The 62,664-nt window shown below is 40.0% G+C and overlaps 1 protein-coding gene and 1 long non-coding RNA gene across 2 annotated transcripts; one reads left to right on the forward strand and one right to left on the reverse strand.

Moving 5' to 3' along the window:
* Window positions 1-30,029: 30,029 nt before the first annotated feature.
* Window positions 30,030-60,655, forward strand: CCDC39 (coiled-coil domain containing 39). Its single transcript, XM_030575207.1, has 20 exons — window positions 30,030-30,140; window positions 31,018-31,137; window positions 33,730-33,876; window positions 34,708-34,866; window positions 35,803-35,895; window positions 35,989-36,117; window positions 38,084-38,275; window positions 40,628-40,731; window positions 41,201-41,333; window positions 44,179-44,373; window positions 45,095-45,259; window positions 47,264-47,401; window positions 48,666-48,874; window positions 50,497-50,620; window positions 51,623-51,782; window positions 53,311-53,417; window positions 57,113-57,253; window positions 57,446-57,625; window positions 57,751-57,836; window positions 60,487-60,655. Exons 1-20 carry the CDS (start codon window positions 30,030-30,032, stop codon window positions 60,653-60,655), a joined length of 2,862 nt encoding a protein of 953 aa, XP_030431067.1.
* Window positions 33,542-50,466, reverse strand: LOC115657405. The gene is made up of 5 exons (XR_004001969.1): window positions 49,564-50,466; window positions 48,625-48,752; window positions 34,443-34,599; window positions 34,119-34,326; window positions 33,542-33,848 (listed from the first exon to the last, which is right to left on the reverse strand). It is a non-coding gene; the product is annotated as an uncharacterized LOC115657405 (long non-coding RNA).
* Window positions 60,656-62,664: the final 2,009 nt, after the last annotated feature.

Here is a 62,664-nt window from a genome sequence, read left to right on the forward strand (position 1 = left end):
ACTTCTAGTTTACTTCAATGAGAGTTATTTGGGTTTGAATGAAATCCACTGTATCAGAATAAAGCCTGAATATTCAGGATCTTTCTGGGTAGAGTGTGGAGCAATTGGCAAGGGCCAATGAATAGGCCTGCTATCCAGCTCTCCCATAACTACTGTTCCAGACTATAGCTGTGCCAACCTGAGTATCCATGAGCAACAACTGGCAAGTAACATGGAAATGGAAGGCGTGAGCTGGAGGAAGTGAGAATGAACACAGTCATTCAGCATCAGTCTTTCAGTGGATGGAGACACTGCTCATGGGAATGGCTGCATTCTTGAGGCCCTGCTGTCATTCCCAATGTGTGTGCATAGCTATGGATGTTGGACTGGTCCACTCACCAGCCATCTTGCCCTGCAGCAGTTGGGGCAGTGCCCTTATGCACAGTAGTGGAGGGTGTTTCTGTGAATGGATGCAGTGATGAACAACTTCACTGGCCCTTCCTTGCTGAAACCTGCAACTGAGGGCAGGTCTACACTACAGGGTTAAGTCAATCTAAGTTACGCAACTCCAGCTACGTGAATAACATAGCTGGAGCAGATGTACCTTAGGTCGACTTGCAGTGTCTTACAGTGACTTACAGTATCTACACTACACTGGGTTAAGGGGAGAAACTCTCCTATTGACTTGCCTTATGCTTCTCATTCCGCTGGAGTACCAGAATCGATGGGAGGGCGATCGGCGGTCAATTTAGCAGGTCTTCACTAAATCGCCCCCTGATGGATCAATTGCCACAGTGTCAATCCATGGTGAATGTAGACAAGCCCTGAGAGTTGGGTTTGCACACTGCCTGCTACTCCAGATTAGTGCTTAGAGTACATGGTAAGGGCAAGGTCACTTGATACAGAGGTAGAGAATGGGAAGTAATGAAACTGGAGCCAGAATTTGCTCCCTTTCCTTGCATAGCTGAGAGCAGATCCTTTTACAGAGAAGGTTTGGATGTACCGCTGTGCTAAATGTGAAGTATTATTACTTCACTCAACAGAAACCATGCCTGGAAGAAGCATGCACAAACACAACTTCAGCGGATGCATAGGCTAAGTGCTTGTCCATCTCTGTACTGAACTGGGCCAACATTCAGGATTTTTATACTTCTTCAGACATTTCTCTTTCCTTAGCATTAAAACACTTTATCACCCTTTTGTGTCTGGCTGCACTCAGACACTGGCACAAATCACAGATGATGACATGGGAGACTTTCCCTTGTATAAGTTATTCTCACAAGTTGCATGAATAATGATCTAGCCGCATGAGAAACCAAGTTTCTGACCACTTGTGGACATTAAAAATCCCATTGTACTTTCTGTATGAGTTGAGGTATTAGTCCCAGAGGGAGGAGGGCTAGTCATTAAGCACTGAGATAAAATGGTGATGGGTGCAGTGTATGAAGACAGATAAATCTATAATCACATTCCAGTAACTGCATTCTCCCTACCTATTACAAATTGCCTCTTCACTCTCAGTTGGCTATGCCATGCTTCTTCACTTTCTTTTATGAGCTGCCATGTAATGTTGCTGTGCAGTTTTAAAGAGTTTGCTGAGTTTCATAAAAGAGGTGGGTTTATTTTAGGGGTAGGTGAAATGATCCACTAGACAGTGAACTTGTAAAATAAAGTTTGTAAAGCTCTTTGACATCTATCTGGTTGAAAATTTATGAATATAAATCATTATCATTATCATTTAATACACTAGTTGAATCCACATCAGCATGTATATGGCCAAATTCTGCTCTCATTTCTGTTGCACTAAATCTGGAGAAAATCCATTGACTTCAGTAGAGGTTCTCTGCATTTATTCCAGGCTGAGAGCAGAATTTGGCCAACCGTGCCTTACTTACTGTTCATTGTGTTCACTTTAACCCATGCGTGTCCTGAATATCAATCACATTCAAAGCAGAATTTGGCCCAGTTACAGCATTGTAAATCTGGATTAGCGTCACTGAAGTCAATGGAGCTATTCTAGATTTAGCCCATAACTGAAAACAGGAATTTGGTTCCACATTTCTTAGGAGGATATTTGTGGTAAGGAGAGGTCTGTAAGAATACCGAATGAACTCTGCTATTGCAGCAAACCAAGAGACAGCTACCGTAATAAAAGTATGATACACATGAGAGACTGAAGAAAGAGCTGGAGAAGAACTGAACAGGACCACCTGACATGGGTCAGGGTTATAATATCCCTGTCACATGACAAACATCAATACCACTCCAATGACTATAATTACATCTGCTTTTTTTTGTATTAATTCAAATGCAGACAAAACATATTTCTAATTAGAAAGACAAGAACAAACTAATACAACCAGTTAAAGGGCCAGTAACCTCTGTCTCCTGTAGCTATTGTTACTGCTCCTGGAATAAAGAAATATTGGACGTTTCACCTTGCCACAAACTACCTTGACCAGTCCCATGATTTTATTTAAAAAAAATATTTGTATTATATTATAGAATCATAGACTATCAAGGTTGGAAGGGACCTCAGGAGGTCATCTAGTCCAACCCCCTGCTCAAAGCAGGACCAATCCCCAACTAAATCATCCCAGCCAGGGCTTTGTCAAGCCTAATCTTAAAAACCTCTAAGGAAGGAGGTTCCACCACCTCCCTATGTAACCCATTCCAGTGCTTCACCCCCCTCCTAGTGAAAATGTTTTTCCTAATATCCAACCTAAACCTCCCCCACTGCAACTTCAGACCATTTTTTTCTCTTTCTTTGCTTGCCTCAGGAATAAATGTTGTGTGACATGGTATTTTTGTTAAACAAGATGTAAGTGCAAAAGAAAGGCCTCAGGTATAGTTTTTTTTTAAAAAACTTACAAATATAATGGCATAGGGAAAGGGAGATATCAATTTGGCTAATTTTAAAAGTTGCAACATTCTTGTTGCCATGTTTAAAAATATCTTTGATGACCATGTGAATTGACCAGAAATGTGTGTGTATTTTGGGGATACTGAAAAGAAAGCAACTGGAGTTTTGTTACTCGTCCCTGGTTTATATTAGAATAACATCTGTAATACAGCTGTTTAGAGTTCAGATTTAGCACTGTATAAGCTGTTTTCTTAATGCAGATCTATCCTCTGTCTAGAAGACAGAGGTGAAATACGGCAGAGGTAAAAGGTTTAGTAAGAGCAGGTGAAATAAAGTGGGGAATAATTTGTATACAAGCTGTTTTAAATGTTCAGGAGGGCCAAGAGGAAACAAAAATAAAACAGGAAAACAAAATCATACAAAAACTTGTCATAAATGAAAACAATTTGCTCATGCTGGTATCCTTAAGTGGTACAAACTCTTCTTCTGCTGCTGCTACATTCTCTAATGATATTACTGCATATGGCACATCTCATCTAATCTGTTAGTAAAATCCTAAAGTCACTTATGTCAGTCTCTAATGCAAGCCAAATGAGTCTTCCCAGTAATAAGAAGCTTCGCAGAATTAGTTTTCGTTTTGCAGAAAATTGCCATTGGGGATGGCACTTTTATCTAAAAATTTCACTCGTGCATAAGCAAAAAACTCATATTATTTGGTTATATTCCATCAGTATGAGAAATAACATTGTGAAAATTCTATGCATGCTAATGATATATAGAAATCCACTTGCTTTCAGATAAAATGAGTTTAATTTTCTGTTGCCCACTGCCTGGTTGGCCTTTCATAAATTACTTATGCACAGCTATTATTAAAATAGAGGGAAAGCAAATTAGAAAGTCCTCATATCTCTCCACTGGATTTAACCAAGGCAGGGCTATGACAGCTAGAGTCAGCGTTTTTGAAAAAATTCTGCTCTCTGGAAAAATTTTGCATCTCTATACAATTCTATGCCACTGTTGTAAACGTTCTGACCTGCCTTCTTACCAAATTAACCTAAATCCTTTCTATTTTTCAACATTAATGGAATCCTCTAGAGTCCTGCTGATATATATTAAAATATATTTATTGGTTAATTTGAATTCCAGCATTTTGTACCTCATTTCCCAGTACTTCTGTTCTATCTGAACAGCTTGGAGCTTTAGCATTAGAAACTTACAAATTAAGATAAATACATCTGACAATTATCAGATCAAAACAACTTAACTTTCATTGGAATGTATGATTGCAGATTTCCCTTCCTGATGAAAGAAAAAAATGAGGACTATCTGCTTGAAACAGTTAATTGGATTTGAAAGTACTGTACATTTCAAGCAATTGGTGCAGCTTTTGGTTGGTCAATGACTACTTGACCTCCTGGTTTTACAACATACAATTCGTTTTCGTTTCTTGAGGGTCTTTCAAGTCCATAGTTCATGGTGACTTTAAAGTTTAATTTCTGTTAATGACATTATTTTGCTCTTTTAGGATAAAACTTTCTTGTGATGTGTTGAGAAGCAGTGACAATCCCATTACTATGAGAGGAGAAATACCTTCTCCAATTGCACTCTTTAAATATGATATGTAGCATTATTTTATTTTAAAACAACTTCTTTGGTATTTTAGGTTTATATGCACAAGAGTAATAATGCCAACAACTATTGTGAGAAATGCTTGTTAAATAAACAAATAAATAAATCCCACTAATCTTGCAGTCTCTGCCCAGGCAAATATTCCTGCTAAGCCCAGGGGCCCAATTCTGATCCCACTTACATCAGGTACTAGTATAACGCCTTTCACTTCAGCAGAATTACTTCTGATTTACACTGGTGTAAGTGATATCAGAATATGGGCCAGAGGCTGCATGGCTGGGACCTTTCTTTGTAAAAGAAGTACAATTGGGTAGCCTTCACCCATATTTGTAAGTACTTCCTCTCACAGCTAGTCATGTGAGTAAGTGCAAACCTGAGTGAGTAAGGGCCACACAGTTGGGCTCTTAGGAATATGGCTAGAAACTTTTTCATGTACAGAAACCCTTATCATTGTCACTGAAGAACAACAGAAATGTTTAATTCCCAACAATGCTTCTTAATGCTAAGTAGTCCGTTATTCAAAGCATAATAAAATAGAGCCTGATTCTACTGAATATTTCACTTTACTATGTAAGTAGCTCCTTTGAATTTAATAGGACTACTTGTGTCATAAGGTACTACTCTATGGGTCAAATCCTCAGCTCAGATCTGTGCAACACTACTGCAGTCAGAGGAACTACACTGATTCAGACCTAATGTGGATCTGGCCTAATGTGAACATGGATGGCACAATCAGGCTCTAAATTATTAAAATTAATGAACTATAACATTTGCTGTTTAAAGAGAATGATGAAGCATAAAGTTTATGTTTCCTTTAGACCTCTATAGAGAGCATTTGGCTCCAAATTCTCAGCTGGTACAAACTGTTGTAGCTCTATTAACTTAAGGGGAATGACACTGTAGTGAGGCGGCCTGGTTCCCAGGCGCCCCGGAGGACGAAGAGCCCAGCCGGAGGCCGGACTGGGCGGAGCTACAGAGCTCTGAGCCTGCCCCGCAAAGGGTCAAGCGCCGACCCGGAAGTATAAAGGCAGGCACTCTGAGCTCAGTAAGGGGCCAGCTGTCAGAAAGGCCGGACATCTGCGACCGAGCTCCCACTGGGGAGGCAGCAGAAGGCAGCGGCCAGCCTAGCCTACCCCTCGCTCACTATCCTGGGGAGGCCTAGCCGAGCCTACCCCGTGCTTGCTATCCGGAGGAGGACTGGCCGAGCCTGCCCTGCTCCAGCTACCCAGAGGAGGAACCGAACCTGCCCCGCGCTCGCTACCCCGAGGGGGACTGGCCAGGACCGCCCCCTCCGGCTACCCCGAGGAGGAGCCGAGCCTACCTTTCGCCACCTACCCCGAGGACCCGCTGAGCCCGCCCGTGGACACTCACCCTGAGGAACCGATGGTGGTTTACCCCTCTGCTGACACCACGACGACTCAAGTACTTGATGAGGGGGAGAGTGGAAGTGGCCCAGGGGTAGCCGACCCCAGTCAGTGTGTTGCGGCCAGGATCCTCACTGACACAGCAGCAGACTGCCTGCCGCTTTTAGGGCCCTGGACTGGGACGCAGTGGAGTAGGAGGGCCTGCATCCCCCCTGCCACCCAACCTCTGGGTGGCAGACTCTCCCTCTCCCTGGGCCTGAGGAGGCCAAAGCCTAGAACTGTTACTGCTCGGGCTTTACAGACTGAACTGGTTGCTCGGCCCCTGCCTGAGGGTCCGAGCTCTGCACTAGTATTTGTTGCCCCGCCCTGATCCCAGGGCCTGGGCTTTACAGACTGAACTGCTTGTTCAGCCCCTGCTTGAGGGTCTGAGCCCTGCACGACTGTTTGTTGGCCCACCCTGATCCCAGGGTCTGGGCTTTATAGACTGAACTGCTGCTCGGTGTGAGGCGGCCTGGTTCCCAGGTGCCCCGGAGGACGAAGGGGGGGCCCCCCCTCCTGACAGCGGGCCCCCTACAGTCACCAATTTACACCAAAGGAGAATCTGGCCCTCTATACCTTGTAAAAGGGAGGAATGTGGTATAATAATCAGAGCAAGGAGTTAAAAGTTACAACTCCTAGTTTCATTCCTGGTTTTGCCATTTTCTTGTCATGAGACATTGGGCAAGCATCTCTCTATGCACCTTCTTGTGCCTCAGCTTCTCCATCTCTAGAAAATGTGAATAAATAATACCCTACCTCACAGTCATCTGGTAAATCTTAATGAATTATTGTTTGTAAAGTGCTTTCAGATTCATGGACAGAAAATGCAATGGGAAATGTAAGATACAGTATTTTTCAGCACTCTTATTTTTTCCATTGCCATTTCCTGCTGGCAAAGGCATTTGTAGAACAGTTACTCTAATAGTTTTACTGTAAAACAATGTGCATATACAGTTCTAATAAGGTGGCGTGTTATTAAAGTTTTATGAGTTTTGGGAAACCCTTATAACACAGGGATGACTTTATCTCTGTGTGTAATATGGACCTCTCAGACTCATGCCAATAAAAGCTTTACAACACACCACATTATAATGTATTTACTATCTCACACGCTCAAGTTTCAGTTACCCAATCAGAGTGTAGAAACAGTACCATGTGACTTAGTTGACCAGTGACACAAAAGCTATATTGTCATCCTCAAGCACTCAAAAATCTTGTCAGGTACAATTATGAGATTGGCTTAAAATCATGAGTTTAAAAAAATTCATTTTGGGTTCTTTTTATTTGCCTTCCAACATTTGAGCCTTTAGTCAGCACTCAAGTTACGTTCTCCTGCTTCTCTCCATATCCACTTGGTCTAAAATTTATTTATTTTTTAAATGAAAGATGAGATTCTCCCATATTCATATGAATCCAAGAGCTGGAAGGGGCTTTAATAAAAACACCATATTTCACAAGACTTGAAATAAAATCAGAACAGTTGGTAACAATGGAAGAGGTTGAAATTCATCCCATGCAGAGGATCAGCACAATGTCTTTTTCTCAGTAAAGTACATCAAGTTTATATAAATAAAAAATAATTTGGTAAAAATCATAGTGAACAATGACAGGAGCTTGTTGTCCACAGTTCTCTGTTCACTTCCTGCAGTCCACAGACCCTACTGTCATGTTAGGTCTCTGCAGGCACATCCCACAGTCTTACACAAAAACAGTTACTATACACACACGTAAGCTGTATTTTGAGGACATTCGTGGGACATAAATGGCATGTAGACTTTGTGCTGGTCCTCTATACAGCAATGAATTTCCTCAGTAAAATGTAAATGTAAAATTTCCTCTGTTTCTATTAAAATAGCATGTAGGAGTCCCAATCATGGACCAGAACCCCACTGTACTAGGCACTGGCTGAAATACATTCCACAATCCACACGCTGAAATACATGCTCGTAAAACACCAGTCAAATAATTCTGAACAATTAATCAATTAATAAAAATCTAACTCTGATTGCTGATTATTTGTGAACAGAAAAAAGGGTTAAATAAATAATTCTTTTTATATAGCTCACCCAGTTGTAGCAATCAGGACTGAGATCCTAAAGTCTGGAAAGCATGACACAAATGTAAAAAGTACCTTAAATTCAAAGTGAAAACCCAAGACTTTTTCCTATACTCTCTGAAGTACAGCATGTCCTATGCACCCAGTAGAGGACATTTTATAGTATTAGACTGTTGAAATGCTATAATTAAAGATCTGTCAGAATTTCCATTAAATCCCTGATTTACACGGTTTAATTAATAACAACAGTTAAAATTACTGTGAATAGAATTAGAGCCACTGTCATATTCTTATTGCACATTTATTCCTGATTTCAAGTCTGTACAAAATTTGGGATTGATCCTGCTCTCTTTACTTACACAAAATTTCCTACTGAAGGGGAAACTCTTTGAAGATAAAACTCCACATTGAAGTCAGTGGGATATCTGTCTGAATAAGGACTATGGTATACACCCCTAAAACAGTCACAGTTTTGCAAAAAATTAGTCGTTAATTGGATGGACGTTTATTCATAGATTTCAAGGCCAGAAGGGACGACTATGACCATCTAGCTGGCCTCCTGTATAAAACAAGCCATAGAATTTCCTCAAAATAATTCCTAGAGCAGATCTTTTAGAAAAACATGCAATCTTGATTTAAAAATTGTCAATAATGGAGGCTTGATCTACCATGACCCTTGGTAAATTGTTCCAGTGGTGAATGATTTTCACTGTTAAACAGTTTTGCTTTATTTCCAATCTGAACTTGCCTAGCTTCAACTTCCAGCCATTGGATCATGTTATACCTTTCTCTACTAGACTGAGAAGCCCATTATTAAATAGTTCGTCCCCATGTAGATACTAATATGTAATCAAGTCACCCTTCAACCTTCTCTTTGTTCAGCTAATTTGAGGAAGTGGATTATTGCAGAATAAATTAAATACGGTTGTAGAATGGACATTCAAGCCACAATAATTTGCTTTATGATAATTGTGAAATATATCAAATGTGTCACCTTTCAGTAGAATTCAAGACCCTTTTCCTACAAGCTTCCACAACCACAACTTGCCAGCTAGGGCCAATTCTGCTTCATTGAAGTCAATGGGAATCTATCCATTTATTTTAATAGGAGCAGTATCAGACTCATTGTTACTGGGAATTTTATCTGAGTCAGAATACAGAATTGGTCCCCATGTTTAAATAAAAGACTCTGTAAATACTGAAGACTATATTTCCTCTGGAAGCATAAGAGAGAATGAAATGCTGTTACTGTAACAATGGCTCCTGGAGTCACTGGAGACTGACTGAACCACCCTGTCATGTGACAAGGGTATGCCCTGTTTGTAACATGGGATTATGTCATATGACTAATGCCAGGAGATAAAGACTGATCTCTTACCATATCTGACAAGTAAGCTAAATATGTGGAGGGGAATGGAGCCTGAATCCCTCAGCCTAGAAGGGAACCTGGCAGAAACTGGAGGAGATGGTGGCTGAACTGCTGTTTTCCTAGAAACAAGTAATACTGCAGAGAAATCCAAGAGAGTAAATCCTTTAACATACTGCTACTGCAGCAGGCACAGAGATATTGGGGATATGCAATATATTCCAGTAGGAGCACAAAAAGAACCGCAAACTGCATTCAAAAGTCATTCAAAAATGTCCAAGAATACTTTGATATACACAAGAATGTCACTTAGGAAAAGCACATATTTTTGATAAGAAAGAAGCTAAGAGCTGAGAGCATTAACCATTATGTTAGAGACTTAAATAGTAAAACTAAATCATGAGAATCTGAATAGTTAACAGAAGAATTAATTGACACCAAATTATTTGTTGTTAAAAATTGATACCCAGATCAAAGCAAGGTTATTGCGAGAAACTGACTTCACATTACAAAAAAGCAGTGGATATTTCTAGAACTAGTGAAAGCTATGCTGCCCCAAATGAAAGTGTTAGCAAGAACTGAAGTCCTGCTCATTAAAAATCCATACTACGGCACAGAAACACAATACAATGGCAAGCAAACAGCAGAGAACAGATTTATTTGCAATAAATATGGATGCAATTACAACGTAAGAGTATCCAGCATAAAGGATGTGATGTAATGCTGCATGCAATTAAACAACCATTTTGCAAAAGTATGCTGCTTTTATTATTACTGTGTATTACAGTACTATCGAGATTGGGTCCCCATTCTGCTAGACATTGTACAATTCATAGTAAGAGACAGTTTACAGTCTAACTACACAACACAGACAAAAGAAAGTATCTCAGTTTTACAGATGGGGAATTAAGGTGAACGGGAGTTAAGTGACTTGCCCAAGGCCACACATTAAGTCTATGGCAGAGTCTAGAACTGAACACAGTTGGACTGCTTCAAATCCTTTCAGTACAAACTGCAAAGATGTATAAAAGCAAAATGCATTCATCCACATAGACTTGGTGGAATTCCATGTGTTCCATGAGGAGAAGACCAGTTTATAAAATCAGATGGTTAAGGTGTATATCTTGTCTACTGAAGAATATGAGGAAGTATTTAATAGACTGGATGCATTAAAGATATAAAACACCACACTGATACAGATTCCAAAGTCCTGACACAAATACACATATCATTTAAATTCCCATTAGCACTGAGAAATAAACCGTTTGACCAATTGCAGAACAATAGAAAGTTGGGAAAAGACTTCTTCAAGCAACCAGCACTGGAAGGAGCTAAATTGAATTAATATCAATACTGAAAAACAAAACAAAACTAGGATTCTGAGCTTGCAAAAACTTAATGCAAAGTGTGATGCTCACTATCATTAATGCCAATGACCGCTAACAGCCATAAGGCTCCTGATGGAGGCAAAGTGCTAGGAGAAGGAGACATCAGTAGAGCTCCATGTCTTTACTGAAGAATTAAATCCCATCTCCCCTCCCATAACCCGGCCTTGCTCCTAAGATCTTTCAGGTTTAAGAAACAAAAAAAAAAAGAAAAAGATATAGGATCTTATTCTTCTCTATTCTATACCAGGATAAATCAGGAGCAACTCAACCAAGGTCAATAGGATTACACAGGGAAGCAGGTAAATAGTTATTTGTACACCTCTAGAGTTTATGTTGTGAAAAATTCTGATTAATTTAATCTTATCATCACTCAGTTCACATCTGACTTCAATAGCTCTGTCAGCTCCTGCAGTGGGAGCATTTACCTGGGGCTCATGATACGCTGTGTGCTGATTCCTGAGCAGAGTGGGCAAACTGACACAAATTCACAAACAACTTTGAAGGATGCATTGCAGCATGGGAAAGCGTTCTGCTCTCTAGTGATCAGCGCACTGCAGCTTGAATTAACAAGACTGTCACAAAACAAAAACAGAAATAAATGAGAATTTTACAAAGCAAAGTAGTTTGTACATAACATACTAAAAATATCAGTGTCCTGTTTGCATAGAAGTGCAGCTCACATTCAGCTAAGTCCAGAGAAAAAGACAACATCTTTCTCTTATGACTTCCTGAAAAGCTCACTATTCTATATTTGTTTGTTAATGGCTTTGAATCTATTGTCATATACTTCACTCTTCAACAGGCGTACTTCAGTGCAGAGAAATATGATTCAGCCACATTGGAACAAAGGTGAGAGAAGGAAAAACAACAGATGTAATACTATTTGCATCTGTGAACAATATATGCTATTTTATTATGACCTAAAGTAAACAGATGCATGTAAACTGCATCCTAGACATAGAATCAAATTTTTTTGCTGGCTTCAAAGTTCCTAACCTTCATTAATCTTCCCACTCATATATTCATTTGTTGTTGTTTTTTTAAATCATTTATTTAGACAATGTAGAGTGTGCATTTGCAGAAAGTATAACAGTGGGTGTGATACAGGACTTGGTCTCTTTTATCAGTTTGATCAGCTTCTGGCTGTATGTGCGTTCAAATTCAAAAGAAGGAAGGGAACGAGAAAAAATCCAAACGGTGCCCCCTGAATGAAGAATACTGATTCGTGTATAGAGCATAACAAAAGGGGATGGTAAAAAGAGAGGAGATAGTGGCACTCATTTACCACAAAATCAAGCTGTTGATAAAGAAATTAATCAAAAAACCTAAGGACATGAAGAGAAGAAATTCTTTAACTGCCTACATACCAATGCTAGGAGCCTGGGTAACAAACAGGAAGAACTGCAATTGCTCATTTGTAAGAATAAATTATATTTAGCTGGTATTACTGAAAACTAGTGGAATGGTTTGCATAACTGGAATGTTAAAATCAATGGTTATAATCTATTTAGAAACGATCAAGTGCACAAAAGAGGAGAGGAAGTGCTATTTTATGTCAAAAATGGCATTACCTGTTTCTGAGTCACTTGTAACTCAGAAGAAAATTATCCTGAATGCTCAAGGATCAATGTCCTAACTAACTGATAAAGCACAAGGTCGGGTATTAGTTAGTATCTGCTTCAGACAATCAAATCACATTAGGGAACAAATGACTGGCTCCTTAGGCACCTATCTTTAATATGTAGGGAAAAAAGCTGCATGATCCACGGGGCATTTCAATCTAAGTGACATAGGCGGGAGGTCTCATGCTACCAGTACAAAAACATTCCTGGAATTTCTAAATATTACAGATGACCATTTCCTAACTCAAAAATTGTTGCAACCAACACAGGGTAATTATGTATTGGACCTCATTCTAACATAAAAAGGAACTGATCGCAGAACTACAAATTGGTGGTATCTTAGCTTAAGTACAAATGATCATGACTTGATCACGTTTATAATGTAGAAACATAATAAAATCCAAACTCTCTCTCTCTCTCTCTCTCTCTCTATATATATATACTTGGTGCTTTAAAAGGTCCAATTTCACAAAAATGAAAACAGTTATGAGCTAAATCAGCTGAGAGGAAATATTTTAATCCAAAAAAGTGAATGATAATTGGGAATTGTTTAAAAACACTTTACTAGATGACCAAAAAGCCATAATTGAGGAAGAAGGCTATATTGCTTAAAAATCTGACCTGCTTTAGAGGGAAAGTGAAGGCAGCGATAGATAGATAGATAGATAGATAGATAGATAGATAGATAGATAGATAGATAGATAGATAAAACAAATGGAAGAAAGGGGCTGTTGATAGTAATGAATATAAATTAGAAGCTATGAATTGTAAAAAAACTGATAAGGGAAGCAAAGGGACAAAAGGAGAAATCTATCACCAGCACAGTTAAGGACAATAAGAAGTTGTTCAAGTACATTAAGAACAAGTATAATCCTAACATGGTATATAAATGGTAGAATTATCAATAATAATGCAGAACAGGCAGAAGTGTTTAACAAATATTTCTTTTCTGCATGGGGGGGAGAAACAGACAACACAGTCTCATCAGATGATGATGGTAACACTCCTTCCTTTCCACTGGTATCTCAGGAGGATGCTAAACAGCAGCTACTTGCATCTAAAATTTTAAAAGAGCTAGCTGAGGAGTTTGCTGAACCATACATGTTGATTTTAAATATGTCTTGGAACAGTGGGGAAGTTCCAGAAGACTGGAAAAAAGTTCATGTTATGCCAATATGGAAAAAAGGTAAGCAAGTGATCTGGGTAATTATAAGCCTGTCAGTATGACATTGAACTCAGGCAAGATAATGGAGCAGCTGATACAGGACTCAATTAATAAAGAATTAAAGGAGGGTAATATTATTAATGCCCATCAACATGGGTATATGAAAAATAGATCCTGTCAAACAAACTTTATTTTATGATGAGATTACAAATTTGGTTGATAAAGATAATAGAGTTAATGTAATAGACTTCTGTAAGGTATTTGACTTGATACCACATGGCATATTGATTAAAAAAACAGAACTATATAAAATTAACATGGTAACTGTAAATAGAAAATCTTCATCAAACAAGTATTTCCAGTGGGGTCCTGCAGAGATTGGTTCTTGGTCCTATACTGTTTAACTTTTTTTACTTGAAGAAAACATAACATCATCACTGATAAAGTTTGCAGATAACATAAACATTGGGGAGTGGTAAATAATGAAGAGGTCAGATCACTGATACAGAGAAATCTGGATTGCTTAGTGAACTGGGCACAAACAAACAATTTGCATTTTAATGTACATCTAAGAACAAAGAAGATAGGCCACACTTATATGATGTGGGACAATATCCTGGGAAGCAGTGACTCTGAAAAAGATGAGGATTGTGGTGGATAATCAGTTGAAAATGAGCTCCCAGTTTGATGCTGTGGCCAAAAGGCCTAATGCGATTCTTAGGGCTGGTCTTCACTACAGGGAGATCCACACTGCTGCCATCAATGCAGCAGAGGTCCATTTAGATGGCAGAGCACTCTCTGGTTGACCCCGCTATTCCAGCTCTCCGAAAAGAGTAAGGGAAGTCAACCGCAGAGCATCTCCCATTGACGCAGCACAGTGAAGGCACCGGGGTAATTCGACCTAAGCTATGTCGACTCCAGTGACATTATTCACATAGCTGGAGTAGCATAACTTAGGTCGAATTACCCCAGTAGTGAAGACAAGCCCTTAGATGCATAAACTGGGGAATCTGGAGTAGGAGCAGAGAAGTTATTTTATCTCTGTATTTGGCACTGGTGTGACCACTGCTGGAATAGTGCATCCAGTTCTGGTATCCACAACTGGTATCCACAGAGCTCCATATTAAGCTGCTTCCTCCATAGTAGGAAACTTAATGGAGGTGGGTGGCAATGGTAACACTGCTACTTGCCATCTAGTTAAATCCCCCTGAGGCTCAAGAGGCCTATAACTGGCACAGTGAGAAATAATGTACATTTCTCTACCTCTCTTGCACCTGCTCTAGTGAATCTGTTCCCATGTTTGTAAAACATTTTGAAAGAATACCTTCTGAGTACTATTTACTAGAATACCTACATCTGCCAGACAAATGGCTGCTTAGAAGGAAGTAGGTCACTGGCTGCAGGCTCTCAAAGTACCATAGTCCTGCATGTTGACTAAAGTTATAACCAGTCACAAAGTCATACATTAAGAGCCATTTTTTCATGGCTTCATACAAGCACTTTATCAGAAATGCATAACTTCAGTGCATTTGTGGAGCCACCCAACAGCATGGAATGTAAGTGGAAGAAATCATGGGCACAGTTCATGAACTGCAAAGTTGCCTAATCGGCCTGGTACTACTCTCACCAACATCCATTTGACACTGAAAAAACTGCACTGACTTCAGTGATGTCACTCTTGATTTACACTGGGGTCCAGAGAAAAAACAGGCCTACACAAGCTGAAGAAAACTGCCTTCCTCATCTTACCAAGCAAATTACACAAGTAGCCCATGGAAACAGTCCAGAGAACTTCCTCTGAATGAGGGTGTAACTCATTTAAGTCATTTAATGAGACAGGATAATAGCCATTATTTTTCACTTGGCCAGTTCATATTGTGACACTCAGAGGGAGTGAGTCTGTCAAGTTTTTGTCTGCTTTATTTGATTTTTCACCATACTGCCCCTGGCCTCTCTCCATTGTGCTGGGAGTGCATTAAGCACTGGAGAAGCAGTGAGGCTCAACCAGTGTAGGGAGAGGCTGGAGATGGGGAATGGAATTACAGTTAGACAGAAGATTCTTTCTCCTAACAGAACCAAGTCTATTTGAAAGGTTTTGCTGTTTTCCTCTGTCTTACATATATCTATATACCACATTACATGGAGGAGAATTGGAATAGGATTTCTGATATTTCTGCTGAGATGTTGGGACGAGATTGTTTTATGCATCTGTCCATGTTGAGACACATTTCCAAGATCTTAATTTTTAAGAGATTTTATATCTTTTAATCTGGACTACTTCTAGACTCAAAACCTCTAACAAATGACCGATACCTCTAATGAAATATATTTCAAAAGACCTGCTTCACAATAATCCTCCAGTTTATATAGTCCTTTGCCCCAACCCAAAATGGGTGTAAATCATTGCCACTGTAACTGGGTAGTATTTTATACCCACTTTGCATTGGCATCAATAACTCCACAAATGCAGAACAATATTAAGTTGGGCCCAAAGTCTCTGTAAGCACCCCACTCTGTAGCAGTTTAAGAGTTCTTTTGGGATTAAAGTTTTATTGATCTTTTAGATTTTTACAGGTATGGGACTAAATAGAAGACTCCCAGTAAAATGAAAGGAGAAAGAGGTGAGGGAAAAATTAGATTGTCTAACTTGAACTGAAAGCACTTTGGTCAGAGTCATGTTTGTGAAGGACCATAAACATGCTGCTGCTATATGAATAAATGTTAATAAACAAAGACATTATTAAAATAAAATAATAGCCCTGGGGTACTGGTGGAGGATAGGCAAGAAATAATAGTTATACAACATTGAACAATAGTATGCAATATGCTGTGTGGTACTGCTATACTAGGGTGACCAGACAGCAAGTGTGAAAAATTGGGACAGGGGATAGGGGGTAATAGGAGCCCATATTAAAAAAAGCCCCAAATATCAGGACAGTCCCTATAAAATCTGGACATCTGGTCACCCTATGCTATTCGTATAATAAAATATTAAGATGGCAAATATGGGAAGGCAGGCATTTAGAAATAGCAAAGACCTATTAGTTTATGCCAGCCAAGAAGACTGTAATGGAGGATCTTAGTAAGAGTGTAGAACTGCCAGCCAACACCTACAATCACAGTTCACGTGATCTTTTGACCTCACCATGTATAAGACTGGATGTATTAATAAACTCTAGATACTGACACTTAATTTCTAATGAGACAATTATGGTTTATCACATCACTGTGAGAACATGCATTTACTACTCCAATTATAATAAAAAGGCACAAATTTTTTCTAGTTATGGGCTGAGCAACCAGGAGAGATTCCAGAAATATTGCAAGTCTTCTCTGAAAATGTAAAACAATTCCCAGGATCTACTGCCTTTGAGTGCTGCTGCAGGCACTTTTGCAGGACTGTGTGCATATGCCATTCCTATTAGATGGCTAAACAGAGAATTTAGATTTCTAGTGGTCTTGATCTGGCAAGAGCCAGAAAAGCACTTTTTCTACACCAAACTCACCTGGTTCTTCAGCTGGTATAAATTAGCATAGCACAATTGACTTCAATGGAGCTATGTTAATTTATACCAGCTGAGAATCTGGCCCATTTAAAAAAAAAAAAGTTTGGCCAGCATGAGAAACAAATTGTGAAATTGAGGGGAAGTGAGCTGAACAACATAAAAACTGAGATTCGGATAACAAAGATCAACATGAATTCTTCTTCTGGAGCTGTGGATAATGATAAAACTGTCAGACTGAAAGAATATCTAGTGAACAGAACTATCTGAGAAAAATTATTTAAAAGCATTTGATTTATGGAGGCATTTCTTTACTGTTACCTTTGTTTACTGTTACCTTTACAGAGCATAGCAAGTGTACTGAAGCGAGGGCACAATTGTGCCACATATCTGCATATACTTTAGATGGTGTTTTGTAGCATTTATACTCCATCACACTAAACAAATCTTTGTGTGGTCTCTGCCATTTCTAACTCATAAATAGGTGCTGGTCATATTGAATGGTCTAGGTGACATGCTCATATAACGTTGGACAAGACTTGGTCCTGTGGAGGATGTTCTTGCTTCTTTTTCTCCTGCTGCTGCACGAGTAAATGCTGTTGCCTTGACAACACAGGGCAATCTCGGGCTTCTCACATGCCAGTAGGAAGAAAGCCAAGTCCTTTCCACAAGAAACAGAACTGCTGAGAAACAAACAACTAACTACTGCCCAAGGACCTTGGATCATTTAATGGGGAACCTGCCAAAACAAGCATCGGGCATTCTATTAAAGTCATGTGATTTCAAAAAAGAGAAAAGGGCATCACCAATCAGTCATATGTTGTGAAGGCCAAGATTATAACAGAATTCAAAAAAGAACTAGATAAATTCCTGGAGGATAGGTCCATCAGTGGCTATTAATGGCTATTAGCCAAGATGGGCAGGGATGATGTCCATAGCCTCTGTTTGTCAGAAGCTGGGAATGGGCGACAGGGGATGGATCACTTGATTACCTCTTCTTGATCACTTGATTCCCTCTGGGGCACCTGGTGTTGGCCACTGCTGGAAGACACTATATGGGATATATGGGCCATTGGTCTGTCCCATTATGGTAGTTCTTATGTTCTTATCCAGGGGACACAAACATAGAAGGCTCAGCCAGATCTGAGAGGTTGCAGTCACTTGAGGACTCAGTTACACTTAGGATGGCTATGTCCTTACATTGTGGGCCCAATTCTCCTCTTACATCAATTTCACACACGTATAACTCCATTGGCTTCAACTGAGGTACTCCTGTTTTACACCAGGGTGTGGCCACACAAGTTACCCTTAACCTTGCCATTTTCTTACAAGGTTTGTTGTCTCTGCAGTAAGACACCTAAACTCAATAAGTTAGTAAAAGGCAGAAAAACCTTGAAACTATTGTGCAATTGCTTCAGGAATTTGCTGACTATCCCATTTCCCACAAGACAAGTCACCAGTGTACCATATCCAGCTGATCACTGGGGAGGGCAACACCATCTCATTCCAAGCTACGATTCAGGAGGATTGAAAGCAGAAACAGTCTTTAAAACTGACTCTCCCAGCTACTCAGTGTATAAAGAGAGGAGATATGATACTGAATGGGAAATGTATCATTTTATAATTAAAACCTGCTTTGCCTTTTATCCTGAGAGATAGGATAAGAATGACCTTCTTTATATTGTGTCTTGCATCTCATTTTTATTCTTCTCTAAATATCATGGATTACAACCGTTCTGCCAATGAAGACTGAATAAAAGAGGAGAGAGAGGGAAACACTTCCCTAGACAGAATGGTGAACAGAGACACTGGTCATTTCAGGGACAGATTTAGGGGCAGGTGACCCATGTGAGTACCTGGTGTGCTGGGCTTGGGAAGCACCAGGCTTACAGTGCTGTTTTTGTTGTTAGCGACAAAAGGGAAAATAGAATGTTTGAAGTAAAATGTTTCAGGTATTCCGTATGTAGTTTCATTTTTCACAACTTCCTAGAATGTTCTAGAGCACTGCAGAATCTTGTGGAACCTTCCAGACTTTCTGAGAACTACATTTTACTTGAACCTCCTAGAATGTAGTCAGTCATGCCCTCACGGGTGTATAAGAGGTGGGGTATTGTCAATCAATCAATGAGAACTGTTTATGAATATTTTGAATGAGAATAAAATAAAGCTTCAGGACTGCTGCGGCCAAGGCTATGACAATGGTGAGAACATGGAGGGAAGAAACAGTGTCCAAGCAAGGATCCTTGCGGTGAACGCAAGAGTTTTCTTCTGGCCTTGTGGCTGCCATTCCCACAATCTGGTTGAGACAGATACAGCATCATATTCTTTAGATTCATTATCTCTCTTCGCTGCAAAGGATATACATCCTGTTTTCAGCCTCAACTATCAGGTGGAATTTCCTCATGGATGATATTACAAATCTGACTGTGAAGCCGCTAAATGACTCTTGCTGGGAGAGCCTCATTGACAGCATAAGACCAGTGAGATACCCAGAGACTGAAGTTTCTGGCGCCCCGATGGAACTGGCACAGTTGAGTAAAGCCAAGGCCAGAATCTGACATAAGGTGCAAAGCCTGGCAAACCAGATCACTGACTTCAAATTTCTGGTCTCACTTGTGGCTTTGCATGATAGCCTGTTCCAAGTAAACATTGTAAGCAAGGCATTACAAACTCAGTCAATGAACATTGCAACCACCGCTATTTTGATGAGAAATCTAATTTGTTAGTCTCTAAGGTGCCACAAGTACTCTTGTTCTTTTTGCATATGCAGACAAACATGGCTGCTACTCTGAAACCTTGATTTCATTGTGGCCTATAGAGACAACCAGTTTGAAGATGCCATCACTACTGCCAAAGAAATGGTGGAAAACTTAAGAGTTGAGCCTGTCTTCAAGGAAACTCATATTCATCAGAAGAAGACACAGTTTGGTTATGAGGGCAGAAATGAGGTGATGGTAAGCTCAGAAGAAAAATTCAAGAGGGAGTTTTTTTGCTTGCTCATTAACATTGCTCGAGTGCCCACTGAAGAAAGGTTTGGACCACAAAAAGACCTGGGGGGGGGGTTGTATGACCTTAATAATCTGCCAGAGGACAGGAAAACACTTTTGAACAATTGTATGAACCTTTACCAGAGGTGACACATGGGGAACATATGGACATAAATGATAAAGACCTCTGTGTCGAACTGAACAACATCCGAGACTTTTGCAACACAGGAAGCACTCTCTGTTCCAAATTCTCTAATTCATTCATAATGCAGAGCTGAAGAGCACTTTTCCTAATGTGTGGATAGCTTTGAGGCTTGTGCTCACGCTACCAGTCACAGTCATGAGTGGTGAATGCAGCTTTTCAAAGCTCAGGCTCACTAAAACATATCTTCAATCGACAATGACCAACAAGAGACTGACATTGCTTGCTATTTTATCGCTTGAAAAACTCTCTGACACTGTGCTTCATTTGGCAAGGGCAAAGGCGAGAAAAGCCACTTTTTGACCTAGAGGATGAGGGTTAACAGTCTAAGTCTGTCACCTACTCTAACAATATTTACTGCTGTCCAATGTTGGTGCACAGTTCCATTTCTTGATGTTAGTACATGTTATTCTTAAAATTAAAAAGTTTCTATAAGCTTGGAGGAAATAAATTTATTTATTTGCTTATATATGGTATGAATAAATACAGATTTACAGATCCTAGCGTGAAAATTTATCATCTTATATGACAGGGATAAATCATGCATGCAAATCATGCATCAAAATTGTGAAATGGGCTGCAAATGCAATAAAAATAAGATATTCAAAAGTTTAACAAATGGGGGAGGGGGGGAATGCTGAAGACGCTCCTTGTCTGGGGCAACATTTGGTCTAGAGCCAGCCTTGCATACTATACAGAGGAAGCTATGAACACATTATAAATTTACTGCCTTATAGTTGCAGAGTTTTTGCTGCATCTTATGCTTGGTTTGGGAGGTTCTTGGCCATGGAGTGGTCAGCTGTGTGGTTTTTCTAGCCCATAAATCTCACCAGATACAGGAAAAAACCTGTATTTGTTGAAAGCCAGTATTTCTCTAGGGAGATCACAGAAACTCTGTGGTAATCTTCAGACTCCTCATGGCACCATGACTCTTTCAGCCTCCCTGCCCTGGGCTGGCCCATCCTGCAGCTCCTTCAAAGGTGATTTAAAGCCTGCAGAAGGAGTTTCTGTAAATTAATTAATGTTGGTTAGAGGCCTGATTTTCAGAGTCGATGGGAGCTGTGGATGCTTAGTACCTCTGAAAAAATTAGCCCTATTTGCAAGGTGCCAAGAGTGAACGTGATACCTTGCAGAGGTAAGAAGGAACGGCACATGCCCTGAAGAGTTCACAATCTAAATAGACAATAATACAGGCAAAGAAGGAGTATTTTGTGCAAATAAAGCAGTATATGTCAGCTCAATGATCATACATATCATTTGTTTGATTCGGGGTTTAATTTAATTTTTTTTAGGGAAAGGATAGGCATAATCTAACATAAGTGTAACACACTGGCTTAGAAGATATGATCAGGGCTCCTTCTGTGGGATGCTACTATGGGCCAGCCTGATATTTGCTAACAATCAATTGCTCCTTTAACGCAAGTGATATGGGTATGTGCTTTGGGTGATGAAAGTCCCTACCAACAACCATAGTGTCTGTATGTGTGCAGCCACTGTTTGTTACACAAACATTAATTAACTAGGGAATATCTCTATGGCTTTTACTGTAGAAAATGTCTTGGTGGTTCTCCCTTAGCCCTGCCACGCCTCCTCCCGCAGCATCCAGGCCTACATCCAACTTCAGTTCATAGAGATATGTAGGAAGATAGTTGAGGGTAAGGGACTTGATAATACACTGCCTCTCTTTGTCAGATTTTAGCCTAAAGGAATGAATTTTTCACCCCTTTCATTACTATTCCCTGGAAATATGGGAGGGGATATGACCCTTTATTTGGACTAAGGTTGCACAGTATGATACAGCATTTTCATGGTTATAGAAAGCACTAGCCTCCCAGCTCAATCATGTCCAAATGAGTAAAATCATTTGAATTGGTATTGATGGTACTACAAGATTTGCCACTCCAGATCAGATTGTTTGTCCATTCAGTCTGGCATCCTGCCTCTGACAGGAGACAATCCTTGATGTTGCACAGGAAGGCAACCCCCACTTGGTTGATTGTGCCATGCTATATATGGGAGTAAAATGCATTCATGACTTAAATGCATGTATGATTGTCATTGTCTCCTAGTGTGATCTCTCAAGAAGTCTCAGCTTCTCCTGACTGCCTCTCCTTAGTTTGCTCTCAGGTCAGTTCCTGGACCCTCACTCCAATTAAATCTGTCAGCCCTTCACTCTGTCCCTTCAGCCCTTCACTCAGGCCTGTCAGCACTTCACTTTCCTGGCTGTTTTCTCAGAGGCAGCGTGGGGCAGGGCTGTCACCCCTTTTCTGTCCCAGGTCTTTCCGTCTCCCTTTTTTCTTCTCTTTACTCTCCCCTGGCCTTGTTTCCTCTGTTGGTTGAAGCTATGGGTGGCTGCCTCCATGAGCTGCAAACTGCATGGGGTTGTGATCAGGCTGCTTGCTTGTAAACAGAAGAGAGTCTCCTCCCTCCTCTATCTAGGCTCAGTATGGGGTTTGTAGAACCCATTACAATGATCTGTATTCTATATGGAATGGACATTCTATGTTATCGAATAACGGTACCAGCTACATCGTAAACACAACAGCAATTATTTTCACATATAGGGCACAATTTGTTTCCCAAAGTAAATAGCAAGTAATAATTCTTGTCTCCTAGTCTGCACATAAGGGGAGGAAGGCAGACTTGTGCTGGGAAGCAGGTGATTGGCAGTGGCTAAATAATACTCTCTGGAAATTTACCCTGGTATTAGGTGGAGTTTGTTGCAGCTCAGAGGACAAAACCCACCCACCTCTGCAGCGTCGCCTTCAATTCTTTTAACGTTAACAGCAAGAGAGCCAAGAAGGGCAAACTATATCTTCCTGGGCCACATGCAAGGCATGCACATTCACTACGTTAGCCTGGCAGAGTTCAGAATCCAGCTTCGTAATAGCACAGGCTTTATTCTCCACACAAAATTACAGTATGCACTGTTCAACTGTGACAAGCTATCATACAGCATGCTTCCTTACCGCCTTACCCTATATTTCCCCTTCATTAACTTTCGGTATATCCATTTGCAATAATTCAGTATTAAAGATGTACATCTGGTAGGTGTAGGTTTGTTGTTCAAAGGGACTAAAATATCTAGGTCTTCCCCCTCTGGTAGCTGGTTATTTTACCCCTGATTTGTGCATTTTACAAAAGCAGCCTTCGCCCTCTTAACCCATTCATTTTCTTTTGTAGGATGTTTTTGTGGTTAAGGAACTGCACTGGGACTCAGGAGACTGGGGGTAAATTCCCTGCTCTGCCACAGACTTCCAGCGTGATCTTGGGCAAGTCACTTAAGTTCTCTGTTCCCAATCTATAAAATGAGGGTAATAATACTCCCTTTTCCCTTACTTATTGTATGTCTTGTCTATTTACATAGTAAGCTCTTTGGAGTAGGGACTGTCTTGCTATTTGTATGTACCCACAATGGGGCTTAGGACTTCTAGATATTATTGTAATATAAATAAATAGGAATAGTGTGCAGCTTCTTTGGCTATTTTGAAATGCAGGAAACTGTTTGGCCAAGCAGAAAGGCTACTGTAGCTGCACGCATTTAGGTAAAGAGCAGAACGTATATAGCTAAATCCCAAAAGATCTTTGTAACACAGGTCCCAGAAAGAACTCACCAGAGCAGCCTGGGTACAGGAATGAATTTCTGTCAGACACATCCCAAATCAGAAGTCTCTCATTCTGTTGAAAAAACAGAAAAAGTAATTATTACGTTTATAATCACAACCTGAAATACTGGAACTAAAACGAGCACAAGATGCAACATAGTCAAGTGGTTAAAGCATGTGACTGAGAATCAGGAAACTTGGTTCTACTTCTGCATCCGACAATTGCTGTGTAGCCTATGGTGAGTCATTAGATTCACTTTCAGGGTAGCCTTATCAGGTATTCTACCTACAAAAATACTGTACAGCTTAACCAACTAATGATTACAAAGTGCTTTGAGATTCTTTATTGGAAGATGCCATATTAGTGCTAATGAACCTCAAAACACTCTACAAATCTGTTTAGACTATGAATAAAGGTGTTTGAATAAATGGAATTACTGAACATGAACACCAGTGCTACCCTGGATAAACATGACTGACTGTACTTGCATTGTCATTTATACCAGTGCAAAGTAGGTGTCAAATGCAACCCAATCAGAAATCACCATTGTATTACTCCAGTTTATACCTGTTTACAGAGGAGTAACTAGATTAATGCTGTAGTGATTTAGGCCCACTTTGTACAGGTGCACACAACAACACATTGTGCAAAGCAGTGGAGAATCAAGTGCTGTCTCTTCCCCAAAATTGCTAAAAATAATTCTGTGGTAAGATAGCCACCTCTGCATAAATAACTATTTTTCTATGGTTTACAATTCTTAATAGAGAAATCCCTTCCTGTCAAAAGTGATCTATCAGAAATATTGTTATGGCTAACCATTTTCATGATGCGGTCGTCAGCAAGGGTTGAGTGCTTGAGTGGGTAAATTCTAACACATGGCTTTTTTAGTGAAAGAAATAAGTTTTCCCTCACTGCTTCAGAAATGGGCTTTAATCTTGACCTTGAAGAATAATTTCTAGTGGTGAGAGAGCAGTTCAATCTATAGTCAGTCTTTGGCTTCCCTCCTAAAACTCCTGACAAGGATGCTAATCATTATCAGATGTGAGGATGGTTTTTAATAAGTTTAGTGCTTAAGAGTCTATTTGTTAACCTAAACCAGATCAGTCCTAACTCCTCTGCATTTGCCTACTGCCACTCAACTTAACCAGGTCTGTAGTTACCTTTCAATTGACTTGTGTCAATGATAATAATGATGATACATTTTTATTTTTAGAGCACTCAAACGTAGCCTCTAAGCTCTGCACACGCACACGCACACACAAACACATAACTAATAACTGAACATTTCCAAAGGGCAACAAGTCCTTTTAGAATAGTAATGAATACAAAAATCATTTTGTGCACTGCATGGGAGAGGTGCATTTCAAGGTTTTCCTGTATAGCTTCTATGAAAATTGGCCCCTAAGCAAGGGTGTGAGTCATTGATGAATACAGCGCTAAGGCTTCCTGCTGTGCAGCAAGAGCTGTAAAAGACATTAGAGGAACACAGGGGCGGAGGAGGAGAGAGCATGGGGGTTAGAAGGTTATTAAATAAAACCTAGCAATGGGTTTTATGTGAACACTTTCTGAATAATGTTTTGAAAATGTACCACCTGATCACTGGGCATAGATCTGACTGCGGTCTTGGTGCCCTCAACTGGCTGATGCTAACAGGGGCTATAAAGACAGTTCTCCGCTTTCCTAGCCATAACTAAGGTCATGTCTGAACTACAAGCCCCTCACTGCTTAAAATAAATCAATATACTATACTGGGAAAAGGCTGCTACTGTAGACACTCGTATCCTGGCAAAGCTGGAGCCTACACCAGTATAGTTATTCCACCATCCCTAAATGAAACAAGTTATACTGGTAAAAGTGCAGTTATGCTGATTTAACTGTGTCTGCATTAGGGCTTTTGGCCACATAGCCATGTTAGCAAAATATACCTCACACTCCTAACCAACCGAGCTATGCTAGAAAAACTTTTAAGCGTAGACCAGCCCTCAGAGATTCTACTGGAGATCATCATAGAGAGGGATTAGATCACAAAGTTCAAATCCAGATCCAGACTTCCACAGTGTTCAAGAGTGTTTGATTGTGGTCAAGATTCTCTTTATTATGGAAGAAATAAAAGCTGGTACCAATTTGATTTAATTAATTGACTAGCAAATACTGGACGTTCTAGAATTGATATCACAATGGTTCTGGACTTTATGGTGCAATCGGTTTCTACCTACCCAAGGAGGGAGTTACAGAGTGCAATAAAGAAATAATGTTTTTAGTTAATGCAAGCAGAGATTACCACGACTTCTTCCTGATCCCTTGTATTTACTTATATTCATCTCAAATCAGATAACAATGTAAGAACCTTTGCAGAGTCAGCCCTGCATTTATACTCTCATATCCTCCTATTCTTCTTCTCATTCCTGCTATCACCTTAATCTCTTTTTCCCATTCTTGGCTTCTTTCATTTTGCTGCCACCTCAGTTTACCCATCGGTAAAGCAGGTCTAAAAATACTTCCCTCTCTGTGTAATGTGAAGCATTTTGAGGTCACCAGATGAAAGGAGCCATATGTAAAATATATTATTGTTCGGTTTATTTTTCTTGACTTGCAATCATGGTTTTAAAATACTCTCCAGCTTTAATTTTAAATGCCCTTAAAAGTAGATAACAGCCTTTTAAATAAGATATTGTTTTTCCTGCTGACCTATACAGACTGCAGACATTTTTCAAGAAATGTCTACGCATTTGTTTTTTCTCTCTGTTTATAGGTAACAAATTTACCTCCATAGTCATTATCGGAAGCCAAACCATCATGAAAAGCTTTATTTTCATGCATATGTGCAGTTTAATGCACTGAGCATAATCAAAATCAGTAAGTCTAAAACTAGATTTTTATTAGACACAATAGAAACCAGAAATCTTTACAACGCCGAATAACTGTGGTTTTGCAGTTATATATTTTGAACAAACGAACACAGTGGTCAGTGTAACCAAAGATTCAATCATTTCAGAGGGAGAATAAGCTGGGGGAATTGTTTGTCAAGTTATAGTCTTATTTTGTTCAAAATTACTTCTTTTTTCTTCCATAAAGCTCTAATACAGCACCCATAGTTTTTACCAGCAAGGAAGCATTTTCTGTTTGTTTTTTTCCACTAGGAATCACACTCTCCATTTTAAACTGGAGCTTGACAACTGAGTTCTTGTTAAAAAAAACAAACACTGAAATATATAGACATGCAGCACCATCTACTGGATTAAAATATTGATTATTAATGCATGACAGACATGTACAGAATATATTTCCACAAGGCAAAGGTAGAAAGCAATCATATACTCCAGAGCTGATTATAGTGATGTATTTAGTCAGCATCAGGGCTCAGATAAATCCATAGATATGGAATTTCCATGGATATCATGGAATAATACTTAGCACTGATTTAGCATATTATATTTTTAAGGCACTATATAAATAGAACACACAAAAAAACTATGTTAAAAGAACATTACTAAGGTTGCAATGTCAAGCAAATTAGGAAATTCCAGAATTAAAATTTCATGCCAGCTTCCTTGTGTATATGCACTTGAATTACATGATCAGATAATATTTTTTCCATGGGGGCCCTGTCTCATTCAATGTAGAGGATGAATGGTGGTCAGTTCATGAGCAGCTATTTAATAGCTTGCTTTCTTTTCATTGTTCAGTGTGTGCCTCCCACTATTTACTCACACTATTCAAATGCTGCTCTGAAGACAGAATTATAAACTTCCTCATAATATCTGAGTGTTTCGCAAAAATGAATTAATTTCCATTTCATCCTATTTTATAGACAGTGAATTGAGGGCCAGAGAGATAAAGGTTTTAAATGTCCACTAATTTTAGAAGGACAATTTGAGATGCCTTAGCATTATAGAACACTTTTAAGTATTCAAAGCATAGCTCCCATTGACTTCAGTTGCAGCTACGAGCACCCAGCACTTCTGAAAATCAGTCCCCAGTGTATTAAGCTGCGCACTCAAACATGAGGAACACACATTTAGTGAATATCTGTGAAAAGTTTGGTTTAGGTGATTTACCTAGCATCACATAGGAACTCTGTGGCAGAGGCAGGGATAGAATGCAGTTTTCCAGGGGAGCATTCAATTGCCTTCATCTTGAGACCATCCTTTCTCTTCCTGCAGTTCCCTGCCTCATTCACTTCACAGCTTTCAACTTCTGAACAAATAGAGCAAACATCCTACAAACAACAGCCTCCTTCAATAACCAATCCTGAATGATTCCAAGAGTAGGTCTAATCTGTGCACTGAATGAGGAAGGCCTCTTGTGGAAAAAATAGAACACGATCATGTACTTAAAGACTGTATCACAATTAAAGCTGCATGAAAACTGGCATGTCAGTCCTTTAAAAAATGTTCCAGATTGGAACAAAAAGTCAGACGTGAAATTTCCTATGGAAGAATCAAAACGGATTCTTTAAAATCTCCAGTCCCATCTCCCTGGGGTTCCAGACTCCCCAGTTCTACATCTGGTGGCAGGTGAGCAAAATCTGGAGAGCCCCAACTCTGTGACAGCTTCCTCTTCCATGCTGCCTAGGGCCCGCAGGGGGATCACTGAGAACACAAGAGAGAGTCTCCCTGCTCCCAGTTTGGGGGCCTGCAGCCAGACCTGGCACAGCCTAGACTGTTAGCTGTTCCATTAGTAGGATTTATAGAAAGCCAGCCAGTTGTGTGGAAGATTCTCATACACGTGCAGATTCACATATAGCTGTGATATTACAGCTAGTAGAAGGCAGTGGTACATCCTCCAACATTCCAAAACTGAAGACCATCTCTGTGCAGGACACCGAGCTCCTGCTGGCTCCGGGAAGGCAAAGAGTTGTTGGGCTGAACCTGGATTGCTCATGTAGAGATTGAGCCTTGGACCTCTTGAGTTTAGTGCATGAGCCTCTCCTGAGATAGTTCTCTAACTTTTGTACTGGTGACCCGTCACATAGGAAGCCCCTGAATGCAACCCCCTTTATAAATTAAAAGCACTTTTTAATATATTTAATACCATTATAAATGCTGGAGGCAAAGCAGGGTTTGGGGTGGAGACTGACAGCTCACAAACCCCCATGTAATAACCTCATGATTCCCTGAGGGGTCCTAACCCCCAGTTTGAGAAGCCCTGCTCTGCTGCATGAGCTAAAAGCCAACTGGCCCCCGGATAAGACTGTAGAGCAGACTCATTAATCTCTAACTCAGGGATCAGCAACCTTTGACACGCAGCCCACCAGAGTAAGCCCCGTGACGGGCTGGTTTGACACTCCGGGCCAATGGGGGCTGTGGGAAGCAGCAGCCAGCACATCCCTTGGTCTGCGAAGCTTCCCACAGCCCCCATTGACCTGGAATGTCAAACTGTGGCCAGTGGGAGCTGCGATCAACCTGAGAACGTGGCAGGTAAACAAACCAGCCCGGCCCACCAAGGGGCTTACCCTGGCGGGCCATGGGCCAAAGGTTGCAGATTCCTGCTCTAAGCAGTCCTGGTGCCACTAGAGGGGACAGAACACCACACTCAGCAGGTGTGTGGGTTACATTCACCCCCCCCACAGGGCACTACCACCACAAGAGCCACCAAGCCAACCCTAAATGCGCTTATTTAATAGGGTTTCCCCTTTCCCGATCTTACTGGGAGACAACGCACCCCCAAATAACCAAGGCACTGGCTTGGGGGAGAGCCAAGACTGCAATGAGGGACTAACTCTGACCCTCAAAGTGGGGGGAGGCATGAACCTCCCCCGATTTTTTAGCAGGGGGGCACCAAACCCGTCTCATTATAGGAGGCATCCCCCCCCACACTTTCCAGCATGAAACCCCCACTGCGTGAGAGTGTCGAGGGAACACAACCCCTGCCATGCCTTTTGGGAAGGGCGGGGGGGGGGTGTCACGGGAACCTTCCTGGCCCCACGCGGAGGCCACGAAGCCCTACCTCCGCAGCACGGGAGTCACGGCACTGCCTGCAACAGGGGGCTAAGGCAGTGCCCGGGGGAAGGGGGTGGGGTGAATTGGGACTCGTGGCGCGGCCTTGGGGCTGGGGTGATCGGAAGGGGCGGGGTGGGCGCGTGTGAGGAGGCGCGGGGGAGGGAGGGGGAGAGTGCGTGACCGGAAATCGGTTCCCTCCCGCCGCCGGCTTCCTGTTTGGGCCGTAACCAAGGGCTTCCCGTTGCTAAGGGAGCTGGCAGCGGAGCCTGTGGCAGGGACCCGGAGCCGAGGGGGCTGCAGGGACCCCACTGCCCCAGCATGAGCAGTGGCGACACCGACGCCTCCGCCTCGGTCCTGGCCGAGCTGGACTGGGACGATGGGTTCGCCGTCCCCGTGGCCAACGCGGAGAACAAGGCGCTGGAAGAGGAAGTGAGTGGGGAGGCGGCAGCCCGACAGGGGGACACGAACCGCCCCCCGTCCCCGGCTCACCAGCAGCGGGGCATGAACCCGACCCCCCGCCGGAGGACCGAAGCCTCCCCGACTCGCCAGCGAGGGAGGGACACGGATCCCCCTCCCCTCCAGCGGGAGGGAGACATGAATGGCCCCTGCCCCTAACGGGGGCCGGGGCAGAATACCAACCCTTCCCCTCCCCCCGGGAAGTGGGGGGACGTGAATCACCCCCTTGCCTCCTCACTGGGTACGAACCCCTCCCCGGGTCCTAGGCTAGGGCCCCCATCAGAAAAATAAAGGTTTCACACCCACTTTGCACTAGTTAAAATGACTTGCACCTTGCATAGATGATGAGGCTCTTCTTTAATTTGTAAAATTAATACACACCTGTTATATACAATGACTATGGACAACAGCATCTGTAACTACATTCTGGCCCCTGGTAATTTCAGTTGGATGCGGTCTTCTTCGTTTCCTGCCTTAAACTGTTGTGTAATATTGCTAAGCACTTATTGTTAAACACTGGAAGATCCAATTGCAAGAGCAGAGCCATATTTTGTATAATCAGTTACTTGGGATGCACTTGGATAAAAGATGCTATATAAATAAATGATGATAAACATAATTGCATGTCACATTGGGTTATCTTTTAAGGCATAAGTAGCATTAATTTTTAAACAGATTTTTATTATCTAGACCAACTATATTTATTTTCCTTTCTTCATTTTCAAAGAAGTGAAGTATATTGTCTATATCTATGTGGTTTACATCATATAGTTTATATAATTTAAACAAGCAAGTATTGCTTGTTAAATGGTATAGTTTATTGAATATAGCAGATTTTGTTTGTTTACAGTTGCAAAAGTTGCAGAAAGAAAAGGCAAACTTAAAAAATCAGTTGACTGACTTTGAAGAGCGTATTGAGGCAATGACATCACATTTGAAAAACGTCAGACAGGAGTTCAACTTTACACAGGTAAATTTTGTAACTAGTAGATCCTCCTTATCCAGTTTAGAATTCTATCTAATATTTTTCTCTAGTTTGTACTCATATCTACTGATGAGAGACCTCCCAGCCTTATTATCTTCCAGTACTTGCCTAGGAAACAAATGAAGGCATGTCTCAAAAATATTATTTTATGGTAATTAAAAATGAATAAATAATGATTGTGCATGGAATGAAGCCTGAAGGGACAGATTTTGGGATAGTTTGGCAATGGGGACTTACAGAGGCAATAGATAAGTCTGACCTAGGAAAAAAATAAAACTGTCTCAATCTGGAAAAAAAAATTGTAAAAGGAAAATGTTTGTATTGATTAGAAGATGGTTAATTGCCAAATGCTAATGGGGACTTAATTCTTGGACTTGAAAAGCGAAACAAGATGATAAGGCGAGAGAGAACTCTGCTTTGCACTCTGAGAGTCATATGTCTAGGACATATGAGCCCAAATTTTCAGATAAATGCCTCATAGATCTAATCTAGGGATCTAGGGATCTCAGCTGTTGTGACTACACGTGTTAGGAAAAGAGGCTCTCTCTGAGTAGCTAGAACCCAAACCCTACAGGATTTTCTAGATCAATATTAACAGCTTCAATTGCACTCAGACCAACGTGGGATCCAGCGTAGACCTTGGTATGAGATACCATTAATGATATAAACAAGTTGTTTTTCTAAAATGGTGCATAAATAAATGCTGTAACTTTCTATTGTTTAAAGCAAGGGACTGGGACTCAGGAGACCAGAGGCCTGCCTCTGACCTCACTTAAACCACTATAAATTAGAAACAACTCCATTCAGATCAGTGGAGTTACTGCTTTCACACCAGTCTGAGGGCCACAGCTGGCCCTGTCAGCTGAGTTGGGCTTGGACTGCAGAGCTGTAAAATTGCAGTGTAGATGTTCCAGCCCGAGATCTGGGACCCTCCCCACTCACAGAATCCAAAAGCTCTTCACTCCAGCCTGAGCGTCTATGCTGCAATTTTCCAGAGCTGCAGCCTAAGCTCTGCAAGCCCAGCTCAGCTGACATGGGCCAGACAGCAATATGTAATTGTAGTGTAAACTTATCTTGACAGTTCGAAATCAGATTTCTGGACTTTGTTCCCTAATCTGGCACCAATTTGCTGTGTGATCTGGAGAAAGACATTACTCTTTAGTGCCTCCATTTCCCTATCTGTGAAAATGACTACTATTTAACCACTTCTTAAAGCATTTGAAAAGCATCTGTTGAAAGTCACCAAATGCAGACTATATTTTACTGGGACCTCCTGATAGGCTTTTAGCAGCTTCATAACTTTATTTTGACTATATCAGTTCTTTAGAGTTCCATATGATGAAAAATATGACTAACCTCATGGAGTCTCCACACAGATTTCACTTTGTCATCCACTGTGAAGGTTATTTCTCATTCAGGAGGCAAAAATTAATTTTCTATTCCCTACTGCTGGAGAATCCCCTGGAGTTGCGGAGAGCCTGATTTGTTGGGTTTAGTGTGCAGGTGCAAGGTGATGTTGATGGCTTGTGATATACTAGACTAGATGAGCTGGTGGTCCCTTCAGGCCTTAAACTCTATGACTAGTTATGTAAGAGTTAAGGCTCAAATTTTCAAATGATTAGTGGTTTTGGGTGCCTCTGTTTTTGGATACCCAATTTCACAAACTTTAAAGGGGCCCAATTTTCAAAGGCAGGTGCTCAGAACTTTCTGAAAATGAACCCCTTTAAGGAGTCTCACACTAGACGCCCCCAAATCACTAAATCACAGCCTATGATTTCAAATGGATGTCTGATTAGAAACTCAGATAATGAATCTACTGATACAACCTATGTGAAAGGGCACTGAGAGGCTGATAGATGGCTTCCCTGCAGCTGAACAACCTCTTAGTTTTAATGTGCTAGATGCAAGTTTTAATTAGCAATCGAGATGAAGAACACCATGTGCTCCTTCTTCTGTAAGAGAAGGACTTCCAGTAGGTAAAAGATTGGGTATTGTATAGGAGAAAATATATTAAAGCAATTTGCCAGACAAAAAGAGGCACCCAGCTGGCATGTGGCAATATCTATGTCAGCTAATCCATTTCAGCTCAAAACAATAGAATACTCTTGGCTGCTTTGCCTCCTGATTCAGACAGAAAGCTACATGATGATGGAGAGACTAGTTTGAATATGATTATCTGTACTGTTGTTTGGCTCTGAACTATAGAACAGTGAAATAATAGATTCTGAATCTTGCACAAAATGTTTTTGAATCACTTCACTAGATAAGGAAGGCTAATCTGAGAACATTTGATACAGGTCATTGATTTTTTTATATTAATTCCATATCTAAAAGTCCAAACACCACTATGTGGAGTTGCTCTGAATTTACACCTGTGCAAATCAGACTCTGAATTTCAAAAGCCTCCATAGGCATTTTTATTTTAGTTCTGTAAAATCCCGAGATGTAAATTTCCTCATTTTATATCAGTGTTACCTTTAGTAGAGTTCTGATTTTGGTGAAATAATTAAAATAATATTGGGTGTTATATGCCAGTTAACGATTCCATGCAAAATAATGAACTATATTATTCTATAGTCTCTTCACAGAGCCAGAGAGAATGAAATCGAAACCGAAGAGCACTTTAAAGCCCTTGCTGAGAGAGAGCTTGGACGACTCAAAAAAGAGATTCAACGGCTGGAAAATGAGATGGTTTCCTTAAGAGAAAAGAAAAATAGTCAAGAAGTAAGGTTCAGGAATATTGTAATATGTAACCTATTCTGTTTATCACTGTTCTTCTTGCAATGAGAAGTGTTTTTGCCTTAGACAAATTAAGTCATAAGACAACAATTTTAACAATAGTACTTGTTGATGGAGCACTAATGCCTGTGACATCCCACAAATATTTATGACCCAGTCCTTCAGCCCTTGCTCAGGAACATGTTAAGAGTTTTGTGTTAGTAAGAACTGGAGGACCAATCACTTACTATGTCTTTTCTTTTTTTCAAGTCATTAGACTAACTTTTATTCCTTCAGTTGGCTTTCTTCCTTTTTGTTGACTCTCTATGGTGCTCAAAATGGCCAGATCCTCCTCCTGGCTGTACCAGACCAGGTTCTGCCATTCCCTGTCATGTTGGGAAGTCCCATCTCAGTCAATTGGCACCACTCATGGAGTAAGAGTATCCAAATTTGGCTCTGGGTTGGAGGAGGGAGGGTAAACTGCGTTAAATGATTAGTTGGATCAGTTTCTCACCAAGCGTGTATTAATTCCAGATAACAGAATGGGCATCTTGTGCCAAAGGTTCACTCACCTCAGTTTAAGACAATTTTGCTTTTTTAGGTTTGTGGAAACTTAATTGCCTTGGTTCTTCTTAATGCCAGGACCATATACTGGCATTATTCAAATTGAAGACATTTGCCATAGAAAAAGACTCATCCACTCAACAGTCTTCAGACACCACTAAATTCCTAAGACGAGGATAAATGTCCATATTCACTTGCATTATCTGTTTTGATTTTGTGCTTCGAAAGACAATACATAACTTTTAAAATTTAATTTCTCTCAAACTTTTCTAGAATAATATATTCAAAGCCACTCAGAAGCTGGAAACCTTAAAATGCCAGATGAACTGGGATCAGCAAGCTCTGGAAGCCTGGTTAGAGGAATCAGCTCATAAAGACAATGATGCAGTCACAATCCAGAAGTATGCTCAACAGGATGATGGGAAATTAAGAGTATGTAGATATACCATTTTTAAAAAAAAATTCATTGTAATATGTATATTTTCAACAGGAAAATAAGGCCATTTTTAGCATCTAAAGATTTTGTCATGTCATCAAATTAGTTAGACTGAGACAGAGAGAGAGGCAAGACATTTTGTTCAACAGCACTTTTAATCTGTGATTGTTTTCCATTTAGCACACCAATAAAATTTCATTTAAATTCTTTTTTAAAGTTTATGTAGGTGACTTTTTTATAAAGGGCTAAAATGCACAATTTAATACTTATTAGAATTTGTTTGTTCTGCTGGATAAGGCTGAATGAAGTTTAGCCTGAAATACATAAATATTTAATTATGGCCAGTAGTCACTGTGGATAAAATTTTAAACAGAACTTCATGTTGAATTCAATAGGGAGTTCATCTTAAAAATCTATGACATATGACCCTCTGAAAATATGAGTGCAAGTAATTTACATGTTCCTGTTTAAACAAGAACTGAACTGCCTAATATCAGTGAGGATAAAGTAAGGCTATTTGAATAAAATTGACTAGAGAAATGAAAGACTGATATTAAATCTAAAGTAGACTCATCAAGCAACTAGTTCAAAATTCATAGATGGTTCTCAGGTAGCTTATCACTTAGGAAAAAAGTAAGTGTTCTTTGCACTGTTCAAATTAAAGCTAATTTTACTACCATTTGTATTGAATGAACAGACAACTCAGATACCATAGCTTACTCAAATAGTCCCATTGATGTTAAAGAGACTATTTCTATAAGTAGGGGCTGCTTGCATTAGCAAAGGTTTACAAGATTAGTCCCTTAGCTTTTTGTGCATTTCAAACACATGACATAGATGATGTCTCATTAACTCCCAACTTAACTGTAGCAGAGCTTTGTATTTATTTATAATTAATTAATTATGTTAGTCCTTAAATCATTTCATTTCAGGTGCTGACCCAACAGGTAGAAAAGATGACTATGGAAGCTAATCAGAAACGCAAAATTCTTGACAATGAACTTACAGAAACCATAAGTGCTCAGGTTTGTGTATGAAGCAGATGAAGATTATTTTCCATATTTTAAGTACTTCTTAAAATTAGAAACCATTGCTAATTGAGTTTCACTTCTTTACAGATAGAGCTGGATAAAGCAGCTGAAGATTTTCGCAGGGTTCACCATGAAAGGCAAGAGCTCATCAGACAGTGGGAAAGTACAATAGAGCAGATGCAGAAAAGAGATCAAGAAATAGATCGCTGTGCTTTGGTAAACCATGTATTCAGAGTTTGCTGTATATAAATAGTGGGCCTAACCTTGAACCAATAATGAGAACTGTGCTATTGTCTCAAGTAGAAGAATATTAAAAACATAATGGGCCTTATATTCCTTTCTGCATTGCTCCGCTTTCCATTTCACTCAGCTGTTTCAAACTTAAGATATATTACAGAAGATTACCTATACAGTTGCATTGCATTGCATCGCATCATTTTGATAAATATTCTTAGTTTTAAAGTGGTGTGTGTTAAGTAAAGACCCTCTCAACTTAAGTAATACTCTTCTGCACTACCATACAGGAATCTCAGGTTTAATTTTCAGTTCCAGTCTCACGTTCCCTCTTCTATCAGGAGCTGGTGTACCTTGCAACTTCTAATAATGATCCCTCTGTCTTGTCTTAACAGCACTAAGAGCAGGTAGACTTCTACCCGTTCCTCTTAGAAAAAGATAGTGGTCTGCAAACGGTGGCGGGGGTTTGCAGGTCTGGGACATGATTCAAAGGGAAAATAGGTGAATTAATTTTTAGATTTCTGACAGATAAGATTTCTGCCCTCATGTGCATAAATGGCCCCTATAAAGGTCAGTTGGAGTTAGTGCTTATCTAAGGTCAGAATTTAGCCCTAAGTACTTGCTACAAACATGAATCAACAGTAGCATTTTTTACAAAGCCTTTCAAAGTGTTCTTTTGATTACATTTTACAAGTTAATGCTCGCTTCTATTTGTCACCTTTCTCGGTGTCTTAGAGCCTCAAGGTTTATGTTTCTGTGCTAGAAAAAAAAAGTTATAATGGAAGGGGGTTAAATAATGCACATTCTGCTTTGTTTTATATGTACAGAATTTGAAATTTGTGCAGAAATAAACATGTATATCAAAGTGGAATTTTTATGAAGTTTCAGAAGCCTCATATGATAGTTTCAGATTTTGGAAAAAGTGTCATATGTCTGAAAGAAGACTCTGTACAAAATCTTCGCTTTTGCTAGTATGAAATTGCCCTGAAAAACAGGGGAATTTCAGCTTTGCGTGTTGTTCACATTTGGGTTAGGGAGCTCAGTGGGAAAAAGTGTTTTGAATTTATTCTTACTATATTAACAGTAAACAATATAATAGAGAGAAAAATCAGAAGGAATCATTTAAAATGTGAGTTAATGTAGAAACTTAGCTGGAATAACTTGAGCTCTTTAGTACTGTAGGCCACATAATTGCTAGTGGCCAGATTCTGCTACCTTTTCTCACATACTCTGTAATTAGTCCTGTTGATTTATTTTTTGTGATTAAAATAAGCAGTTATGATCCTTAATATAGGGACTGAATCAGCTAAGAGAGATGGTGCCATTTTTCACCATCACTTTTCAAAGAACAGGAAATTAATTGTTGTACACTATTGTTTCACCAATATCTAAGTTCTTGCTAAGCCTTTTTACTTGTTATTTAAGAATAACAAAATCCACCATTTCCTAAAATCCGCAGTGCTAAAACCCTCACACACACCTTGGTCGTCATTTGTCATGGCTATTAATTATTACTATTATTGTAACCTCCTCTGTGCCCTTTCCCCTTTTCCAGTCTATTCAAATGCTGTTTATGCCTGTGGCCTCTTCCTTTCCTGTCACTCTGAGCATGTCACTGTTCTGTGTAAGTTTGTATGTACAGTGCCATATTGGTGATTTTTAATACTGACAGAGATAACTGAAATAGAAGTTGGCTATCCAAAATATTTGCAGTATTTTATGTTGCTATATATGAGTTCAGTGAGTCCCATATCAAAGGTAATTATTTCATGGTGGTGTAATACTTAGGTTGCCAGATACTATTGCATTAAAGTATATTTTGATTTTGTTTCTTTTTACTATTAATCATTTTTAAGGTAAAGCAATAGCCAAAAACAAGGAGTAACAGTCTTACAGCAATGCTTGTTGCATTATTTAAAACACTTCAAATGTTTGTTTATTCTGCTAGTTATTAGCCCAGGTAAGACAGGAGATCCGAAAGAAAGAAGATGTGATTAAAGAGAAGATTCGCTTTTTGGCAAATGAGACCGGGAACAACGTGGAGTATGAAAAGAGAATTTCTGTTGCTGACCGGCAAGCTGCCAAACTCAGATTAGATTACCAAAACCAAGATGCTTATAGAGTTCAACTCCAGGATGAGGTAATAGCGACTAAATGCTTCAGGCAAAAGTAAAAAATAAAAAAACCCCTAACTTTTAATGAATGAAATGAATGTGACAACAAAAATGCAGAAATATATGGTGAACTCTTTCATTTTCTGGTACAACCTTTATGTTGTAACAAAATATCTGCAATTGCCAATGCAGTGCCTGGCATTGGCATTTGAATCCTGAGCTTGGTCTTTGGCTGGTAATGCTGCAGAGGAGGAAGCATTTAGCCACGAGAAAAGGAGTGTCTTGTATTACTTTGTTGCCTTCCAATGGCAGACTGAATTGTTTCCCTTAAACAGTATCCAGCCTCTGACAGTGACTACTAGATGCTTCAGAGGAAGGTATAATAAGAACATAAGAATGGCCAAACTGGGTCAGACCAAAGGTCCATTCAGCCCAATATCCTGTCTACTGACAGTGACCAATGCCAGGTGTCCCATAGGGAGTGAACCTAACAGGTAATGATCAAGTGATCTCTCTCCTGCCATCCATCGCCACCCTCTGACAAACAGAGGCTAGGGACACCATTCCTTACCCATCCTGGCTAACAGCCATTAATTGACTTAACCTCCATGAATTTATCTAGTTCTCTTTTAAACCCTGTTACAGTCCCAGCCTTCACAACCTTCTCAGGCAAGGAGTTCCACAGGTTGACTGTGGGCTGTGTGAAGAAGAACTTCCTTTTATTTGTTTTAAACCTGCTGCCCATTAATTTCATTTGGTGGCCCCTAGTTCTTATATTATGGGAACAAGCAAATAACTTTTCCTTATTCATTTTCTCCACACCACTCATGATTTTATATATCTCTATCATATCCCCCCTTAGTCTCCTCTTTTCCAAGCTGCAAAGTCCCAGCCTCTTTAATCTCTCCTCATATGGGAGCCATTCCAAACCCCTAATCATTTTAGTTGCCCTTCTCTGAACCTTTTCTAATGCCAGTATATCTTTTTTGAGATGGAGACCACATCTGTATGCAGTATTCAAGATGTGAGCGTACTGTGCATTTACATAATGGCAATAAGATATTCTCCATCTTATTCTCCATCTCTTTTTTAATGATTTCTAACATCGTTTGCTTTTTTGACTGCCGCTGCACACTGCGTGGACATCTTCAGAGAACTACCCACGATGATTCCAAGATCTCTTTCCTGATTAGTTGTAGCTAAATTAGCCCCCCTCATATTGTATGTATAGTTAGGGTTATTTTTCCCAATGTGCATTACTTTACATTTATCCACATTAAATTTAATTTGCCATTTTGTTGCCCAATCACTTAGTTTTTCCCCATCTTTACCACACATATTATGCATCTAATTTTGTAGAACTGTAACATGATGGGGAAAAAAAATTCTTCACTTCTCCAGATGATCACCATCTTATGCTCTGAAGAATGAGGGCTGACAGCCCTTGTAATTTTGTCCTAATTAAAATAACTGTAGAGACTATTCATTTTCATAAAGCTACCCAATAAAGAGGCAATATGGGGTACTGGGTTGGTTGGTACATCTGTACAAATGGGAATAATACCTGCATCCCTCCTTCTAAGGTGTATTTTGAGGATTAAATAGCTAACATTTGTAAAGACGCTGGAATGTATAAAATGCTAAGTATTACTCCCTTGCTGAACTATTTACTTCAGTTATATCTTGCTGAAAAAAGTACCACAGATTAATTTTGTGTGGCATAAAAAATATTTCCCTTTATACATCTTAAAACTTGTTTAATTTTTATGAAGTGTCTGTGTATCCTCGTACCTCACAGTCCTCCCTCAGCTTAACCAAAATAATGTTGTGCAATCAGCAAAGTTTGGGCCAGCACTGTCATTGGATTCACACCATTGCCAGTGCCCACATGGAGCCTCATTGAAGTCATTGGGACTCCACATAAGCACAAGGGTTTGCTCACACAGATGCAGTTTCAGGATCTGGTCCCATTCTTTCTTCTTGATAATTAATTAATTAAAAATGTATAGGGTCAGATTCTCACCTGGTGTACATCAGTCTGATTTCATGGGTTTTGCCAATTTACACAAATTGAGAATCTGGACCTTTTTTTTTCATTTAGAAAGAACACTTTAAAACTATCTAGAATAATCTTTGCATTGTAGAAATACAGGTTTGTTAGCAACACTACCAAATCTTTTCACATTTTTGATGGGGCACTGGTGGCAGATTGTTAATATTTATATACTTACAAGAGAAAGTATTATCCAGTTTCTGGTGTTGGTAATGCTTAACAGTAAGTGAGATTTCTGAAAATTAATTGTTTATAAATGTACTAAAATGTTCCACACTACAAAATAGAGTAAATGATCCCTTTTGCTTATTTATTTAATTAATAGCTGGATACTTTAAAAGCCACTGTGGACAGAACTGCTTCTGATTTAGAATCTCTGAGAACAGAAATGGCCAATCTGAAGAAAGAAATCCAGGAAAAACATGTCAGGTAAGAAAGATAAACTTTTAGAAAAAGTTTATAACATTCTTTAACAATCAGATCTTTGATCAAGTTATTCATACCTTAAATATGGAACCTTAAATAATGTTGGATACTTAAGTAGTCAGCTAGCAGGATATTTTGTGACACAGCTAGACTGTCCTAGTTACTCTTTGGACAAAATAGCCTTGAAATACTCCCTGTGAGTCTCATCTCAGTGGCAGGGGGAAAAAAAAAATCTGTATGGGCCCTGGTTGTCATCTTATTTTTTATTTAATTTATGAAATTGTGATAACAGACAGTGTCCATAACAGTTGTCTGAGATGGACCTAAGGAATCTACACAGTTACATGCCTTTAGATGAATATAATGAATTGTTTTATTAGAGTTACTTCTCAATCAACTGCTCTAAACAGTTTTAGCAGTGTTTTGTGTGTACCCTTCATTTTAACCTATTGTGCCTTGTAACTTTGTGCAGGTTAAGCCATGTTAAAGACCAGAATGTGAATCTTTCAAATAAACTAAAGTTTGTGACTGAGAAGACATTGAGTTTAGAAGAAAAAGCTTTCAGGATGGAAGAAATACTAAAAGAAGAGGAGAAAATTGTTAAAGTAAAACCTTTTTGACAATATCTGCCACTGAGGATTAATGTAGACTTTACAGGTTGTATTTGCGACAAGCATTTATGTATGGATTAAAATGGAATTTATTTATTAATTAATATGGCCTGCATCCATTCCCCCTCAAACGTTAAAGTGCACAGGATTCAGTTGGATCAGTACTTGGATAAGAGATCCCTAGGGAAAGCCTTGGTGTTGTGCGTAGTGGTATATGGATTTGGTAGGTGGCATTCTTCCCTCTGAATTGGTACTGAATCAAGGCATGGTATTGAGGGGGCACTGTCAAGTGGAACTGCCATCTTTCAGATGAGATGTAACCTAGATCTTGACCACTTGTGATTATTAAACATCCAATAAAATTTCTAGACAAAGGTCATTTAATCCCAGATTTGTGGCTAAATTTTAAGGAGCTATAACTAGAAATGGACAGAGAATATTAATTCCATTTCACAGAGGATTTTAAGATTTTGAAATCTGATTTTATTCCGAGTCAGAATGAAAACCAAAACTTCACATTTCTACACAAAATGGAATTACCATTCTCTAGCCACATCTACTGGGAGCCAGGGATTCTGGAAGCTTGGGCTGCTGAGGAACTGTGAGCCTGGATACTCTGGGAGTCTAGGATTTCAGGTCTTTGGATCCCCATCAGCCTGGCAGATGAGCTTTCCTATACTTTATTTTAAAAATAAATAAATAAAACACCAAACTCCCTGTTTTCCAATTTGTTAATAATTCTTTATAAATATATTTAGCCTCTGACAGATCTGATATGAACCTTTGACATTTTGCTTGATGATAGGGTATTGGATGCTCTAAAGTTGTAAGATGACCTCATTACACAAGTGTCAGAACAGGTGTTCTCAAACAAGTGACAACAAAAACTACAGTCATGCACACCATCACATACCGTATTTGGTTTCTGCCAGGTATTTTTCCCAAACCCTGTCTTATTTTTCAAGCAATAGCTATGTGAAATGCTGCTCTCATGGTAGGATTTGGGACTTATTTCATAAACTTCGCTGTTGTGTTATAAAGTTAATATGTACATTAAATTGCACTTTGAATATTAATACACAGTTTAGAGAAAATGAGCCTTAGCTATATCCATAGATTTTAAAAAATAGGGTTTGCTATTAAAAAAAGATATTAAATACTGCAGAAAATCTGAAAACTAGCTGGAATTATATAATATTTCTGTAAATTGAAAACTGCATTTGCTGCCTCATAAATCTGTTACTAGGGTGGCTAAGCCGTTAGCAGGGTTTCTTTACTTTCATATGTGGTGAATAACCCAAGCCGACACTGAGCTTGGCAGCTCTACAGCCTCAGGGTAATATTTTAAATAAGATGAACTGTTCTTGAACAATGTCTGTAATGTATTAGTCAGAAGCATACTTTCCATCAGCATTAGGCATGCATGTCTATTTGCCACATCTATTAATTTACTGTGAAAAGATATTTACAGAGAACAATACAGACAAAATCCCATTCATTGATTGTGCTTCAGTTTCCTGATGTCTCCTGGACTCTGCAGCAAAGCAGTGTTGTGGGGACTGATTCTTATCTAATGCCCATATCTATTTTGGGGGACCTCTTTTTTAAAAGAAAGAAAATGTTTTTTAAATACATTAAAAATACAAAAACTGCTTAAGACCTCAATGACTAAGTCCCAAATTCTGATCCTATTTGAGTTGACAGTTTTGTCATTGTTTTCATTAGTTCAAAAAATTGGCCCTAACTGGACACAGAGGTGGTAATAGAAATTAAAAATAAATACATATTAAAAACATTTTAAAAAATAATTTCCTCTCTTAGGGTCTGATCCAAAAGCCATTTCCCATTGACTTTAGTAGGCTTTGGCTCAAGTCCATACTTGCCCCCAAGTTCCTGAGTTCAGGTATCCATAATTCTCCTTCAACACTTATTCCAAAAATAAACCTTTCCCTTTCAACCCACCTGCCTTCAAGTCATCTCTCAATGTTATTAACAGTGGGAGAAAAGCAAAACGTTGAATTCCGGTCTTAGAAAGTAGAAATCCTTTGTTTTGTTTTGTTTTTTTAACAGTTAAGCGTATTATTTTGTTACTGATTGAAAATCTTAAGAATTTTTGTACATATATATTTCTAATACATTTCAGACCATATTAATGTTTTTGACCTGTCATAATTAGAGTTCAAGATTCTATCCCACTACAGTTGATGACATCTCTAACACCTGAAACAGAGCAAGGAGCTGAATTTCCTACATTGCTTCAGGTGGTAATGGTATCAACTGTAGCATAGAAACCTCATCTTAGGTCCTGGCAGGTAGGAAAAGAATGAAGTGATTTTAAAATATATGAATATATATATGAATATATTTTAAAACAAAACTATATTATATACACAGTCTGCTATAAATTTTGATTGTTAAACAAACTTGAAAAAACATATTGTAAGTCATTTGTAAGAAATCAGTACAAAAAAGCAACCCTATTTTACAGGTGTATACTGGAAGGCAATGAGGGGTAAGATTGGAAAGAGCCAAGAATTTATAGTTTGCTGAAATGGAGAAGAGACTAAAAGGGACAAAAGTCTCTCAAAAGTCCACTCCAGTGCTTTTGAAAGGACAAAACTTTAAGGACACATTTTTATCCTCCAAAGTCAAAGACTTTTTTAACCAGCAAACTGTTTCTGAAACTTCTGATACTAAAATTTCATGCTTCCAATACCTCATATGTAGAATATTTTATATGAATCATTTTTTTCTATGAATGATAAAGACAAATGTGTGTTTCTGCAGGGCATTACTCAAAACTGATTTTTTGAGTGTTTAATGAGTAATTTGTCATCAGGAAAAAGAAACACAAATGAACCAGTTGAAAGAACTCCATTTCAAGAAAACTCAGGAGTTACAGATACAGAAGGAGAAGGAGAAATCTATTATTGCAGAAATTGAGGGAACCCGAGCATCACTTAAAAACCTTAACAGTCGTTTACGCACACTTGATGCAGACACCTTAAAGCAACAGGAAATCATGTATAATCAGGTAAAAGTATTAACAAGTCCTCAATTTCCTTTGTGATCGTTCTTTGGGGCTAACATATGAATAGCTTGTTTGGGTTTTTTCTCTCTTTAACTGCTTAGAAAATGCAGTTTCTGAAATGATCAGTGCTTGTGATGAGTTCTGCAGTTCCATCTCCCCAGGTGCGTGAATGAAATTGAGTGTGTGTACATGAGTTATTTTTTTGTATCTTCCGTTCTCCACTTTAATTTCCCAAATCAATTCTTCACTTTGACTCCTCTGAACTACTGATGCTTCGGGGTAAATTTTCGAAGTGATACAAGAGAGGTACATGCCCAAATCCTGTTATTTGCTAATGGGATTTATGTGCATATCTCCTATGCACTACTTTGAAAATTTGCCCCTTTATATCAATTTCCACTGGTTAAGCAAGATTGCAACACTGCTGTAAGCCTCCCTATAGCTGACTCCCTATCTGTGCAGTGTGTGCTTTGTTATACTTTTAGGAGATTACTTATGATCCATCATCACACATCAGTCATTTGAGTATTTTGTTAATGTTTCACATTAAAATGAGAAGGCTATAGGCCATATATTATTGTAAAATAACAATAGCTTAATTAGGCAACTGTCCTAAAGCCAAAATTTAGTTCCAACGTTTATATGCAATGATTTAGCCTTATAGAAAGAGCAATAATTATTTATCTCAGTCTCTCAATTTATTTTTTAAATATAATTTTAACAGGATTTTTATATTCAGCAAGTGGAACGACGACTGTCACGGTTACAAGGGGATGTTAATACAGATGAAAGGCAAGTTCTGGAAGCAAAAGTTGCTGAACTTACAAAGACCTTAGAAGAAAAGAAAGATGCTTATAATCTTTTACATGCCCAGCACAAGAAACTTCAGGTAACTTACTTACAATATCATCTTTGCTGATATAAATTTTAGAAATCTTAACAAATTACTTTAGGGAGATTTCTTCTTTATTCATTAATCTGGTACTAGGATGTGTGAACTTCATGTAAGTTACACACATAACCTCACAGCACACTCCTCTGATGTACCTTGTGGGAAATGCATAGTTACTGGACGACTGAAGTTTCTTGCCATATTCTGGGCTAGATGGACCTTTTGGTCTGACCCAGCATGGCCGTTCTTATGGCATGAAGGAGGTTTTGGGTTGTGTTGAGCACAAACTTAACTTGCTTTAAATCTACTTTATTTTCAAGTAATCAAAGCTAAAAATTAAACTTCTCAAATTTTTCTTTACAATAAGGCATCAGTAAGAGACTATTATTCTATGATAATATTGAGTTCCACTGACACTAGCACTTATGTATTACAGTATAATTGCATTGTTTTTGTCCAATTAGGATTAAAGTTTAATTGTTTAAAAGGGAAAAATGTTCAAGTTCACAGGCCCAAAGGTTGACCCAGTTCTTGTACAAGCAACTTTTTTTCCGTTTTTTAAAATGTTCATCTAGGACAGTGGCTCCCAAACCTGTTTCGCCACTTGTGCAGGGAAAGCCCCTGGCGGGCCAGGCCGGTTTGTTTACCAGCCACGTCCCTGCCGCTTCCAGCAGCTCCCATTAGCCTGGAGCAGCGAACCGCAGCCACTGGGAGCCACGATCGGCCGAACCTGCGGATGCGGCAGGTAAACAAACCAGCCCGGCCCGTCAGGGGCTTTCCCTGCAAAAGCGGCGGAACAAGTTTGGGAACCACTGCTCTAGGAGATCTTATATATTACAAGTCACCCAATATGCATATGCAAGTTACTTTACTTGCAGGCACAGTTACAGTGAAATGTATAAATGCACCTAACTTGTTTCTACATCAGCCCATCATGAGTTTGACGCACCAATATTTGAGGGTTTTTGTGTATATATGTATAGCTTCTCCTCTCACCCCCAGGTTACCCTCCAAATTTTGGCCTTTATTTTGTTTGTTTTTAAACAATTTTCAAACTATGAAGACTTGCTCCTCTAAGTAAGAAAAGTCTAATTTTAAGTGAAGCATTGGAGCATATCATGAGTAGCTTATCAACAAGAAGCTTAAGAGATAACTTGATCGTGGTCTATAATTACCTATATACGGAGAAGATATTTGATGCTAGGGGGCTCTTTAGTCTAGTAGACAAAGACACAATAATGTCTAATGGCTGGAAGTTGAAGTCATCGAAGTTAAAACTGAAAATAAGATGCACATTTTGAACAACTAGTGTAGTTAAACATTGAAATCTTTGTCCAAGGGATGTGGTAAATTCTCCATCACTTGGGAGTCTTACCCAAAATTCAGAGGGTAGCCGTGTTAGTCTGGATCTGTAAAAGCAGCAAAGAATCCTGTGGCACCTTATAGACTAACAGAGGTTTTGGAGCATGAGCTTTCGTGGGTGAATACCCACTTCCTCAGATGCATGCATGACATGCATCTGAGGAAGTGGGTATTCACCCACGAAAGCTCATGCTCCAAAACCTCTGTTAGTCTATAAGGTGCCACAGGATTCTTTGCTGCTTTTACCCAAAATTGGATGTCTTTATAAAAGAAATGCTCACTGTAGTTCAACCATAAATTGCTGGGGTAGATACAGTGAAATTCTATGGCCTGTGTTATGTAGAAGGAAAGACTGGATGATCATAATGGTCCCGCCTGACCTTAAGATCTAGGACTGCATGAATATGAAGGTTGTGTATTGTTGTCATAAAAGGGTTGCTTGCACCCCGCCTAAAATATATTTCAGTAGCACCATGGAAAAGAACCCATTGTGCTAGGCACTGTACAGACCATACAAAAATATAACAGAGAGCATCCCTGTCCAAAAGAGTTTATAATCTGTAATTTTAAATTAATTGCTAGTATTTGATGTAATCTGTTTCCAGTGTAATGAACTGAAAGCTGTTTGTTTTCTAATAGAGTGATGTCCATTTTATCAAGAGAGCAATGGATAAGACAGGAGAAGAAATGACTGGTCTGATGATCAGAATAGATGAACTAAACCTTTTCAATGACAAATCAGATAAAGAGTTAAAAAAAGCCAAAGCTCTTAAGCAGGTATGACGATAGTTTGTGGCTTTTTACTAATGGAAAGTATGAGTTTTTAATTTTTTGTTTTGTTTTTTAAGAATAAACCACCTAAACACTCTTAATTAATAGTTCGGGTGTTCTTTTCTACTTTCTTTTGTGCAGGGTCATCTCCTCCCAGAGGGAAACCCTCTGGAGTTTCCTGGTCTTTCAGCCTCCCTGTAAGACCCAGATCTTTAAATGAAGGACAATTTCATGGATATTGTCCTATTAGCTGATAGCGTCTGGGGAGGGTGTAGAGGAACTGTAGCCTCTTTTCACTTCAAGTTGTAGAGCACCATTGAGAGTTCAGTTACCATTGATTAAGTCCCTTGCATTTATGAAGCAATATCCTTTTGGAGAATGGTTTGCTGCCAGAGGCATATTACTGATGTTTCTTAAAGAAATCATTAATCTGAAAGTGGCATTAATTACGGATAGCATATCCATGGAATTGGCAAGGGATAATGTTGTGAAGAGCAGATGAACCCCAATTGTTCCTTCTATCCAGTCTCCAAAGCCTTGTGGAGCCACAGCTCCAAGGTAACCCTAAAGAGGGACTTACATGGCGAGGGAAAAGGAAGAGCTAATACTCTTTGGCTAGCATGCCCCAAAACCACATGTTCACCCTCCAACTTTGAGACTGATGGGATGTTCTGGCTCACTAATTTAAATATCACATAACAACAAGTAGGATGCACCAAGTACACATAATAATTGGTTTCCCTTCCACTTTCATCCTTTTTGCAAAATTTTTTGTTTTGCTTATGTTCTAAAGTCTGAAACTAAGACTTTTTTTGTGTTTGCTTTTTCTACCTCTCAGCAAGGCTCATCAGCACAACCTTGGGAGTATGAGTTTGGTAATGTGGGCTCTCCACAGCTATCCATTCTGATTTCTTAATTAGAACCGATTTTTATAAAAGTCCTATTCTTCCTTTTGCTGTGAGACACAACGGAGAGGTGCAAAAGCCCCTGAAGCACTTGAAAAGGTGCAGCGGGAGATTTGCAACAAGCACTTCCTTATCCTTTTCCCTGTCCCCAAGAGAACTCTGGGTGGTGAAGGCTCTGCTGAGACTACAGCGTAAGACAATAACCTAAGGCTCAGTTCTGATTATTGTGATACAGAAATACTGATTAAAGAGTGCTTTACAGGAAACTGGAATTTCTAAAAATGTGTCAGTTTAAAAATAAATCCAGTTGAAAAGCATACCTACCTTTTAATTTTGTACTATTTCTCTTTTTTGGCATTTGATAGGATTTGATGATTGAAGATAACCTCTTAAAATTGGAATTGAAACGTCTTCAAGATACACTGTACAACAAGGCAGAGCAAGTTCTCTCACTGGAAAAACGAAAGCTACAGTTAAATACAGCTATGGAAGAAAGAACTGAAGAAATTAAGGTTCACAAGGCAATGATTGAATCACAGATAAGATTTGTGGAGCAGGAACGGCAAAGTGTAAGGTAGTTACCATGTATTTTCAAAATATTACTTTCAATGTTCTTAACAGTAAATGGAAAATACAAACACAGTACATTAAGATGTTCTCCAAAATATCTGGGTGAACGATAGTCAGTTTACAATTTTCCTCTCAAACGTTTCAAAAATCAGCTAGTAGATTCCCTGTCTTTGAGTACAGCATTAATAAATTAATTTCTCGGCCATCATTTTTTAAATCACTTTTATATAGTGTCTTTAAAGTGTTTACAAAAGGGAGGTAAATATTTTCCTTATTTCCCAAACAGAAAGATTGAGGATTGCAAGTGACTTGCCCAAAGTCACACAGGTAGTCAGTAGAAGGGTTGGGAATAGAGCCCAAGTCTCTTGATGCCAGTCTCCTGCTTTAACCACTGGGAAAATATCTCTTTACTCTCTGCTATCCCCCATCCTAAGCTGAACAAGAAATCATCATTTGTCCAATATGGAAATATGTCATCTGGTATTGTAAGGAATCTGTAATTGCATACCTACAGACATACAGAATCTCTTTAAGCTGGAGTGGCAGAGGTCTTGGCTTTTGAAGGCAAAGATCCTATGTCTGTCCCTCCACTGCTGCATTTGTTCAAGATAGCTGGTGACTACATTGTCTGTATATTTAGAGTTGGTTATAATAGCCAGTTAGAACAGTCAAGTCATTTTTATGAGGACCTACTCATCAGGAATAAAGTAGTGGAGAAAACTCTGGTCTTCATTGGTGACCCAGTAGGTGAACAATTCTTACAAGCATTCTGAGAATCGCCATTAACAGTCCCTTGTAACGGAGCTTTTAATCTCCTGTAGACCAGAAATGGTACACATATACCAGTTAGTTGATTACACTGTGGTAAACGGATATTAGAAAGTTACAAGAAAGCAGAGACTTCTTTGTTGCCTTCATAATAAGAGAATTAATTCAAAATAGGTGTTTATAATCTTTAGTTCTGACCTCCTAATATCGGTCTTGTAGTGAGTGGTTAAATCTAACTAGGAAGCTAGCAAACGCTCAACAGCTGAGTTGGCAGGGTTTTATTCACCCTTCTGCAAACCACACCCCACGCAATAGGAAATTAGAGTGATTTAGTGTGACTAAAGCTTAACTCCTCACCCAGAGCGCAGACTGTATGTTTTTCCTTTGACAATTACGCAGCTAATTAGTACTTGCCTGTAATTTGATTTGGGGTTGTTGCCTGCTGTTGCTTATTCTCATTTAGCAGTAGCAATATTAAGAAATGATCAGCAGGGGGCATCTTGTGCAGCTGTAGGACTTAAATGCCAAAGCTTTAAAATGTGGGGCTTGGGGGAGGTATATTAGAGAGCTTCCTGTGATGCGAGGGATCTGAAATTTGTCCATTTTAAGCAGTAGTGTGAGAGAAGTTGTGGGGGTGAGAAGAGGACCAGATGTCTGGGGCTGAGGAGGACTGGGAACAAATAAGCCTACCTGACAGCAATAGCAGTACTGCTTTCATGGCTGGCTCCGTGTATGTTCAAATTACTGTGATAGCAGCAAGTGCAGCTTAGAAGAAATAGTCCATAAAATGGTACAAGACAGAAACATATTTTCTTAAACATCTCAATCAATGTGTGTTCACTTTCTTCCATCAAGCAGTGCTGAATTTCAAGACCGTCTAAGTAAAATTGAAAAACTAAGATGCAGATATGAAATTCTTACCATCGTCATGATGCCTCCTGAAGGAGAAGAGGAGAAAACTCAGACGTACTATGTCATTAAGGTAGTTGAGTTACTTTACTGTTGGAATGCTTTTAATCAACTAAAAACTCTTCCATTATCATCATAAATGTTGGTTTAAACTATAGCTTCCCCTATTCTACTCCAGTTTCAACTCCCTCATCTCCAAGACAAACACCTTGACCTCCTGTCTGTTGAAGAAAGGTCTTAGTTGCATTCTTTCCTGATGTCTTGGGGACATGACTCTTTGCTCCTTACCTCTATTCCCAGATTGCAGGATCTTCTAACCAGTCTGCTCTTCTGAATGGCATGTGCCTTGCAGGACATCCTGCAGTTTACTCTCATGCTCCTTCAGCTATACTCAATTTGGAATAGGATTTAAACAAAATAATTGTGGTACAGATTTCAGCTGCCTACTCCTTCAGAGCTAGATTTCAGTAAAACTCTAGTTTAGGCCCCAGTCCTGCAAGTTGCTCTACTTGGATGAAACCTGGTGCTCACGCAGTGCACCACTGACTTAATTTTAATTTGTTTCAAAAATTTGAAATGAACTTACCTGTCTGGTCAATCTGTTTTATAGGTCACAGAAGATGTTATAGCCACTCTGTTGAAATCCCTATCCAAAAGGAAAGGAGTAATCATAGTGTTCTCATTTAGTTTTAAATTTGTATAATCCAAGAACAGCCTTATAGTTAGAGAGTGCTTTGGACAACTTATCTCAACATATGGTTTTCAAACCTAGAAGAAACAGAATTTTCTAACTACTTAGTAGCTAAGGCTTCTACTGTGAGCACACGTGAACCCGTGTGCCCACATAGAACTCCAGGGAAATCAGCTCTGCATAAGTGCTCATGACAAGATCAGGCTCTAAGATTTCTTGTAAGAGTATAGAAAAAGATTTTGTTCTTAACTACTTAACATCAAGTTTTCTTCTGTTATTGTCATGATATTATTATGTTTCAGTAAGAGCCATGCAGCCCAGAGTCAGCCATCACAATGTGTCTGTTCGATTATTTCTCTCTTAGATCTCTGTTTTATTTTTAAGGCCGCCCAGGAAAAGGAGGACCTTCAGCGTGAAGGTGATGATTTGGATGCAAAGATCCGCAAAGCTGAAAAAGAAGTCATAGCCCTGCAAAATACCATGCATGTGCTTAATAACTGCAACAGCAATTACCGGAATTCTTTTAAAACAGTGACAGAGACAAGTATGTAAAATGAACATTGTTATTACTTGTGTATTAGAGATTAAAGCATAAACCAGGGACACTGGAGTGAAGCAATGATACTAAAGGGCTGTACTTACTGAATAAATTAGCTACAGAACACACTGATAGTAGCAGCAGAAAGAATAATTTTGAATGTTGCTGTCAGTTCACCAGGGCAGAGTAGGTACAGGAAAAAGATGCTATTAAAGTTCAAGTTTTTTATTTTTATGCAAATTCTTAAGCCTAAGTAAGGGTTGTGAAAATTCTCAAGTACAGCAGAACCACAGTCGGAAGGCATAAAGTGTAGAGAGACTGCACAAAGTGCCACCACTGAATGCCCATTCATCAATCATAGGAGGAATGGCCAGTAGGGTCTGCAAGTACTTGAATCCAGAGGCACTACAGCAAGGCATAGTGGTTGTGAGACACTGGTGAAGGCAGGTCCCTTATCGACAGTATTGTTTGTTTCCTGTTTTTATTATAGGGCAGTGCTATTATCTGGTAAAAAGGTGAGTTGAGGCTTGTGCCACTGTTTGTGTACTGTGTAGACAACTTTAAACAAGTTGAATCCCCACATTACAGTTTGTGGAATCCTGCGGGACTTTGTTTGCCTTTTGTTGAGAACTCATTGCAAATTTACAGCTTTCACAAGCTGCTTTTACGTCTTCTTTGTTTAGTCTTATTTGTGCATCATTATTGTCAACGATATCAATAACTGTGTGAAGACAGGGCTTGTTTAACTTTTGCGCCCTCTGCTGGCTTTACAGCAATGGATCTTAAATCCTTATCCTTGATAAACCATCACTTTTCCCCTTGTTTTTAGGTGACTAGTTTGTGGAGTATTCCCTGTAATTTTTATAATCAATTAAAAGCAGGTACTGTGGGCACTTTAGGACACAGATTTCCTGTAAAGACGTCCTTTTTGGTTGTTCTTTTAACATTTCATATATACATTTTATAGTACATCAAATATAGTACAGTATTTATTTTTTAGTTATACAGTTGAGTAACAAAATGTAAGTCTCCTAAAATACCTGTGGTAATAATTCTACTGGAAAGTTCTGGAGGCGTCTCAGAAGCACTGTAGACAACATTACAATGTTTAAGTCTCCTCCTTGCCCTGGTGATGCTTTAATCAATGACCTAAATAATCAAACAGAGTTTGAAGTGTTTCATAGGGTGCTTCAACTTTGTATCACCACTATACTTTCTTTTTTGAATTACAAATACATCTATTGTTCAGCAATTGATCACTGCAACATCAGGCATGTGAGTTGCTAAATGTATTGCCCAGTTTAGTATAATGCACAGTTGCAGATCCTCAAGGCAGCCTGGCAGAAGACTTTCATTACCCTATATATGGCCATAAATGATGTCTCTGTGTATTGTACCTGAATACATTTTGGTGCACTTACTTTTAAATGCAGCAATAGCCTGTCTTTGGGATGAAAATCTAATATCCTAAACATGTTAGTGTGCACACCTTATACAATGTTTAAACTCTAACGCTGAGTGTTTGATATTGTAGGTGAGGAGTACAAAGAAAAGCTGCAATTAGAAGAAGAAAAAAGAGCTGCTGATGAAAAATACAGATACAAGCGAAGACAGATCAAGGAGCTTCAAGAAGACCTTCAGGTAACGGGCACACAAGATTGCCATTTGTATAGGTGAAGCCATCATTTTCCTTGATGCAGCCAATTTTTTCTCCCTCGTGGATTAAGAAGCATTCTGGGAATATTTTTTTCCTCACTCTCCTTTGTGAATTTTCTGCACCCCCTTCCCTACTGCTAATGGGCAATAGATAAAATTTTCAAAGGTGTTAAACTCATAGGAAAGCCCAAAATCCCACTTTCAAAATGACATAGGCACTTACAAACTTAGGTGTCATTGATTTTCAATACAACTTAAGCTCTCAGATCATTTAGGTACCTCTGAAAATTTGACCCAGGATTTGTCATTCTTACTACATATGAAGTCTACACATACGTAAGCTACAGATAGTGATTTATGTAGTTATTCATCCATTATCCGGCCACCCTGGTAGCAATTGGTGTGGTTTAATTAGGCTGCAACATTATTCACTTAAAATACCTGGGAGTACCTGGCAATAGACTGTATAGTGAAGGTCAACCTTTCCTTAGTCATTTCCATGTAATCCCCAACCTAGTCCCAGTCATCTCATAGCTGGGACCCCACAACCCTTCCCTTATGTGATGTAAAAAGGAGCTGTAAAAGGAGGGGGCTGGCTCCCTGCTGTATGCTATGTAGGCGCTCCAAACTCCAGTTCCTCAGCTCCCTTAACAGATGCTTTCTTTCAAATTCTCTTCAGACCCACTTTATCTGATAACCATATTCCTTCCATAATGAGTACCTGCACTGGACATCTTCCATGAGTTTTTTGTACTAAGTTATGATACTATAATCTATCTCCCCTGCCCTACCCCACCAGTTCCCAGACCTGCGGCGGGGAAGCTGGATGCCTTCTGCACTGGACATCTGCCACAAAGAGGTGCCAGCAATTTAGTTTGGCTGCTTCCCATTTCCCAATGCATTCGCACATATTTACAGAGTCCTTCATTGCACAAAAATACGTCCTCACCCCCCACCCCTTTACATCTTCCCAAATTGTTTGCTAGCATGAACAATAATTGCACATGGTGCCTACTCCCAGGCCATCAGCTGGTCCCACAGCACATTCCACCTTCAGAATCTAGGCACAGCTGTGAACCTCCAGATGACTGGAAAGCCTGCTTATTTGCCCAGTATACAATACTGTCCCCACAGATACACAGCATTAGTCACTTGGCCCATTTGCTTGGTTCTGAAATTGGAAACACAGGAAAATTAGTCCTGATTCTCTACATGGGGTCTTATGTACATCTTGTATGCATTTGAGTGCCACTGCCTAATTGCCTGAATTGCTGTGGCCTCCTAGCCCTAGTCAGGCTGCAGCTGTTGTGATTCCAATCCAGAATAAGTGGGAACACACTTCATGGTCTTGGAGCTCCCACTTTGTGAGCCTCATTCTGAAAACCACAACAAATTGATATGTTGTGAGGGGCCTGCCATCCCCATGACTGAGTCCTTAATGCCCCTGCTGGGCAAATCCTAATCGTACCACCCTCCTATAGCATTATGGACTCCCCTGGCCCCCTGTCTATTTTTGAGATCCTTAGTGTCAAGAGGACAGATCACTCCTCCACACCAAAGCTCTTCGCAAAGTATCCCTCCCTGACCCAGTCACTAGTTTACCAACCCTAAAAGCTAAAAAAAAACAAAAAAACCCCAAAAGTGACCAGGAATGCTGCCTTGAATAAGGCTGCCTCCTATTTGCTTCTACATATTTGGTTGAGAATGTGCCACAAATCCGTAAGTGTCTGAACACTAATGGAGATCCTCAGAAGGACCTGCCTTACAACTACTCAACTAAAAATTTTTGGACTAAGACCCTGCTAGAAGGATCCATGTAACCTCACAGCCTACTGGCAAACATAAGACAAGAAAAGCAACTAGTGGACATATGACACTGGCCCATGGCTTGCCATCGACACCATGTACTGAAATATCTGGGCCTCTGGAATTGATCATAGCATAGACAGGGCCAGTGTTCTATGAAATTGTTAAACCTGTGCTCTTACACCCTAAATGTTTGCAGCACTGCTGATATTTGTACCACCTCGAGAGTAGGGATGTAAAGGTTAAATGGTTAACCGGTAAGTACGAGGCTTACTATAAAGCAGACCTTAACCGTTTACCCTGGCAGCTGGCAAGCCATGTTGGGCTGGCAGGCCAGAAGAATCCTAGCGCCGGCCGCAGTAGCCCCAGGCCCTCAGGATCCCAGCCCTAGCCGCCCCACCTGAGTGACTTCAGTTAACTGATACTTTAATCGTTTAACTGGTTCACTTTAACTGATATTTACATCCCTAATTGAGAGCCCTCATATGCCAAGGTTCCAAACTAGCTGTGCTGTCCCCCACCCCTAATCACAAGTGTTCCCACGCTGTGGGGCATGAGTGTACAACCAACAGCCCCTGACTGCTGTGCAGTATGGAGAAGTCCAGGTAACCTCCCTCTCCATTCCCCCATTCCTGCAAGGGACCAACCACTCATTATGGCCTGGTATGGGAAGCAGTCAACCCTGGCCAGCCCCTACAAGGAGACATTTCTTTTTCCTCTTCTGGCTCAAGCTGTTGCTGCTGGTGGGGATTACCCCTCCTCCCACACCCATTCCCACATGTGAATGGGAGAGAGAGACTTCAGCTAGGTCCGCAACCCCGATCCCTTAAGGAGTCACCCTTAACCCCCCCCCTGACAAGGGGAAAACCTGGGTTATGGGGTGCTGCTTCTGCCCCTTCTGACTCATCCTCATAGGAACCCATTGGTCACTGAGGCTTCTGGAGACCTCCAGTGCCACATGGTGGAGCCCTGCAGTCCCATGTAAGTAGGAGGCAGAGAAGCTTGCTGCAGTTACAGCAGCTGCTGTTGGGTGATTGAGAGCCTGGTGTCTCCTCCTTATTGCTCAAGGGTGTTTCTCCTCTGCCTCCCAGACCCTGGCTTTGCACCCCCTTCACCACACTTGCTTGGGAGTATGCGATCTCTGCACTCTTCCCCTTTTGTGGTTTGGGGCATCTTTGCTTCCACGCATGTCAACTAAAGGCCCCATCTGATGCTCCAGCCTGCTTACTTTTGCTGCTGTGAGCCTCATCCATGTAAAGAAGGGCATCTCTGAGGCTACATGGGCTATAAGTACCCCACCCTTCCAGTCAGCAGGAAGGGCCATACCTCCCATACCCACACCTGATCCAGCTGCTTCCTGCTCTTCCATGTAAGCTTTCTCCCCACTTATCCCTCTGCCCCATTATAGGGAAGCCCTTAAAAAGAGACAGTAACCTCCTTTCTTCCAACCAGCTGGACAAGGACTCCATCCTTTTGAGCTTGCGTTAAGCATGTTATGTACAGCTGATTAACGGATCATGCAAGACAGACAACTGATTGTAGGGGTTGTCTGATCATAGTTCTAACACATTTTAAGGATGGAGACTCTAGTTAGAGGTTCAGATTTTTAAAATTGACAGTCAATGGAATTTTAACTCCTAAATCAGGTATCACAACAGAGAGGTGAAACCCTTAAACAGCTTTAAAAATCTGAGCCACAAGCAACAAGAGTAAAAAATTCTGAGTTGTGATCAAGAGCCTAATACAAAATGTTAAGTGCAATAAACTATTGAAAAGGCATTGATCACTGTATTTACTACTTAACATTCACATACTTTTTAAACTAATAACATTGTTCTTTGATGTTCAGGTTTGATCTGTACTTATTCTTTCAGAGTATGGAAAACACTTTAGAAATCATGATAAAAGAGGAGGCTGTCTACCAAGAAAAAACAAATCAGAAGCAAGCTCAGGTTTTGCAGCTGAACAAAGAAATAGATCAACAGAAGCCAAAGTTAGAAAGAGTCATGACACAGGTTGGTTTAATAAACAGGTGACAACTCTTATTTTATTGGTTTGAGTTATAGTTGGAGTATAGTAAAAATGCAACATAAACTTAAATTGTAAGTCTGTTACTAATAGTGTTTGGCCTTTCATAAAAAGGTATTTAAACTTTCACAATATTAAACTTCGTTAAATTATATTTACCTGTTACTTTATGCCAAAAGTGTTTCAGACTATCCAAAGAAGTCCGATCTTTAAAGAAAAGTAAAACGAAAACACAGGAGGAAGAAGATATTGACCTCCGTGAGCTGAAAGACTACAGCAGAACCATTGACAAAGTGTTGGTTGATGTATTAGAAGCAAACCCTGATTTAACTCAACCCTTTCAAACATACTTCCAACAGGTAGCATCTCTAGTTGACTTTAACTGTTATTGAAAATGCTGACACTGTTATAGATGGTAAAATTGGTAGTGTATGTGTCATATCCCACTTGCAAAGACCAATAGTAGATCTCTTTTCTCTTCTAGTCCTGTTTAGAACTTCCTACAGCTGCTTCCATGGGTAGTCATTACAGTTCTAGATCATCTTCACAAAGCTCAGTGGCCTCTATCAGGTGAGTGTTAAAAAAAAAGTTAATACTGTACATTGTTATTCCTTGTACAGTAACTCCTCACTTAAAGTCGTCCCGGTTAATGTTTCGTTGTTACATTGCTGATCAATTAGGCAACATGCTCGTTTAAAGCTGTGCAATGCTCCCTTCTAATGTCGTTTGGCAGCCCCCTGCTTTGTCTACTGCTTTCAGGAAGAGCAGTCTGTTGCAGCTAGCTGGTGGGGGCTTGGAATCAGGGTGGACCAGCAGCCCTCCATCAGCCCCCCGCTCCCCTAAGTTACCTGTGCAACAGTTGCCCAGCAGGCTAGCAACTGCAGCTGTCCCTCCCCCCATGGCCATGTGCTGTTCCTGCTCTCTGCCTTGGAGCTGCTCCCCTAGACTCCTGCTTGCTGTGCAGGGGGAGAGGAGAGGAAGGGGGGGGCTAACGTCAGGGTGTCTCCCTCCCCCCTGCTCCTGCACCCCACTTACCCCATCTTCCATAGAGCAGGGAGGACACACCAGGGCTCAGGATGGAGGGAGCTTGCAGCAGCTGCAGTCTCAGCATGCTGATCTAATTAACAAGGCAGTGTACTTAAAGGGGAAATGCATGTATCTCCATCATTCCTGCGGCCTTGTAGAGTGAGAGTTAACCCTGAGGGCTCAGCCAATTGCTAGTTCATCATTTAGCAGTAAGGGAAATAGCCCACCCTCTGACCTCCTTCACCTCAACCAAGCTTCACAATCATCATCATCATCACTGTGTACAGTATTAAATTGTTTAAAACTTATTGTCTGTGTATATTAGTCTTTTGTCTGGTGAAAAAAATCTCTCAAGAACCTAACCCCCTCATTTACATTAATTCCTATGGGGAAACTGGATTCACTTAACATCGTTTCGCTTAAAGTTGCATTTTTCAGGAACATAACTACAACGTTAAGTGAGGAGTTACTGTACTCCCACACCCTGATTTCTTGTTTTGTCCCTTCTTGTTCATCTCTGTTGGCTAAGAAAAGCTTCACTATAGATTCTCCTCAAGTCTTCTGTTAGATTCTTCTAGCAAACACAACCTATGTCACTTAAGACAGAGGTACAGGACTCGTCCACACATCTAGTCTAGTCTCGTCCATTCCACTTCAAATCAGGACAGTTTCAGACTTTCTTGGTAGCAGTGCTCTGAAATTGCTTATTCATTTTTCCCACTCCTCCCATTCCTACTTTGCTCTTTCAGTGGAGCACAGTCCACTTTTAGATTTCAAATTGATTGAGGACCCAGCTCTTCTCCTTGCAGCTGGGATTATTGCACCTGCAGTCTTCTGGACTACTAGTCTTAAACTCAGTTCCCTTTCCCATTACATATAAAGATTTTTTATTTTAAAAAAGCTTGTTCTAGGGGCTAACTTTACAAAGGAAATGTACTCTACCTGCAATGTTACAAATATTCTGGCTTGAGTCAAGTCTTCAGCTATGACCAGACCACTTTCTTCTAGGTGTCTTTGGTCAGTAGTACAAGATACTCTAGAAATCCTCATCTAGGATCAGGAAAAAGAACAGGAGTACTTGTGGCACCTTAGAGACTAACCAATTTATTTGAGCATAAGCTTTCATGGGCTACAGTCCACTTCATTGGATGCATGCAGTGGAAAATACAGTGGGAAGATATATATATACACACAGAGGACATGAAAAAATGGGTGCAAGTGAATGAGCCTCTGATATGATGATGCACTGCACATCTACCAAGGTGATGTATGCCAGCAAAGCCCCTCTGCCATGTACACTGGCCAAACTGGACAGTCTCCATTGCAGAAGAATAAATGGACACAAATCAGACATCAAGAATTTTAACATTCAAAAACCAGTCTGAGAACACGTCAGCCTCCCTGGTCACTTGATTACAGACCTCAAGGTCGCAATACTCCAACAAAAAAACTTCAAAAACAGATTCCAACGAGAAACTGCCAAATTAGAATTAATTTGCAAACTGGACACCATTAGGATGGTTCATTACACAAAGTAAAACCTATTTCCCCATGCTAATTTTTCCCCTACTGTTACTCACACCTTCTTGTCAACTGTTGGAAATGGACCATCCTGATTACCACTACAAAAGTTTTTTTCTCCTGCTGATAATAGCCCACCTTAATTGATCACTCTCATTATAGTTTGTATGGCAATATCCATTTTTTCACATCCTCTGCGTATATATCTTCCTACTGTATTTTCCACTGCATGCATCCAATGAAGTGGGTTTTAGCCCACGAAAGCTTATGCTCAAATAAACTGGTTAGTCTCTAAGCTGCCACAGTACTCCTTGTTCTTTTTGCTGATACAGACCAACTCAGCTACGACTCTGAAGCCTGTCACCATGTAGAGTATCAGGGGCAAACATTAAACATCTTGCCCACATAGTTTGAAGAAGCTAGTTCCTTCCTTGCTCAGTTTCTCCCTCCCCCGATCACTGTTACCCCAGTTTGACTGTTACTGGGAATCAGACTCCAAACTTCTAAGATCATACATGCATATGCTATTAACACATTGTAAGATGAGGTGCATTAGTCTTACAAAGTGCTCAGGTGATCACTTAACTTGTACTATCAACTACACTTTTCCCTTTCTAATCAAGAGGGTTTTGTCTACATTCTAACTTTATGATAACTTTGTTTTGCCTTTTAGATCAACCAGGAGCACCATGGGTTCAACTTCTGGCCAACCATCCCCACTTAAAATTATAGATCTGAGTTTATCGTTCGGTTCACCGGCAGCAACAGCAAGTGCTGGTTCACGGCCTTCCAGTGCAGCTAGTAGCTCCAGTAGTCTTCATAGCAGAAAGAGCCTGAAATAATATTTCGAACTCTACTACAGCTGACTCACATCACACTAGTGCTTCTGAATTGGTAAAATTGCTTTAATGCACATTTCCTTATTTAGAAAGATCTTCTGTTTGTTAGAAACATTTACTAGACTGAAGTATATATTTTAATTTAGTGGCTAAGAAAATGTATGTTGTAAACAAACTTGTCAAATGATCAAATTGGCAGAAAGACTGTTTAACAAATAAAACTTTAAATGAAATTGTGTCTAACTTGTTTAATTCCTGCTGTTATGACTAAAGAACTTTTGGGAAATCCTCAAAATGTCAGTGATTTAAATTCTTACTTGGCATGAGATCAGTATATATTTCTAGGGACACGTAACTAGTCTTCCTACTTTCCCCTCTAACACATCACTGATTACAGTAAGTTGAACACCCTCTGCAATGCTGATTTATGATCATGTCATGGTCAAAGAAAACAGTCTTCAAGTAACCATTATATCTTAATGTTAGATAATTACAAGTAGACTGGATTTCTTCTTCTTGCAAAATTTGGGAGGAAGGTGGGGGAAAATGAATTTGTGAATAAAGCCAACTTTCAAAGTTTCCACTATTTCATTAAATATAATCTGTCACACAACAAATGGTTTATATTTGAAACTTAGTTAAAATTCTGGAATAAGTTATACCATTTTTCTTCCTCCAAATGACAATATAATCATGACACACAAGGTGGGTGAGGTACAGTAACTCACTTAAAGTTGTCCTGGTTAACGTTGTTTCGTTGCTGATCAGAGATCATGCTCCTTTAAAGTTGTGAAATGCTCCCTTATAACGTTGTTTGGCAGCTGCCTGTTTTGGCCGCTGCTTGCAGAAAGAGCAGCCGGTTGGAGCTAGCTGGTGGGGGCTTGGAAGCAGGGTGGACCGGCAGCCCCCCACTCCCTTAAGTTACCTGTGCAGCAGCCACCCAGCAGGCTATCAATTGCCGGCAGTTCATCTGTCCCTCCCCTGACTGCCATGTGCTGCTCTTGCCCTCTGCCTTGGAGCTGCTCCCAGGAGCCTCCTGCTTGCTGTGCAGGGGAGAAGAGGGGCTAATGTCAGGGTGTCCCCATCCCTCCTGCTGGTCCCCCGCTTACTCTATAGAGCGGGGAGGACACGACAGGGCTCAGGACCGAGGGAGATTGCCACAGCAGCTGCTGTGGCACCGCTATGGGCACCTGCATGGCACCACAATATGCCAATATTTTTATGGCCGACCTGGAACAATGCTTCCTCAGCTCTCGTCCACTCACGCCCCTTCTCTACTTACGCTACATTGATGACATCATCATCTGGATCCATGGGAAGGAGACCCTGGAAAAATTCTACCACAATTTCAACAGCTTCCATCCCACCATCAACCTCAGCCGGGACCAATCTACACGGGAGGTCCACTTCCTAGATACCACGGTGCAAATAAGTGATGGTCACATTACCACCACCTTATACCGAAAACCAACCGACCGCTATGCCTACCTTCATGCCTCCAGCTTCCATCCTGGGCACACCACGCGATCCATTGTCTACAGCCAAGCACTGAGGTACAACCACATCTGCTCTAACCTCTCAGACAGAGACCAACACCTACAAAATCTCCACCAAGCATTCTCAAAACTACAATACCCGCAAGAGGAAATAAGGAAACAGATCAACAGAGCCAGACATGTACCCAGAAGCCTCCTACTGCAAGACAAACCCAAGAAAGAAACCAACAGGACTCCACGGCAATCACATACAGTTCCCAGCTAAAACCCTTCCAAAGCATCATCAGAGATCTACAGCCCATCCTGGACAATGATCCCACACATTCAAAGGCCTTGGGTGGCAGGCCAGCCCTCACCCACAGACAACCTGCCAACCTGAGGCATATTCTCACCAGTAACTGCACACCGCACCATAGTAACTCTAACTCAGGAACCAATCCATGCAACAAACCTCGATGCCAACTCTGCCCACATATCTACACCAGCGACACCATCACAGGACCTAACCAGACCAGC

This window comes from Gopherus evgoodei, chromosome 9, assembly GCF_007399415.2.
Source record: "Gopherus evgoodei ecotype Sinaloan lineage chromosome 9, rGopEvg1_v1.p, whole genome shotgun sequence".
Taxonomy (NCBI): domain Eukaryota; kingdom Metazoa; phylum Chordata; order Testudines; family Testudinidae; genus Gopherus; species Gopherus evgoodei.

Coding starts and splice junctions, on each gene's coding strand:
- CCDC39 (XM_030575207.1), top strand. CDS start 30,030: ATGAGCAGTGGCGACACCGACGCCTCCGCCTCGGTCCTGGCCGAGCTG. Junction 31,138..33,729: donor AGGAGTTCAACTTTACACAG/GTAAATTTTGTA, acceptor ATTATTCTATAG/TCTCTTCACAGAGCCAGAGA. Junction 35,896..35,988: donor CAGAAACCATAAGTGCTCAG/GTTTGTGTATGA, acceptor ACTTCTTTACAG/ATAGAGCTGGATAAAGCAGC.